Genomic DNA, 72,089 nt, shown 5'->3' with positions numbered 1-72,089 from the left:
TTATGTATTTTTCTGAATTTCATTTCTCCATTCTTGCCTGCTAGCGTTTAGTCAGGATTCCTTATGTTCCATGAGAAAACCGCCTGGAGACAGTCCCTAACAGGCCTGACCATTTGTGTTTCTCTCTGGTGATTCATTAGAGAGAAAAAGATTTTTGAATGGACTCTCCTGAAAGTCTTAAAAGGAAAAGATTATTCTCAGGACCCTTGGAAGGTGCTGCCCAAACCCGCACTCCAGTTTTGCTGGCTAGGGAAAACATCTAATTATTTTGTAATCTTGTGTCTAGAAAAATGAAAGAAAGAGGCTTTTAATAGAGGAAAGAGGGAAAAGACTTTAAGACAAGATGCAAACTTCCCGCCTATGCGCGCCAGGCGGGTGTGAGGGGGGCCAGGCCGGCATGCAGGGGGCCAGGCCGGTGTGCGGGGGGCCAGGCCAGCATGCGGGGGGCCAGGCCAGCATGCGGGGGGCCAGGCCAGCATGCGGGGGGCCAGGCCGGCATGCGGGGGGCCAGGCGGGCGTGCCGGGGGCCAGGCCGGCATGCGGGGGGCCAGGCCGGCGTGCAGGGGGCCAGGCCGGCGTGCCGGGGGCCAGGCCAGCATGCGGGGGGCCAGGCGGCATGCGGGGGCCAGGGCCCGCAGGGCCAGCAGGGCTTTCCCCCTGGAGCGGCAGGGAGGCTGCCCGCACGCGAAGACGCCAGGAGAACCAAAGCGTCTTGCTTGTCCCACAGGTCTGGCTCCTGGCCGTGGGCCGTCGTCTCTGGTGGCTCCTTTTTCCGCAGCGTGGCAGCCGGATGCCTGCGCCGGAGGCTGGCTTTACAGCGGCCTGAGCAAGTGCAGGCCCGGCGCCTGACGGGAGAGGAAGCCCCCGGGGAAGGGGCTCAGGGCTGTGCTGAGAAGGTCAGTGACCTCAGGACTGGCGCTCCTGTGACTTTCTTGGCATTTTCTCACTACTGGTACATTGGGGTTGCAAGATGGCAGCTGCCAATTCAAAACCTGTGTTCACATCAGAAAAAAAAAGGGGAGGGAGCGGAGGGGAAGCCGCACCAAGTGCAGTCATTTGCATGGATCCTCAAAGGCAAAAGTCTCCCCAGGACATCCAGCAGGTCCCACTGGTATCTAACTGGGGATCCCTGGAGGCCGGGGTGTGGGCTGCAAGGAAGGAAGGCTAAATGGGTACTGGCCGGGTGACCCGTGGCTTTGGCCACATTTGCCAAATGGTTGGGGATTCCTTGAAAGTGGGGCTAAGTGCTAGATTTCTTTCACATTATAATTTCACTTTAAGGTTTTTCAAATCCTCATTTTTCTTCTCTGACTATAATTGTGAGGGAATTGGCCTGTGACACCTGATGACTCATTTAAATTAAAAATGAATCAGCATTAGAATAAAGGCATTCACAAAGGTGATGGCTTAATGATTTAAACTGACAATCAGATTAATACAGACCTTGCCCAATACGTGATTAGTCAGGTAAACAGGGAAAACTTTAAAAACCACACACATAAACACAACAATTTGAAGATGGGCCCTTTGGGAGATGATTAGGCCATGAGGAAGGAGCCCTCATGAGCGGGATTGTGCTTTTGTGAGAGGCCCCAGGTTGCTCGCTCACCCTCTTCTGCAATGTGAGGGTGCACCAGGAAGCAGATCCTGGCCAGGCACAGGACCTGTGGCCCCCTGGGTGGCAGCCTGCCCGGCCTAGAGGACTGTGGGAAACACATTTCCCTTGTTTTACAGGCCCCCCAGGCCAAGGCACTGTGTTAGGGCAGGCACTAGCCCATGGGGATAGTAGTCTGAACGGTGACAGTCAATGGCAGCTGGGATGGGGCATGAGAGGGGTTCTCTGAAGTTCTATATCTTAATCTTGGTGGTAGTTATATGGACTTTTCACTTTCAAATACAGCGTTGAGTTTTACACTTACGATTTATGAAATTTCCTATATAGTTTTTCATTAACAGTTTACAACTAGTTTATAAAAAATAAAAATTATCCAAATAAATGAAAGCAGGTTGAATCCCTAATGAAGACCAACACTGAGACTGGTTAAAAAAAAATTTTTTTTAACTCAGTTTACAACTTTTGTAAGAATCACACTGAAATCAAAATAACAAAGACTGGTAATAATAAAGAGATGGGCAAATAGCGGGTAAATGCCTATATGCAGGCATTTTGTATACAGCAGAGACAGTGATCTTAATATCAAAAGCAAATGCATGCAAAAAGCATTAACTCTGAAAAGGAAATTACTTAATGTAAGAGACAATTCACAATAAAGATACCGTTGCCATGGATCTTCGTTCTGAATTCACCAGTTCCAAATATGTAAGAAAAACTTAGAAAAACTATCGCAAGATGAAAAAGAATAATAGTCTTGGTAGGCAACTGACATATATTGTACTATTTTTTACAGCTTAATTAGAACAAAATAATGGATATAATATTAGAATAATACAACTTATATTAAATCAAAGAGGTGATATGAAAAGCTGTCCTCCATAGAACAAACATTTCTTAACATTGCTGCAATACATTTACAAAAAAAGATCAAAGTTATTATTATAAATTCTCTATTCACAATGTAATAAAACCAGAAATTTATTGCAAAATAATAAAAGAAACTAATCTAATCACTTGGAAATAAAAACAAAAAACCTCTGCTAAATAATCTTTGTATCCAAAGCTTAATCAAAGCTCTGAGGACAAGTTATTAAAATTAACTACAATAAGATTTTACGTATCATAGTAATCTCATTGTAGCCATTTAGTCACTTATAAGAGTGGTTGAGACTTTAAAAAGAACAAAATTCATTTACTTAATTATATTTTTCATTAAATAAGGAATAATGAAACTAGATGAAATAAATATTCAACTCCAGGATCGAGAAAAGTTGTAGCAAAATAAACCTATTAAATTAATAAGTATTAAATTAAAAAATAAAAAAGTTTTAAGTGCATCTGAAAACTTTTAAAATTAAAAACCAATAATATGTATGCAAATATATTAAGTCTATTGATGAAAGACAAGAAAAAAAAAATTCTGCAATATAATGAATAGTAAAGGTATGAAACTTGAGTCCCTGAGCCTGAGGGCTGAAGCCGCCTCTTCTGAGCGTGAAGAGCTGTGAGGAGCTGCGCCCGCTCCCGCCCGGGTTCAAACTGTGCCACCCTCTGTGGGTGTTTTTGTTGCTAGTTCACCCCTTTCTCGTTTGTGCTGCCTACATTTTCCATGAGGCTATTTTAATAATTCCATAAGGATAGTTTTTGTGTGGTGGTGGTGGTGGGTTTTTTGTTTTTCTGTTTGTTTTGTTATTTTTTACCATTTCAAGGCCTTTGACCCCTTCTGTTGGTGAGTTTCCAAAGGCAGATAACAGCCCAAGGGGCAATGACGCTCTGATGAAGTCAACGGGACACATCGTTATTAGAATTTCTTTGTCGGTCAGACACGTGCCTCGCACAATAGAGGACTTTGTAAGGTGTATCTGGAGCACTAGCTTAGCCTCGTGGCCTGGCCAAGTTCTTGGCCCAGACGTCCCTGTCCTACCACTGCCCACGTCCTGGGGAGCAAGGATCTCAACACCTCGTGAGTGAAGGACAGGCGAAAGCCAGGAGTGAGGAATTTCTCCAGGTCTCCAGCCTGGGGCAGAACCGCTTAAAAAGGAAGCAGCCTGTGTGTGTGTGTGTGTGTGTGTGTGTGTGTGTCTGTGTGTGTGTGTCTGTGTGTCTGTGTGTCTGTGTGTCTGTGTGTGTGTGTGTGTGGTCTTTTAACACACATTGACCTTGGCGATCAGCAAACAGAGCTCCACTAGCATCCTGGCACCTGGACGACCTGATAAGCAACTCCGCCAGAGAGGAGGCACAGTGCTCCTGGGGCACAGTGTCCCCCAAGGTGAGCACAGGCTGAGACAGAAGGGATTGCACCAAGGCTGAGTGACACAGGCACGTCAAACCTCGGTGTCAATCAAGGGGCTCCCAAGGCAAGAATGAAACCCTGGTCCTGGCTTGGTTAAAATTGCAGCTGTGGATTGCGACTTGCTCCTCCTGGTCACTTACAGGATGTGACCAGTCCACCTGAGTTGGCTGACATACGCAAAGGGCTCCTAAAGATGGCATAAGTGGCAAGGACTCTGCTAAGAGAACACGTCACAAGAGCGAGTTTCCTCAGGACAGAGAGGGCCTACAGAACAATCTTTTCCTGAGCCTTGATGCAGGTGGCGAGCTGAGCCCCCCACATTTTTATATATAACTGAAAAACAATTAGTATTCAGTAAATGAAAAGGCATGTACCAAGGAAATTCTTTAGAAAATGGTTCATCAACTGAAACCTAAGGGAACTGAAGGGAAAATAACGGTTGTAGTAAATTTAGAAACATTTTCTTTTTCTGCCTCCAATTAGAAAAACAATATATTTAACCCCCAGTCTTTAATGTTGGGTGAAATCATTGGTTTCCTTCTTAATTTTATTCCCCAAAGATTTTTCTGGGGAATTTCACCGAGTGTGGAAATGATAAAGATGAATGAGAACCCAGAAGTTTGTCAGAGACAGATCTATAAGCCTGTGCAATTCATCTTGTGGCTTCTTCCACTGAGACTCTCTTGCAGGGATTTAAAAATATCTGCGAGGATTCTGGCACGTGGAGTCATCAACCAGAAATAACTTTGCATCAAATCCCCAAATGGTCCCTCTGAGTGGCAGGCGTGCACAGGCGGGGACGCGTCGCCTCCTCCTTAGACGCGCTCTGCCCTTTATAGAAGGGAGACAGCCGTTCCAGCTGAAACTCCTGAAAGTAATAGATCTCAATGTGGATTCAATTCCTCATCAGTGGCAGTTCCCTGCACTGCAGATAACTGGTAAGTTGTAAAGGACTTCGTGGCTGTTTATAGAAGCTAAACTTAGACCATAAAATTTTTAAACTAAGTGGAACTTTAGGAACTATGGCATTCATGGTTAATATTTTCATTCTGCAAAGAAAAAAAACTAAGACTTAAGTCATTTAGATGTTGTGACCAAGGTCACAAAACTAAATGGAATCTTCAGAATTCTTGACTCACAGAAGGTGCCTATTGTAGGATTACTTTATTAATTAAACATATCGAGATGCTTTGCTTGATTATTGCTAAAGATACAAATTGTTAACTATGTCTGGAGCATAAGAGAAGTACTAGAAAACACAAAACAGATATTGCCTGGATTTTCAGAAGGAGGCAGGAGATGTCACATGCACTGTGGAAATATCTTCTGTCCTTGCTCATGGCTCCAGAGGTAGGAAGAATGAGGCGACACTGGTCATCGATGACTAATGGGGGGAGAACATCAGGTCACGCTCAATTCAATTTCTTATTACCCAGACGAAGGCTGTTAAAGTAGGTATATCTTGGTTTTAGAAAAAGCACTTGAAAACATAATTTTTATTATTTCATAATTTTTTCATTACTTGTTCTTTCACAGTGTGACAAAATGTTAGCCAGACCACTTTCATGGTGAGCTGGTTTCACAGCTGCTCCATCGATCAGCCCCAGGTGGGTTCCTTTCCTGGCCTCTTGAAGGCCTGGACAAGGCTTCTGGTGACCACATCCAGAATTCCTCCCTCGGCTCAATTTCGTTCAATACTCTGGGCCGACTAACTGACAAAATATCTAGGTTACATACAGTTCCCTGTCCCCACAGGTGGCCCTGGATCCAGAATAACCTCTGTGGTCAAGTCTTAAGTCACAGGGAAACCTGGTGTCGTGTCAGCCTGTATCCGGAAACCTGTCAAGCTATCTTGCTTTTTTACCTTTCTGATTTTTTTTTCCCATCCATTACAAAGCTGCCGAAAGCCTCAGGCTTGGGCTGGGATTCTTTGGGCTGGGTTGCACACATCCCAATGGCCTCTTCCCTCCCGAAAACCAATCTTTTCTGTCTTCGTAACATGCCTTCGTGTTGTTACAAAATAGGGCACATGAACCAGCCTGCCCGGGGAACAATCAGCATGCGGCGATTGCTCTGAAAGCAGCATTACACTAATGCAAGACCTCATTAGAGCTCCTTCCCGGGAGCCGGGCTTCCTCCCGGTCCAGATGGAGGCCCGCGTTCATTACGCGCTCGGGCGGCCGCCTCTCTGCACCATCAGTTGGCCTGAGGAGAGAAAATCTTTTGACCTTTGTAATTGCTACAATATTATGGAGGGCTCCTTCTCCATATGAACAAAGCAATAAATATTGCAAGCTCTACATTTTTCCCCTAAAATGCAATTAAAATAGAGGGGGGGAAAAGTTGCTTCTGGAGACATTTCGGTGGTGCGATGCCATCCACCCTCTGGGAAGGGCATTCGTGGGGATCTTGCAGCGGGAGGCAAGGCTCGGGGTCCACTTGGGATCATTTCCAGCAACTGGCTCGGGGCCTCGAGCTGCAGAATTAGCTCACCCTGGGCTGCGGCTCCTGGTTCGAGACTCATTAGGACTGTCTTGTCAGGGTAGGTATGTGATCAGTTGCCAGACTGCAGACTAAGCCCGATAAATTGCTGAACTCGGCTTAAAAAGTTAATTACCAAATCGGGCGCATGTGGCGCAAAGGGGAAAAAGGGAGAAAACTACAAATTAATGTGCAGACAAGCATTTTTTTTTTTTTAATTAACTTCAAAAATATAAACATTCCACGGCGATGACTTGGGCCTGAGCACAGCCTCAGCTCACGGGGCGGCCCCGTTTCTTTCCTGCTCGCCCACCGGCGCCCTTCCCAGGCCTGACACTGGGGGGCAAGGGGTGCACCCCGAGACGGGCCAAGGTCCGTGGGCAGCTCACACACCCCAGGCACATGTGAGCGGCTTTTCCCACACACGCTAAACATGCCCACGCCCAAGCTAAATCTGATGTGTGTTTTTTAGTAGAAACAGATACTGCGCTTGTTTCAGTTTTCCTGAAGGGCCACCGCTTTCATGAAGAACATTCCTTGGCGCTGTTCAGATCTCTTTTTCCTAACTGGTAATATAAAGGGAAATTGCTGTAGTGCCCACAGCGGTCTGAGTCGTGTGTCTGTGCCTGGCGCTTTGAGAGCTGTGACAGGCGCCAACGAGACCGTGGGCCCCGTTGCTCTGCACCGGGGGCAATTTAGGAGGGTGGCTGCCCTTCCCGCCCCCACTCTGCTCTCCCCCGCACCCCAGGTTTGGTGGGATCCAGTCAAGCAGTGCACCCTGCCCTGCCCTTTGCTTTCACCCCCCTATCCTCATGAGTCGCACACAAATATGGTTCCCCGTAACCAGATATGTTTGAACAGCCCTGGCTTTCCCAGGCGGTGTTTAAATATGCCCAAGAAAGCAGCATTGAGTGAGGGTTGCCGCAGATACACCCCGCAAAAGCAGAGACCTAGCTCTCCATCCTCGATCCCTGTGGTACCTGACAGTGCCAGGCGTCAAACTTCGACTGGCACTCAGTCCTCGCTGGAATCAGACGGAAAAGCAAAGCAGAGGAACTGTGATCTGTTCCCTTCCAAGTCCACAGCCTGTTTAGAGACACGGCGCCCAAGGACGAGGGTTGGGTGCGGGAAGTACATGTGAAGAGGGGTGCCTGCAGGGCACGGCAGAGTTTCAGTACGTGCTGAGGAAGTAGTCTGAGGGGTGTCACGCTCTGGGTCTGTTTCACACCTGTCATTGTTCCCGAAGGCTGCCCTGGTCCCATTCCAGCCAAAGAGAATTAGCAGCTCCAGAGTGCTCGCTGGGGGGCAGGTGCCATCCTATGAGCTCCAATTCATTGTGTGTAATCCTTCAAGCAGTTTTGTTAAGTAAATATACTCTACGCAAGTACAGTTACACCAGTTTAAAAGGTGTAGAAATTGAGGCGCAGGAAATGTAGGTCACTTGTCAAATGCATAGTAGTAGGGAGCAAACCGAGGTTCCGAATCTAATTATGTCTTAAACACCAAGCCTGTTGCCCGTCTGCACCACCACGCTATCCAGCTGGGGAACAGGAGAAGCAAGGCCTTGCCTTCTCTGTTAGCGAGGGAATGGGTACCCGTTTAGTCCCTCCCCTCCTAAGTCTTCGAGTGCTATGCTCATGTCTTAGGTGCTTTTTTTTTTTATATCAACACCTCCCAATGACTTTAACTTGCTTTATTAAAAATCAGGAGGAAAAAGAAAGCCTAGACAATGCATAGAGCCACCCAACACCGTCTCCTCCTGTGTCCTTCAATTTATCCTGGAAAAAATTTGCAGTTGGCTAATGGTTACCACATCAACAAAATAACTCCTTTCTCTTTTCTCATTAAATTAAAGAACAAAAATCAACGGATGCATTGCATCCTTGTTGACTGGTGGCTCATTACAGAGGCTAATAAGAGAAAATACCTTCTCATATACTGATCATTGGTGCTCAGAGCATTTGAGGACAGCCACCTGCTGAGCGAGTAGCCGGTTTTGCTTCCGACTTTGTCTGCATTAGCCCGGTCAATTTCCCCGAGCTGGCCTGATTAGGAAAGTTTTATTAAAATGAATGGAAATGAATCTTAAAGTTAGTAGAGAGAAACAGGAGCAGTGCCTGAACCACTCACACAGTCTTTGCCCCTGGCCAGGAGTGCAGACCACTTGGCAGAGGTGTGTGGCGGAGACTGCAGGGCACGCACCAAAGCCTGAGGCTGTCCTTGCACACAGCGGGACCACATTCCCCAGCCTCCCCTGAAACCAACCACCACCTTCCATTTTCCATCTAACTGAGTGAAATAAGTATGCTCCTTTCAGATCCCAGCAATATAACACACCCACGTGCCTCTCTCCCCCACTCTCTCTCCTGAATAAGTCATTCTGCAAAATCAGAATATGGAGAACACTAGAGTGTCACTGGGAGAGCTTCACAACCAGCCCAGTGGGACGATAGGCTTACATAAGACAATTTCAATACTGAGTGTTAAGTACAATAGAGGTACACACAAGATGCATTAGAAATGTGGGGAGATCACAGAAAGATTATTTGGGAAGATGACAGCACAGCTGAATCTTGAAAGACAAGAAGGTTTTGGAAGCAGACAAGCCTAAGAAGACAGCAGACTGCGCACATTTCCCTACTCCCATTCTGCTCCAAATCCCTTACATGTCAGAAAAACATGTACAAGTTTTTTATAATTGTTACTTAGAATAAAATTATTAAAAGGCTGAAAATATGACAAGTGCCTCAATCAGATGGAGAATGAGGAATCCATGGAAGATAAAAAAAGGAGATGATATCAGATCTACAAGGAAACAAAACAGGAAATTACAGCCCAAAATGTGCGCAGAAAAGAAGAGCTGCTGAGGCGGGGGCAGGGAGTGGAGTGGCATGTGCTTTGAGCTGCAAATAAGGGCAGAGAAAAACAGTCACAAGTGACGTCACCTCCAACAGAGCCTGGATCTGAGCCACTCCATATTGGATCCATGGGCCCACCAGAGCGTCGCCAACCTTCTGGCCTTTCTTGTATTCCTCTCTGCTAACATCCTCTATTATCAGGGTTATATAAAGTCTCTTGTAACTCCAAACTCTTGTTTTCAGACTTGAAATTTCCCACACAGGACAAAGGGAACAGGGGAGGAAGGGCTGTCTTCTCAGGTATGTCTTTCTTCCGTAACAGAAGAAAAATTGGTCCTAGAGACCTCGGCGTGCACAACACCGTAGCTGTTATGTTCTTTGCAGCCAGATGTGGGCTCACATTCACCTCTGGACCAAGCACAAAGACAACAGAGCCTGCAATGATTGGGTAAAGGTGTCATCATTCAGACTCTGGGCCTGAACATAGAGCAGCTCCCCAGAAATAAAGGTCCTGAGAGTAAAACTATAAAGGGTACAATCCGCTGGTTAGGTAACTAGATGTTCCAGGCGCAGGAAACTCGGGGTAGGGTCATGTGGCATAAGGAGCGGGAAACGGCCTGGCAATGATTGTCAGGGAGATTGTTACTAGAACTGCATTGAGATTCAGAACTGTATTGAGATAACCAAGTCCCTGCATCCTTCCCACCTCTCTCGCGTGTGCTTCACAGTCATCGTTGCAGGCCTCAGAACCAAACAAAGCAGCGAACGTGAGCAATTGGGCTGGTGGGGCTGGGCCCAGTTGAGGGGGCTTCCCAATCCAAGGGGTGCAGATTGCAAAGTATCAGCAAAGTCCACACATCAGCACATCCTCCCACCACTAAAATAAGCAAAGACAAACTCGTATAGTCAGAGCTTTCATTCACAAGGAGGTAATCAGAGATTCTAGATGAGAGAAAAAAATACTTGGTTAAAATAGCATAGAAGAGAGGCGCCAAACTAAACCCAATGGACCGAAAAACAAATTGAAGTGGGTAAGCATGGGAGAAGCACAAAATCAGCAAATCTGATATCTTCAGAGCACTTCAATTACTGCCTCCTTAAAACAAGAATGGCCTGCTAAATAATAATTAGAGATCTTGAAAAATAAAAGTGAAGTCACAACTGTTAGGGCAAAGACAAATGAAAAAGAGAGGCTCCGTTCTCTCTAAAAATAAAGGCATAGACGCCCACCCATCCTTCCTTCCTTCAGAGCATTTATTTCGGAAAACTTGTAATTCCAAATTCTGTCTCCGTCTCTGTGAAATGCATGTAAATCTTTTTAAAAGCTAAGTAAGGCTCTTGCCAGCTTTGCAACCCAGAAACGTCTTTATCAAAGACCTGAGAGATACAAAGAGAAAGTTCCCTAGTTTCTCAGTTTCTGTGGGAGGGTAAGGAGACTAGTTAGGTGGGCCGACCCCCACCCAGCTGTAAAACTTGCTTAAAAAAATATGAGAAGTTTTTGCCCCTTTGGATAGAGCTGATTATCTAATATAGCCGTTCACTCTAACGACCAAGTGAATTTAGGATGGTTATGTGTGACACACGATGCTGTAACTCCTCTTACGTGAAGACTGGCTATTACCTTGAGAACTTGCATGTAGTGGGTTCTCTCTGCCAGGCTATCTGGAAGCATGAGGTTTCATTCTGTCTAGTTTCATGCTTATTTAAAAATAAAAAACATTATCTTTCTCTTCTACTATTGTGGAGAGGTTTTTGTGGGTAGTAGAGAGGTAGTAGTGTGTGTTTTTTAAATCATAATTCCCCAACTCTATTAAGGGACAAGTTGTAGAGTTGCAAGAATGAGCTGGCAAAATGCCCCCTGGAAGGCAGCATATTAAACAAACTATATGGCAGAAAAGTTAAGTGACATAGAGGATAGATCCAGAAGTTCTACTATATTGCATAGGATTTCTAGAAGAGAACTACTATAATCGAGGTGAGATATAATAAAGAAAACAGGGGAAACTTTGCTACCTTGCAAGGAAGCCTTTAAATTTAAAATAAACAAAACAAAACTGAGTTTCAAGGAAGATAAACAGGAAAAACAAAATGATGATACTTCCACATAACAAAGGGAAATTTTAGAATTTCAATAAAGTGATAAAGCCCAAAATGTGTTCTGTTCACAGAAAACAGGATGTACATTCAAGTTAAAAAGATAAAACAAGTCATTATCACCAGAAGTGGCTTTTTTATGACCAACCTATCAGACAGGGCAAACTTGTAATTACTGAACACCTGGTCTTCCGTGTCAGGAAAAGACCCTCCTCCCCTCTGCAGCCCCAAGGTGCCTCCCCTCATCCTTGGCTCAGAACATCACAGCTCTCACTCCCCCTTTCTGCCCCGGGACTCCTCATGTGAGTGGGGTCTCCGACTCTCTCCAGTATGTGAGGTTCCCATATGTATGTGTGTAATTACATTTGGTTATTTTCTCTTGTTCATCTGTGTCATGTTGATTTGAGTATTAGACCAGCTAGAAGAACCTAGAAGGTTAGAAGAAAGTGTCTTCCTTCCCACAGAGTCCCCCCATATACCTAAGAGCAGGGAATGGGGTGTTCCATCACCACCTGCATCAATCCTTCTTTAGGTGTATAGCAGATGTGATGTGCCTTATCTGATTAAAAACAATTTAATTATGTTCCCAATGGTGGCTTCCTTGACTGCCATGTCTGTGAACCCCATACATCAGTTACAATGTGGATGCACAGACACCTCTAGGCATTCTCCTTAGAATAAGACCCATGGTTTTGTAAAGTGCCAGGGTCCACAATAGAAGAGATTCAGCCCTCTCATCCTAAAAGGCATCCATCTAGGGAGGGGGAAGAATTCCAGATCATTTTTCCTGCACTAACTTCACCCCTGCAAGCCAGCTGGGTCAACAATTTAAGTAGTAGGGCCCTTAGAGCATTTTCTTTTCTTTGATCCTGGCAATGCCATGTGGATTGATTTTAAGCTACGCCTATTCTTCAAAAGGCTTGCTCTCTAGTTTAAGAATGTGAGTTAAGTAGGGATTTTGTAGGCATTTTTTGGCTTTAGAAAATAAAACATAAGAGACCCCCTGCCTCTTACAGTCTCCTGTAAATCTCCATCTCTAATTGTTTCTCCCCTTCAAAGAAATTCCTGTACCCTTCATAACGTATTAGCAAAATCTCCAACAGGCATGTGTCTAATAGCCCTCCACCAGCCAGGCGAGGTCCAGAATGAAGTGATTAGCAGTGTTTGTTGTCAGGTTGTCTCCGAGAGAGAGATGACAATTTATATCAAATCGCTGTGTGTCAAAAATCAGAGGGTGTGCCAAGGTGAAAATGCAATTCCGCAGCTCCCATAGGTGGATGAAATTTCCTGCTCCACGTGTGACGTTAATGTGTGTGCAGCTTAGAGAGAGGGATACGGCCTTGGGAGACAGTCAGACCCTCTTGCACTCCACCCACCAGGGGACTGAGCCACACTGCGTTTGCGGTGACTGTCCAGAGGCCCCCTCACTTGTTTCCTACCACTCTCTCTCCTATCCTGTCTCTGCCAGCTCAGAGCTCCTGGCTCCACTCCTCAGTCCTGATATTGTCTTGGTCTTCTGGGCTTTTCGTCTACTTAGCATGTGATGAGCAACTTTCCCTATCAAACTCCAGCTTGAACTTGGCCCAGCCTGTTCCTCCTGCCCCAACTGAACCTCGACACTCTCAGAAATCAAACCCTGCCTCCTGCACTGTGTGGAGCCTTGGCCACATCCTCTACGTCTCCTGGGATGGGATGCAGGATCTTTCTTAACAGGGGCAGAAGCAAGGTGACACAAGACAACCGGGCACAATAGGAACCAGGGAGCTATTCCCTTTCTACCATTCAGTCATATTTCCAATGTATTCGTCCATACATGACCATGATCCACCCCTAGGGGACACGGGGGAATCGCAGCCCTCTGGCCTAATTAGAAGGCCATTCTCTGCCCTCTGGTATGTCATTTCTAGTCGTAGAAAGAACAAATCACTCCAGCAGACTGAATCTGCCTTCCAATTTTGATTTCTTCCCATATCACTTGGCAGTCCCTTAATTCTTCTTTTCAGTAAGTGTCACCAAAACAGAAAGGACCACTGATAAGAAAGTAATCATCTGCCAAGAAAAGATGAAGGGGAAAAAAGATCTTGTTCACACTGGAACCCTTTTGACCTCCAGGAAAATGGGGGAGGGTATATGAAAAGCACAGGATCTGCCGTCATTTGCTCCGCTAATCTCCCCCTCGCTCATTTTCAGAATTCACAAGTGTCCCTGGTTCCTCCCGCTCTTGCAGTCACAGGTGTCCCTAAGATAGGAAATTTCAAGTCAGAAAAGCGTCATAAATGAGACTGTGGACAAGCAGCGACTCTCGGTCTATCCGAGGCAACATGGGGACGTCAAGGCTGCTTTCTGAGGGCAGCGTCGGCCACTAGCGGGTAAGGGAGGCAACCTGACCGTGGGACTCAGCGGTTGAAACAAGCACTTTGCTGGTGCCTTAGTCTGTTTGAGCTGCTAGAAAGGGGTCCCGTAGGCTGGGAAACCATAAACCACAGAAATTTATTCCTCACAGCTGTGGACACCAGGAGCTCCAAGATCAAGGTGCTGGCAGATTGGGTGTCTTGTGAGTGCCTGTCTTGTGTTTCATAGATGCCCTTGCTTTGGCTCACATGGCTGAAGAGGCAAAGGAGCTCTCTGGACTCTGTTTCATAAAGGCACTGATCCCATAAGGGCAGAGCCCTCATGAACTAATCACCCCCCAAAGGCCCGGCCTCCAAATACTATCACAGTGGGGCTAGAATTTCAGGGAAACAAACATTTCATTCCATTGAAATCAGGGTTAATTCCTTCTTTAAAAAGAAGGGTGCTCCTCTATTACATGAATTTTAAATCATTCCATATCGTCCATACCAAGACATAAACGTGATGGGTGTGCAGTAGATCATTGGTTCTTGCAGTGATTATGTTGTGCTTCTTGGCTGCCAATGATTAGTGTATTTCTTTTTCATGGATTTTATTTTTAGCACCTTTTCCTTCTTTTGCTTATCAATGAGTCTCCAAAAAATAATATCATGATCCATCTCTGAATGTCCATTACGAGTTAACATTCCCAGCTTACCCCACACCTACCTTCCCAGGTAGTTCCACTTGGTCAGTAGAAATGGAAGCTCGAGACTGCGGCACTCAGAGGCTGTGCCCCTCTGGGCACCGGATATAAGAAGGGGGCCAGCTCCTCCTTGCCTGAAACTATGGACAACACTGATGCCTAACAACAGGCTGAAAAATATCACAGGGTATTTTTCTTTCTTCGCATTGCACTTGATTTTATAAAATGTACTGGGCAAGCCGGCATCTGTGGCTCCTGTGTGTTCAACATTTTAAATTCATTGTTATGGAAAATGGGGCTGAAATGACAATGACGTAAGGCAAACAACGTGAAAGGTCAAGCTTCTGCCATGTGCCTTTAGCCACCCTTGGTGCCAACTGGGTCATTTATAGAACATCTCATGTCCGCTTCCTGAATCCGCTCCTGTAAAAGGAAAGTGCTGCGGTCCTTTGCCCTGTGTGTTATGAGGTTACCTAATTTCCATTCCCAGACGCACGCCATGCCTGCTCTTTTTTGTCTTTTAAAATAAATCTGACGCCTAAAGCTAAATACATAGTACTTTGAACATGACAATGAAGCTATTTTTAATTTGCCCTTTTGTTTTAATTATGCTGTTGGTATTATTTTGTAGGTACAATTTGCAACATTCTTGCTGCCACCTACAGGCACCCCTGTGTGCCACCTGTGATTCTGGGGGAGGTTTAGAATTACCTATTTATCTTGAAATAGAGATCTTGATGTTTTTCTAACCATTATTTGTCAGTCTGGAGATGAGTATGTTGAAAATGTTTTTCTAAAACAATACCTGCATCTTTATTTATTTCATGAAAATAAAAATATCTGCAAGATCCTCAGAAAATTGGCAAATAGGACAATCTCTGCAAATATGAAGAATCCACTTGGGACTCTAGAAGAGAAATCCTACACAAATATGTCCTTAATCGTTTCCATAAGTAATAAAATCAGCATGTTTATAGAAAAACCTAAATGCATAATTGATCAAAGCAATCTTCACAGTTTAAAATTTATTAGCTATGGAAATAGCTGATATAAAAAGGAAAGTTAAGAGAAAAAAAATCTAAGCCTATTAAAGAGTAATTCTGTCTCATCATGACAACTATAACTAACTGAGCTGAGCTAACTCTGAAATAACAGCACAGAAAAGAGAGGCAGAAATGGAGAGGGAGCCGCGATTAAGAGACCACTTAACACACAAGAAAGAGGAAAGAATTTTAAAAGTTGCAATAGAATCTGAAGCAGGGAGAGGCCAGCGCTTGTGGGACCAAAAGAATGTTCTGTCTCTGGGAAGCTGGCCTCAAAGGAAAGAGGCAGGTTACCCGTGGAATATGCTAGTGGTCTTTAAATTAGCGCCTTGTCCATCACTGGTTGACTTGCTTAGATCTTTTCAGTTCTTTTCAGTAGACACACCTCCTAGCGTAAAAGTCATTCCTCTCCGAGGGATGTGGAGCCCTGAGCCCTTCCTCAGCCTTGAACCACTGCATCCCCTGAGCCGAAATCCCCAGAATCGGAAACCCCTGCACGCAGTACCGAGCGACATTTGAGAGTGGGATCCATGTAACCTCCTGTGTAGTCTTTGATTTGTTGATTAGAGAAACTAGCGCTCATTAGGTGCCTACTGTGTTCCAGGCCCTGTGCTCGCTACTAGGGATTAGAGATAAATACGACACAGCCTTTACCTCCAGGACAATGCTTTCTCATGGAGGTGACAGAAGCAGGAGAGTGCAATACCATGTGACAAAGACTAGTGGGGAGGCAGGGCCTGGCACGATGGTGCCAGAGAGAAAGGTCACCTCTGCTGGGAAAGTCCTACAAGGCAAAGGACAGGGGAAAAGATAAAGAAAAATATACCAGGAAGAAGGGACAGCAATGCCTTGGCCCTTCATTCCCACCAGTTCCTTCTTTCCTCTCCTTTTGTTTCTTGCCTATAGAGGATTTAAAAAAAAAAATAAAGTTAAAATCTTAGCAGCATTGTCTTAACAATATCAATAGGACCCAGGGCTCAGCACTTTAATTGCCACATAGAAGACTCCAATTAATCCCTCATTACCAACACTCTCTCCAGTGCCACTTAGAATGGAAACACTCCAGAAATGTGCAGCGCACCCAACCTTATGAGTCACACTGTCTTGCCTGAGAGCAAAAAAGAAAGAGACTTGCTCAGCGCCCTAGACGTGTTAAGAGAACATCCCTGGAATGGGCATGACCACTGTGGCATTCCCCACAGTCTTGGCCACAGGCTAGATCCTGTTGAAATTTTCTTTTGTCTAATTTGTATTTTCCCCCCTCTGACAATTTATTTTTAAAATTTTATCAATGTTGAAATTAAGAAGAAGCTACTTTGATAACATTTCAGTTTTGGAAAACGAAACTGCTTTCACATAAAATAAGATAGAAATAACAAAAAACATTTTATTTCAACAATCGTGCTCTCAGAGACTTCAGTATGCCTAACCATAGGAGGTTTTCTAATAGGTAAAATCTTTGGATACATTTCCTCCCGGTAAGAAGTGTTTCAGTTTATAGGGAGAAAAAATATTATAGCACTATACATAAAAGAAGATACGTTTGGCAATGGAGATTTCTGAAATTGATGAAGCCTATCATGAGGATCTCTGATTTCCTTTTTTGTACTATTTCCCAATTTCCTCGAAGTATATTCTCTCCCTTCACTGTGCGTGACAGTCTCCAGACCATCAAATATCAAGGCTGCCCCAGACCCCTAGGGTCCCCCCATGAGGGAGGAGGTGGGTCAATGTGGTGAAAGCTTTCCTCTCCTACACGGCCTAGCAGCGCAGGAGTTTCAGTGGAGCCAACCAGCCCAGCCGGGTGTGGCTCAGCGGTTGAGCATTGACTTAGGATCCAGGCGATCGGGGTTCGATTCCCGGTCAGGGCACATGCCCGGGTTGCGGGCTTGATCAATGGCTCTCTCATGATTGATGTTTCTATCTCTCTCTCTCCCTCTCCTTTCTTCTCTCTGAAATCAATAAGGATATAGTAAAAAAAAAAAATTAAAAATGGGGCCAACCAGAGAACGGTTTACACCACTCACACCTGGTGGAGCTTCACGCACCGCAGCCAACAACTTGTAAAGAGAGAGACGTGTAACAATCGGACAAGCACGGGGGCAATGTCCCCCTGGCTGCTCCATATGTGCCTGACCCCTCGTGTTCCGAAAGGACGGGTAAAATGGTAGGGTGTACAACGCAGGGGTGAGGAAGGGACGCCAGGGAATAAACACAGCAGTGCGCCCTCCAATAGCATGGAAGGGCTTCCTACAAAGAGAGAGACCTGAGTGGTCCCTTAAGAAGGGACATGATTTAGGCCATCAGAGAGAAAGGAGGAGTTGGGGAGAGGAAGGCGTCCAGGTACAGGAACAGCAAACACAAAGCACACACGTGGCAGGTACGGGGACCACTTGCTTTTCAAGAGTCACTTAAGACATTTTAGGTTGACCAGTAGTTTCTGTTAGTTCTAGCTGAGTTTTGGAAAATTCATTGTACATTGACTAACTTTAGATAAAAGGATAAAAGAAGAAAAACAAAATTTTACCTCAATGTCTTCCCATTTTAAAAATCCACCTAAAATACAAAATGGACATAAACCCTTATGATGTTTGACCATTTTCGTGGTTGTTTCCAAGTTCAGTATTAGATTTACTGTGATGAAGTATAAGAGCTGGTGCATCTTTGAATTATTAAAGTCTAATTCTAAAGCAGGATTTTATTAAGAATAAGAATTAGGGAGTGTTTGAGATGAATTCCTGTGAGCTCCTCCACAAACAAGAGAAAACATCAGAAATATTTTGACTTTCCCTGAAATTCCTCATGCCTGCTGATTTCTGACATAGATCAGTCTACTCTGTTTGGATTTGAGAATTCTTAACCAAGCCAATTTCATTATAAATTATATTTATAGTTGAAAGAATATAAAATATAAAATAAATAAGTTTTGTTGTTCCCCCCCATACATCTAGTTGGATGTTTATTTTTAGTCTTTCCTTTATATTGACATAAATACTTAAGGCTATGAGTTTTCCTCTGAGCTCTGATTTAACTCTGTCCCATTGATTGATTGTTGTGCTATTGTTTCCTGGGAATTCTTAAATTTAGGGGGTTTTGTTTTTATCTTTAATCCAAAATATTTGAGAAAGATTTTGTTTAACCCTAAGTATTTTATGTCTTGCTATCATGTCTACCTTATTGCATTAGGATAATGTTAATTGTATGGAGTCTTTCTTATAGTCTAGAAAAAATAGTTTTAAATGTAACACAGCCACATGGTCAATATTTAAAGTGAGTTTCATATGTACCTTCCTGCTTATGTTGATAAGGAAGACCATATTCTTAGGTGTGTCTTTGTTTATGTGTCCTATCCAGGTCTGAGATTAGTAACTAGAAGTCTCTGATTATTTTTAATTTTTTTATCTCCCATGATTTCTAATTTATGAAAGTTACTGCCATGCTATGTGGGACATGGGTTGTATTTTATTGTGAATCATACCACTTAGCATTATAAACTATTCAGCTTTGTGTCGGATACTGCTCTTTGACCCAAATTCGGCCTTGTCTGAAGTTAACACCGAGGCCCCTGCTCTCTCTGTGTTGACACTCCCCTGGCGTAGCTTTACCATGCCTACCTTTTCTCTTCTTTGGGTTGTTCTGAGCCACCTTGCTTTCAGTATGTCTCACACAAACTAGAGTTGCATTTTGCTTTGTAATTCTATGTACAAATCCTTTAAATAAGTGATTTAGGCTCATTTCTACTTCTGTTAATATGAGGGGAATGTTGCCTTTTAATTTCATATTCTTTTGTTGCTTTTCTTTTTATATTTATATATAAATTACATTTGTATTTTATGTCATTACTCGAGTATTTATAAAGGTTAGTATTTTTTATTATAGTGTCTTCCATTAGCTTATATTTTTATGTAATACTTTTTGCCCCTTATTTTTGAACAGCACTATCTCTAAATTAAGTTATTAAGAGAGAAATTATACCTTAATTAAAATATCTCTGGGTCAAATCCATTTGTAGTATTTAAATTTGAAGAAAAGTTTAGATGTGTTTAAATATCGTGGCTCTTTCTGGAACATATTGTAGGTATCCCTTCAATGTTTCCTGGCATTAAATGTTACTATCAAAAAGTCTGTTAGAAATTTTCTTTCTTTTTATTAAAACAATAGTGACCATGCATTTTGGCCCAGGCCACATTTTGAGAGTGAAAGAGGCCACTAGTTATTTTTCTGTTTATGGAGCAGAAGCATAAACTGGGATTATCCCAGGTCAGTTGGGTCTGTGGTCTTCCACCCTTCATGTGACTTGATATTTTGGTTTAAGAGCCTAAAATTCCCTTCCTTTTGTCACCTTATCTATTATATTTTTATTTTACCTACATTGCATTCCTCTTTCTCCTACAAGAGATATTTTTCTTTTTCACCTACATTTATGTTTCAGTGTTGAAGATTTTTAATCAATTTCCTCTTAGTGACTTTCCAATAAGTAGATTGTTTCTCATTATAGTTCAGAGAAGTTTTTATAAATTATACTTTCAAATATCTGTAATCTGAGGTTTCTCTGCTTCTTTGTTTTCTTCAGTTTCCTTTGCGTGTATTCTAATCTATGCCCATTGTTCCCCTCTGATATCTCTACTTCTCATTCATTTTGTTTCTTTTTTTTCCATTTCTATCTCAATTGCTCTTTTCTTTCATTTCTATATTATCAGTTCATGGCTACCCATTAGTCCTAATGCCTGCCCACTGGAAAGTCTGGCAGTGGAAAGTGGCTTTAGCCCCCTTTAGTCCCCTTCCTCACTGGCTCTTGGCTGAGCTATGAAACAGGACTTCAGCAAACGTGACAAATGTAGAGGCTCGAGATGCACTTGCCTATGGGGGGCCAAGCTCGAGGAAGTTTAGTTTAGTTTAGTTTCAGCTTCCTACCAACAAAGGGGCCCATGCCGAGGCAGGCCCAGCATCGCAGCTTATCACGGCCCCTGGCCAATTCTCCAGCTAAATTCAGCCACGTGAGGGAGCCCACTGGGACTACCATGTGTTATTAGACACATCCAACCCACAGAACCATGAGAAACGTCAAATCATTGTTTTAAGCCCCGAATTGTGGGGGTTTTATTTTTCATTGTTAGACAACTGATAGAGAAACTGCCTAGAAGGTGGTGTGGCTGTAACACAACCCAAAACATGTGGCGTTGGCTTTAGAAATGGGCAGCAGATGGAGGCTTGAGAAGTGAGTGGAGCCTGCTGGCAGGGGCTAAAGGAATGGCAGAGAAACCCTGGCAGACGCTTGGAATGAGTTGAGGAAATCATTAGCGGCAGGGAAAATGGCAGCCCATATTTCATAACAGCAAAACATTTGGCAAACCTGTCGAGTGTCAGGACACAGAAGACAGGATGGTACCTGATGAAATAGTGGATCTGACTAAGGACGCTCCTGGCAGAAGATTGATAATAACAATTGGCTTCGTTTAGGTGCATATGGTAAGGCATAGGAAGACGGGATAAGCTAAGGAGAGAACTGTTTAGTTTGCAAGAGGAATTTAGACATAAAAAAGAGGCAGAACTTTTTAGGTTGGAAAACAAAACAATTTCATATTTCCAGACTTTCAACTTGGCAACTCTCAGTATAATAAATGGCCTCTGGGTAAAGATGAAATCAAGGATATGAATGTAAAACCCCTTTTTAGACCTCAGAGAGATTTGAAGTGATTTTTAGTAGACACTCTTATCTAAACAGAAGGGCTTCTGAGAATTTTAAAAATCTTATCCCACAGCATTCTGAGACACTCGACTTAGAACAAGGTCTATCTTAAAAAGAGTTATGGGTGTGAATTGAGGCATGGAACGACCCCCAGTCATATTCACAGGCGATCGTCAGAATCTTTAAGGTAATTGTATCAGTTTGGACTAAATAGGAGAGAGTTTAAAAAGAGCTCTCTGGGCCTCCACCTCAAATTGCCCCAATACCAAAAAGCTTTGTTTTGAAACATTCTGTGAGATTTCTTATCACATTGCAGAGCTAAACACTCGAATAAAGACATTTATTGAAACTCCATGCCTTAGAAATTTCGGAGTTGATTTTCACTTCGGTCAGAATGACGTGAGCTGAGTCAGTTCACTGCTCAGAATCAGTAACATCCTTCAAAACTGTGTAGCAAGGAAGGAAAGATTAGCAGCCAAACTCCATCTTCAATACACCACTGGACAAAAGGATGGGTGGTTCTCAAAGCAGCAAGCTGCTAGTTTTCATCTATCAAGGGGCCTTTTAGGAAACTGAATAAGCGTTTAAGACCTTTGAATTATGAAAAATATTCTTCTCCAACCAAACTTCTACTGGCAGGAAAATTGCACTCTTTGGGGCACACGTGGAACAACTTTAATTCTTGGCAGCAGTGTAGTCTGATTGTGTTGGGGAAGACAGGAGCTACGTAACTTGCCTTGGCTCATTGCTTCCTACATGGGTATTTAGTGTCTGCAAAATTTCTGCCATAATTCTGGAAGAATTAGTGCCAAAGGCCCTGAAGTTTGATTAGCTTTATCGGAGCCAGGGCCTTAAATTACTTCCTCTCCAAAGGTTTTTCTCCAAAAAAAAAAAATCTAAATCTAATATTAAGTTACTGTCTTCTACACAGAATTTTATTAGTTTTCTAGGAAAGAAAAGATAGAGTGCTTCATTGAATTTTAGGAAATTTTTTTCTTCACTTTTATGGAGGGTGAAGCGAAAGCCCATTCTCAGAACACTTATCAGAGAGAGATTTATTCACAGAATCCTTGGAAGATTTTTTTGGCCATGGGAATGAAGCAAATCCTCTGAAACAAGGCCTTGGATTAACTGTTTTAAATGGCACTAAAACTTTGTGAGCAATGTTGGATAAACTGCCATTTTAGAAGTGACGTTTGGATACAAACAACTTTGCAAACTTTCAAATATTGGAGGAAGAACTTCTGAAGATTGGAGTCTCGAGTAACTGAGCATGCCAATTCTCTGTAGTCAAAAATCTGCATAGAGATTTTGTAATTTTTAATGTCAACGGTGCTCAGGAAGCTTAAAATTCCTTTTCTTATTATCAGGCATTGCAACATTTTTCAGTACTAATATTTTCAAAATATTTAACTATTTTTTGTTTAACCCTTTAGACTTTTTGGACATTATTTGGTTATATTACCTGAGGACAGAATCTAATTGCCTTTGGCATTGTAAATGATCTCCATGCCATTTGTTGAGCACACTCCTTTCTCTTTGTTTTCAGATGCTTCTTTTAAAAATTGCATGTTGAGTTATTCTATGGTGGGGATAGTCCATTAATTTTTTTTATATGAAAGAAGAGGAGGAAAGAAGAAAAGGTTGAAAGGAAAAGGTTGAAAGGGAGGGAGGGAGGGAGGGAAGGAGGGAGGGAGGAAAATGGAAGAAAGATGACAAACTTTGAGCATTGTGCTAAGAAATTTTCCATAAACTATATGTAATTTATTTTTAAAATAACACAATGTCTCCAACATTTATGAACATGATCACAAATTAGGAAAATGGAGTTGAGAAAGGTTAGTGGCCAACACTTCAGGCAGAGATATGTAGGGAGACTTGATCAATAATTGATTATGAAGAACTAAGCCAAGGTGGTTGGCCATTGGGTATAATCGTATCTATATGCATAGGCATTTCCTGAGTTTTCAAATGCATATTGAAATTTTATAGAAATAAAGAGATATACGCGCTTTCATATACAGTGGCAGGTTCATTGTTAACATTATATTAAACTGTTCCCACTTAGCCCTTGCTCATCTTGACCCTGCGGCTACCAGTGTGCTATTGGTTGCGCGGCTTACGAAGACACCAAGTCGAGAGGTCACATTGGTGCGACACTTCATTTACCCCAGATGTGTACCATTCTGGAAATTAAATTGAAGGATTCACATCTTTTAATGCTACGATATGCCAATTTTTTAAATAAATATAGTCATACCCATGGCATATATTTAAAGTAAATCAAAGTGATATTTCAGAAATTGTATGACTTTATTTGAAATAAAGTAAAATTCGTTGTTTAAAAATTTTGTTGTTTAAGAAACACTTTGAATGAAATCTTCCACATTTCTCCAATGGCCCCTCATTTAATGTCAACCATAGTCGCTCCCCAAGCTGCTCCATTCCTCAGCGACTGATTCAAATAGCCCTGGTGTGAAGTGTTCCCCAAGTCCCCCAGCCCCTGTGCCCCCCAGCACTTTGCCCGTTATTACCACACTCAGATCAGTGAAAAGTCACCGCGCATCAGCATGTGCGCTTTCCCTGTTACACCCTGGGGGACCTGAGCTAGCGCTGTGGCTTTACCTCTGTACCTCACAATCGGAGCCCAGTGTCTAGTGCAGCATTATTATTATCTTTAATAATAAAAAGAAAACACATGATAAAACTAAACATATCACTACCACTAATATTTTAATATGCTTTTGTCTTTCATATGCACATATACTACATCAAAACATTGGTTTGACTATATATTAACATATTTTTAACAGTATACTTATGAAAATATTTCACATAGTTATTCAACAACAGAAATATATTTCTGTCATTATGAAAATTCTAAATATATACAAAATTATAGACAAAAGCATAATAAATCCCTATGCACCTACCACCCAACTCAATAGTTATCAACATTTGGCAATTTATGCTTTATTTATATTTTCATTGGCATTCCCATTTCCCTCATTGGATTATTTTAAAGCAGATTCCAGGCATCATATTGTTTCATTAGTGAGTATTTCAATATGCATTTCTAAAAGATGAACATTCTTTTTTAAAAAAGCACAATGCCATTATGACCTAAAATTATTTAAAATAATTCTTAATATAATCAAATATCTTGTCAGTGTACAAGTTTCCCTGATCATCTCATAAGTGGTTTGCTAAATCAGTGTCCAAAGTTTTTATAATGAATGTGGTTGACTTGTTTCTTAAGCCTCATAACCATCCCATCTCATTTTATTTTCTCCTATTCATGACTTTGTAGCAGCATTTCAAAGCCTTCATCCTATCCCATGCTTTGTATGGAACACAATTTATTCAAACAGTTCTCTAGTATTGAGCATTTCGCTTATTTCCAAGTTTTCTCCTATTAAACAATGTTCCAATGAATATGCATGCAGATAAATCTTCGAGCACACCTAGAATTATCTTATTAAGATTAATTCTTAGAAGTGGAATGCCTCATGGGTTTTTTTTAAAGCTTTTGATACAGCTTGTCAAATTACTCTTCAAAATGATTGAACTAATACACACTCATACCAGCAGTAGGAGTGTATCTGTGCCCCCTACACCCTCATCAACACTGCATAATATCTTTATTTAAAATATTTGCCAGTTTCATAGAGCGGAATGATATCTTGCTGTTTTAATTTGCATTTAAGATTAATAGTAAGAGAGAGTGCCTGAATCCTTGAATCCCTGTTCAGTGTTTACTATGGCCACAAAACCACTTTCTGATCAGTCCATGAAGGATGTATATGTTTCAAAGAAAGGAAGAAAAATGTAAATTTTTATTACTAGATTTAAGCAGAAATGCTGGTCCTGGTGAGTCTATAAGCTGCAAGAATTTATGTAATGTTTTTTTCTTTTTGAGGTAAGTTTAAGTGCTTTTAAAAAAAAAGATGTAGTGTTTATCTTAGATACTCTCACTGGAATGGTGACATTTCCCAATTGGGACAGGGTTGCAGAGTCATGTACTGTGTCAGGCACACAGTTCTAAAAGTGCATGGTCTCTAAAGATCCTTCATTCTCTTTGTCGCACACACACACACACACACACACACACACACACAGTAACTCCATACACCATGGCCAAATAGTAACCTTGGGATATTCCTGTCCAGCATCCGTGCTCCGCCTTCCCTGGAGTAGAATTCCTGAGAAGTTGAGGGGGTGGGGCACAGTGCACATGGAGAGGAAAGAACTGAATTCCTTTAGAATATGGGATGTGCAGCCAAAGTAAACATTTTTTCAACATGGTTTTTGTCATTAGAGTATCTCTGTTATGAATCACCTATTCATTTTCCTTGCCAATCAATGAGTGATGAGGAAATGAAAGAATGAATGATCACATCTTGGGTAAAATCCTCTGAGTTACAAGTCAACCAAATTGCACTGTCTTTTAGTCTGTATTTCATTTTCTTGTCAAATTTTATTGTAGGAACTATCCAGTCTGGTAGCCATCTATTTGAAAGCAGGCTTTTATGTCTAAGTTCTTTCTCAGGATTCTTCAAAGTGACTTAAATAGTCTTATCCTTATATACCCTTTAAATAAGGCCAGGCCAGATCCATGGGTCCAGGAAACAATGGGTCGAAGATCACGGAACTATTGAGCGTGGATTTGCTCCCTTCAGTGTTGTGTAAAACAGGGGGCCCCTCCATTCTGAGAAGAAGCTAACCACGTGCCCTGCATTTTTATTCAATTCCTTTTCCTTCATCCAGGCCCTTCCTCCACCAGTCAGCTCCTCCTTCTTAGGTCATCCATCTTACTCTGAGAAGAACTGTGGTAGCAAAACCCTTTAGTCCGTCTTTTCACAACTGACTTAAATGCGAAATTCTCTTTTGGTTCTTACAGTGTTTAACTTACCCCAGGAGTAGCTCTCTGTAGAAAATGTAGACTTGGAAAACTGCAATGAGCTACCAAATAATGTCTTTACAAACTCTTATTATGCATTGTCAACATAATTTGTATAGATAGACAGACAGATGGACACATAATGATTCTCTATGGCCTATAGAGAAGCATTTCCTAAAGGGGCTCATGGAACCATAGAATTCTTCGATTGTTATTTAGTATGCACAGATTATTTCTTTGCAGCCAAATACATCTTAGAAATGCCTTTTACATTTGTTCCACTTAAGATTCATAATACACATGAATATTAGCATATTAAACACTTTGAGAAATTTTGCATTGAAGAAAGCTTACTTAACTTCATTTAACTGAAGGTTCTCCAACTTATTTGACCATGGAATTGAAATTTTATTTTTGGCTTGTTTTGCTTTTTAATGGAGAGCCCATTAATATTTTTTAGGAAACACTGTGACAGAACATAGAGGAAGGTGTTTGGAATGGCAAATGCTCTAGACTCAGTATAGCTTCTTGTTTGTCTTTCCTTAACTCTCTGAAGCTCTCTCCTAATCTCCCCAACTCCTATCCAGGTACAAAGGCTTCGTTAATATCAAAAGTCTTATGACTCCTTGACTACTAAGCGCTTTACAATACTCCCAAGTCTGTTCATGGGCTATTCTCTATCTCCAAAACATCTTTCCCAATTTCACCTGCAAATTCCCACTTACTCCTTAAAATGAAGCTCATACGACAGCAAGACCTGCCAAAATTTCAAGTTTTATATTCTTTTCTTCTTGGCTGTCTTAGAATTGTATTTGTTTCTTTATAATGTTCTGTTTGCACTATGTTTTCTATATATCTGTCTGTTTCTCTGTTTAGGTTGTTTTCTCCTCAAGGTCGGACACAGTATCTTATCCATTAATTTGGACCTACCTACCAACCCAGTATCTGGCACATAGGAGGTAGTCCCTGTCTATTTTATAAGTTAATTCATTTGCTTACCCAACAAAGTTCTTTCCATTAAGTTATATGAAAAATCATGTTAAAAATGTCATTTATAAATTTAACTTGATTACTTGTTAAAATGATAATATTTGGGATATATTGAATTAAATAACATGCTGCTAAAATTAATTTCACTCGCTTCTCTTTACTTTTTGTGCATGGCTATCAGAGAATTTAAAATCACACTTGCAGCTCCATTACCTTTTCACTGGCCCTCAGTGGTAGAGGTGAGTCGTATGCATACCAGGCGTCGAAGTTTGGCTCACAGCACCTGTCCCTACCCCTTTCCCATATTGTAAAGGCTAAAACTAAAAAGCATTGTCCCCCAAATCCTCCGAAGTTATTGTTTCACAAATGATTTAGTTTCATTAATTAGAAGCATGAGCAGAAGGCTTGAATTGGGGACTAAGAAGGAGAGAAACAGATACAGACCATTTCACTGGTCCAGCTCATAAGAGAAGGGACTAGGTTTGAAAATAACAGCTGTGCCCATGCTTTCCCCATTCAGCAGGGAAAGTTTTTGATTGTGGCGGAATAATCACCTCCCTTGATGTTTCATTTCTGCTCTGTAACCCAGGGAGTCAATCTAAGAGTGTCCTTTTAGCTTTGTCAATACTCATATAAGCCATTTAAGAATCCACAATAACTCTATTTCTTCTTAAATTAGCTAAAGTTGATCCTGTTCTTTGCATTTGAGCATTTCCCAATACCGGGTTGGTGGAACAGGTAGTATCCAATTAACATTAAATGCATATGTTTAAGCACACACACATACAAGTCACTTAATATCTGATCCCGCGTGGTCTTCATAGGTACAGGTCATAGTAGGAGAGCATTAAATATAAAATAAGGAAATATAACGAAATATACGACTAGAAGTCTCATATGTTATAACTTTACTATGATCTCTTTATTATCTAACATTTGAGTAATGTTATAATAAACTCCAAAAAATTGCAAAAAATCACACTATTTTCTATTATGTGGAAGCCAGCAATTTTTCCTAATAAGTGGGTCATCAGCAGGGCTTTGAGTGTTCTTGCTTATATCAAAAGTGTGCTCTTTTCTCTGTTTTCATCCTAAGGATTATACATATTGCTTTCGATATGACAGAACTAATTCAAACCTTTTACAGATTGCAGCAGAGTCCCCAGTGAGGACACGCCCCTGATTTGTCCACCTGAGGGCCTGGGACCTTGGTTTTCTATTTAGTTCATGGCTTGACATCTTACCGAGAAAATCGAGAGATCTGTGATTGCTTTAAAAAGTTCACATTAAGGTCAGGCCAAGCTAAGTCTGGCCATGATCAAGCATCTGTATGTTGGAACAAAGGTCAAATGCATGGAGGACTGAGATGGTCCTAATGTCCCCATTAGCCAAAGTCCACGGAAGTCACAGCCGCCTTGGGACCCTGTGTGCCGCAGGTCAAAGAAACCCGACCATGCCATAGAAGTCTAAAAAAACAACCAAGGGTTCTCTCATTTAGTTTCCCCAGTTACTTAGCTCTAGAGGCTGCCTTTGCATTTTCTATCCTGTCCCAGTATGCAAATTTTTAGCTTTCTAAATCAGTGACGACCATACTAATAACTAACTTGCGCCAACAGAGAGACAAACTCTCATAACCACTGGCAGTCTGAGCCTGGCCCCTCTTCTGCATAACTCTTCAATTTTTAGCTATCGTTCCAACTTCAGTGCCGGTGACCAGCTCTCCACATGCACACCACCAATGACCACTGAAGCAGAAAGGGTAGGCTGAAGAATTGCAAAGCTTTCAAAGTGTTGATTTTGTTTCTAAGAAACCTGACCTTCTAAAGTGGAAGAGAAATAGTGAGAGTTCCTGGAAGGAGATTCCTTATCTAGTGAGAGATGTCTGGAGTGAGCGCAGGTGGGCACGTGGGCATGTGTTTTAGGGTCAAAGATAAAAGAGAAAGAGAGAGATGAGAACGGGACAGAAGGCAGAGGAACAGAGGCTGTGGGGAATAGAGTTTGGCCACGCTGGTTCATTCCTCACTGTAGGTGATGCTACTATAACATCCTGTTCCATTCAGAGATAGAACTTGGCGAAATGGACTTTTTAGAAAAGCCCTTTCTCTCTCCAGATACCACATTCAGCCCTCGGGCATGATTCATGCTCCAGTGGACCCGACCCAGAGCGAAATCATTACAGCCTCTGCGGTCCATGCCTTTGAATGAGTCATTCCGGCAGGAAACCAAGGAATAAAGAGAATTGTATAAATACAATGATCCACCCAAAGGAGAAACTGGGGACTTTAAACTCATCTTTGGCTCCCAGGTGGACGCCATCCATAGATCCAAGCACTGAGATCAATGACTCTGAGTCTTGCTAATGCAGAGCAGCACTTCCCGTGATCCCATGGGCCTGTCCCCTACCTGGACCCAGGGGTGCTGTGGGAAAACAGTACAGCATTGGGGACAACCTGCAGAGGCGTAACAGGGATGAGGGCCAAATCCTCCGATGCCGGGTACCTTACCGCCACCAGGACGAGCTGGGCAGGATTAGGCACATCTGTTTTCAGGATGCATTTTTGAGAATATAACTTTTTTATTTTGTTTTTTTCTTGGACCCTATGACCATACTGTGTGTCCCTGTTTCATGGACCCTGGAATCTTCTCCAAACTCCTAAGAGTCAGTATACCAGAAAACCTTACAGATCATTTTCAAATGTCTCCTCGGTTGGCGTCATCCCATCTAATCCCTACCAACTGAGCCTTTTCTCTTTCTACGAACCAGAACTCCCGTTCACCATCGCCGTGGCCCAAGACCGATGCTAGCGGGAAAGCAATGTTCTGAAATCTCCTTAGAGTATGGCTGATTTTTAAGAAAATTGGCTCCGTCACTGGAAGTTCTCAGAGACTTGACCATTTTCTATTATAAATGCTGTAAAAGGTATTCCTACCCGTGGTGGGAGGCTGGCCCAGACCCCTGAGGTCCTTTCAATCTCTGAAATTGGAAGTTCTGAGTAACCTGTGGACCACTCAACTCTCCCACTGTCATACATGTTTCTAAAGGAAAGGTTGAGGTGATGAATAGAGAGTTAGGTTCCACGGGCCCATTCCCAGCTCGGAAACTGCCGGAGGCGAGGCAGGTCATGTTTCTATTGCTATTTCCACACCTGACTTAACACAAGCCCCAGGAAGGCAATAATATATCATCTTTTTTCTCAGCCAGCGACAGATAAAGTCTATAAAGTTCAACAAAAAAAGCCAGCGTGACCCTCACTTTTCTCCTCTCAATGTACTACCCAAGTCTCTGGGATTCTGACTCAATTACAATGTAATTTAGGGTCAGGTGAAGAAGAGAGCAGGACTGTTGTTGGTTCTGAAATTGGAATGAGTTGTTTTCTGACACATTAGCCATTGTGGACAGTTAGGCCATTTGGGCGTTAACATATCTTCCTCCTGGCCTTTCCGTGTTAGTGGCATTTGCTCTATTGTGGCAGCAACAGTTGTGGCAGGTGTGGGGGAGTCACAGCTGCCAACCTTCCACTGGGTGCAGCAGGGACTGGGGCTGGGGCTGGGATAATAAAGCAGGTGCTTGGCAGCTGTGGGCACAGCAGATGTTCTTAAGATGGACTGGAAGGAAGGAGGAGAGATATGCCAGGGAAGTCAGTAAGAATGAGTGAGCCTTCACGTGATAGAGCTAATAAGATTTCCTCCTTCAGAAAACATGTAATTTGCTCTCCTTTCCAGCTAAGGTACTTGAGAGGTCATATCCATTATTATATAAAGCCATTTCCTTAACAAATTAGATGGCAAATGACATATCTCACAGTTTGGCTCAAGATCACTCAACCCAGCATTACAAACAATTTCTTTATTTTTCCTCGGAGCATAATTATTTCCTGTGGAGCTTACCACAAGGAACAGCTTTCAAAACTAGCTCAGCCTAAACTCAGGCTACATAGGGTAAGCCCTGGGGTGGGTGTTACTGGTGCTCTCCAATGTGATTTGAAATGAAATAATTTCACTTGGGCCTGGATTTCCATGCTTATCATGAGAATGCATTTTGGCTCACATGGTTTAGGATTTGGGAACTTGGGCCCAGAGACTAGAGGGCTGGGTACATATTGACCCCATGTTCTGTTTTTATCAGTAAAATTCTTCATAGGAAGACACTAGTAAGAATATAGAACATTTAAGGCTGTCTAGTGTGTTCCCAGAAAGCAAGCAGGGGATACAGAGAAGGAAACGTAGTAGGACAATAGGTATGGTGTCAGTAAACTGAATAAATGTGAAGACTAATAAGCATTTTTATAGGACACTGGTGGGAAAATCAATCAGTGTCAAATGCATAAATAACATCAGTTTTATAAACATCCTATGTCTAATTATATGATTAGTAAGAATCACTCTGTTGGGTGAACTTAGGAGGAGACAAGACAACCTGTCCTTTTAGTGACTAGATCCCCATGTAAGTAGCAGGCTAGCGCCCCTGGGGTGCTGGCTTCCTCTTCAGCTAACACCTCCAGGGTGGCCCCTGAGGGCCTGCGTGGCTGTCCTCCTTCCGTCTCCCACCTCCGACATGATCAGCCTGCTTTACTCATATAACCACGTACCACGGAGGGGGCAGGGCGAGGGCGAGGGCAGAGGCGGCCACCTCTGGAAGGTAGGATTGGCAGCACATCTGTCTCTAGGCAAAAGAACAAGTGTTTAATGAAAACTATGCATACCCTGTAGAACTACTACTTCCTAATATGGATTGAGAATTTTAAAACAGAATTTTCATATACTACATATAGTAAATGAAGTTGCTTGACTTCTAACGAAGATTCTCAAACAGAATGGATATATTTGGGTGCACTCAGAGTGTGGAAATGGTTTCTTTTGCTCTTACCCACAGTCCACTAACTCTGTACTCTCTCTGTACCATGTCCCAGACGTGGTCTCTAGCAGCTTAACAAGTAGCACTACAGCGAGCATTGGAAGAAAAGCAATCACTTGTGTACTTAAAGAAAATAAGCTTAAAGACTGCTCAGGTGTCATCTTTCCTCCAAAACAAAAGTTGGCGTTAAGACTTTTTCCTTCTTTTAAATTTAGGGGCATTTAGAATTAAACTCGGAATCACTTTTGGGAAACCTAGACTTGACTTCAAAGATACAGGACTACCTCTAATTCTATTGGATGTGACCTCGTGAACATCTGCAAACTTCTGCAAGGTCCTATACCTACAACATCTCCGACCCAGTGTCCCTTTTCAGAGATGAAGGACTCACTACACACTACAGTCCCGCAAAACACACGAGAGCGGCCTGGTCATGGTTGGATTGTCACCCAAATTAGCATTCCTGAGGGCCCCTCTGACAAATGGAGCTATTACCCACAGAAGCTGTAAACATAAATCAGGAGGATATCATCAATAACGCTGTACTCTCTCTGTCCTCGCGTGTTTACAGATCTCGCTTTGAGCAGCACATAAACACTTAGAGCGTATTGTGGGAAATACGCCACTCATCTTATTAGCTTTCTCTGGCTCCAAGCTCTGACGCCAATCACCCCCCGACAGTGTTTGCCAACGACAAAAGAAGCCTACTGATCGCATTGCTTCTCCCTTTGGCAGCCTTTCTGCCCACGATCACCTTGCTTCACTTGCCTTAAGTCAAACGTCACGGAACAACTTACAAGGGATGTATCTATCTAGCAGAGCAAAATTATTACCATGAGCTTAATTGGAGGAAAATCCTTTGGTATTATGAATTGTTTACGATTTAAAATTTTACTTCTTGGCGTTAATGAACAGTCACAATCAAAGCTTACTTTGTAAGCTCCAAATCCATAAAACTGTACTCATTTGCAATTTATTTTCTGAACAGTTTGCAGAGTCCCGAGTATCTTGGAAGCTGACCCATCAATCATTCTCAGAGTCACTCTATGTATGAACCGTTTTCTCTGCTGGCACTTTCTTTCTATAACAGAGTATCTCTATTGAAATTTCCTGGTAATATTTCACCTGCAGCATAGTCTTCATTTGTCTTTTTACTTTGATTCCAGATAGGATACTTATTTATTTATTTATTTTTGGTTAAATCGAAAAGAGCACTTCACAGATTAAGAATTTTGGGATACAACTGGGATTTACATACTCTGTGAAAATCAGAAAGGCTTTGTGGGATTATTTTGGGATGTGTGCGGGGGGTGGGGGGGAGAGAAGATTAATTACTGCAGTGGAAAGCCCTAGAAAACAGGTAAAGACAGTCACTTTGTAACTGGTCTTCTGGACAGCTTATAGTCTTCCCCTGTCACCGGCATTTGTAAGGTCCGGGTGGGGCTCTCTGGAGGGACAGCCGGCCTTGGTCCAACCAGGAGCGGCGCTGCCTCCCTGGAGCGTGTCCTGTGCTCGGGCTGTCAGTCTGCTCTGTCAAGCCCAGGCCCACTGACGCGCATCGGGAAGGACGCAGGCACCAGGCCATCTTTACCGGTCAGCTGATCCCTGTTTCTGTCCTTGGGTAAATCTTGAAACTTCCATTGCTCTGTCTTTCCTACTTCTGCTCACTTGGCTCTACTACCTAGCTTGGTGTTCAGTGGTGTTCAATCCAAGTTCAGTGGTACCTCGGTTTTCTAATGTGATCCGTTCCGGAGACTGTTCGAGCTCTGAAATGTTCACAAACCGAGGGATCCACCGCCCACAGCTGGGCCTCAGGGTCTTGCCCTCAGCAGAAACTGTGTGGCATGTTCAACTTCCAAGGCGCTTACGCCCGGGTTTAAGGCTTTCGTAAACTGAAATGTTCATCAACAGAGATGTTTGAAAACCAAGGCACCACTGTATCTGCCATTTGAAGTCCCTGACAGCCTTTTCTGCCAGTCCTTGACCGTTCGGATTCACAGTCTCTTCTTAATCTTACCAGCAGGACTGAAGGCCTTGTATATGCTTATCAGCAGGACCGAAGGCCTTGTATATGCTTAGCCAACTGATGGAATCCATTGGACAACTTTACCGCACAGCCACCTGCTCACCAGGTGATGGTGTCTCTGAAAAAATAATAGGTCTGATTATATCAGACAGAGAGATTTGCAGGCATGGACCTGAGAACAGGAATTGAAGACCCTGTATTCCTATGTACCATGTTTAACCAGCAAGTCTAAGTCACCGCAAAGTCACAAATATGGCTGAAATGGAGAGCATCTAAGAAACGACTACACAACCTGCTGAATACAACCTGGAGAGAACATTTCATTAATTAAGGATTCTTTGAACTCTCCTGGATGCTACTGAGGCTCCACATTTCAAACTCCAAATAAGTGCATTGGTGTTATCCCAGAAAAGACGTATTTTCTAACTCTCTAAGCCATTCATTAAGTGCCTATTATATTCTTGGATTTTATTATTGTTATTATTATTATTATTATTATTGATTTCAGAGAGAGAAAGGGAGAGGGAGAGAGAGATAGAAACATCAATGATGAGAGAGTCATTGGTCAGGTGCCTCCTGTACATCCCCCTGTTGGCGATCGAGCCCGCAACCCGGGCATGTGCCCTGACCAGGAATCGAACCACAGTCCCCTGGATCTTAGGTCGATGCTCAACCGCTGAGCCATGCCGGCTGGGCGGGCTTGGCTATTTTTCTTCATTTTCTCATACTCACTGCTTATATTTTTCTTTTGTTGTTTTAAACATGCAAAGCAACTTCCTGCTCATTTCTCACAGAACTGTCTTCCTTGAGTTTCCTCTCTTCCAAGAAGTCCTTTCTCAGCTACTACACGTCAATCAGTTTGAACATCAGTCACTTTTTGACTAGTTTATATCTGGCATGTCTGGACTTCATTCCCGAACCACTGCGTTTGTATCGGCTTTGCCTGCCAAGATCTGGGTCTATATGACCCATTGATTAATTTATTCATTGGTCATTGATTAATGTATTCATTCATTCAGAAAATTAGCATGAGCCAGGCTATATACCTGGAACCTTTTAGAAAGCAACAATAAATAGCCAAGGCTTGCATAATCCCTAGTATTATCATGGATGTTTTTTTCTTTTTCTTTTGCAAACATTAATGAGTTAGGCAACCAGGGCTTTAGACCCTGGGGAAGGAACAGGATCAACACTCTAGCTCCAGCTGTGACAATAGTGTCCACCAAACTGGCCCCTGCAAAAATCACTTCTTCATCTACCTCCTTTATTTTCCTAAGGATATTTAGCAAGTAATTGAAATAATTGCAGTGATACACAGTGAAAGGCTCTTTGTAAACCCAGGATATTATTGTTGCTATAATTAGGCCATGCACGATATATGAAAATCTTGATTAGACTGCTGCTTTTGCAAAAGCTAATTAGCTTGCACAACAATATGTTTCCTAGGTGGGTTTTCAAGCATTGTTTTACATTTTCTTTTCACTCCTGTCCCCAGAGCAAATGAACTGAAGTATCCTCAAAGGAAGACTCAGAACTCTGAAGGGTGAAAGCTACCGAGTAGAGAGACGAGGGGACATTTCCCTGAGCTGAGACAAACAAGTGACTAGACTATCTGAGAGCTGTCAGCTCTCCTATGATTATGTCAGAGGCAGAGAATCACCATGGCTTCATATGTAGCGTGACTTTGGGAATCTTCCCTGTCAACAAACCCTTCTCCTTCTGCTCAAATGCCTTGAAGCCTTCCCCGACCTTCCAAGGACTCTGTGCCCACATAGCATTTATTTGACTTACTTTATTATTAGTTGTTTAATGTATTTGTCTCCTCTACTCAACCAGGATCTTTTTCCAATCCCTATGCTCAGTTTAGAAAAAAAAGGAATAGATAATAATTTCCCTTGTTGTTTAAGTCATCATTCCTTAAACTCTCTGGATTGCAGAATCCTATGAGTTCATTGACTCCCTCCCCATTGAAATACACATACACACAACTTTTTCATAAAGTTTCAAGAAGTTTATGAAGAGCACTGACTTCTCAAAACACATGCACTTGCTCAAGATGAATCCTTTTATGAATTCTGCCCACCTTCCCCAAAGTGACCTTGAGATTCTGGCATGAGCGACCAACCAAAGGCAGCCATGGTCCTGCGTGTGAGTTTTGGCACTGTCCAAAAACATCTGGTTGTTTCTGAAGCCCTTAGAAAAGTGATGGACACTGTCTTCAGGTTGCAGACATTTACTTCTGGAAATCACAAGGGAAGGCCACATGGGCTGCTCCAGCACATAGGGCCACAGCTGTATGGAGAGAAATGCTGGTGGGGGAAAGATCTAGGACTCCTGCCTAGTTGAAATCATTGCAAAGGAAACTCCCCTTCGTGGTCTACGTTTTGCTGTTGCCCCCAGCAATGCATGCGTCACAGACTTCTTTGCCTTCTACAACAGTGGAATGGCTCTCAATTGCCATTAAGGGAGGAGGGTAAGATCAGAGTCACTCGGGAGGCTTTTATTAAAGTTCACATATCCCACTTCGCTCTTCCACGAGACGGGGGCATTCAAGGAATGGCGGATGCTCTATTGGAAGAAGTGACTTTCTGGGGCTAAGGGATCCTGTGCTACTTCTCCAAATGGATGGGCATTGATAACTAAGATAAATTCATAAATTTATGAAGAAATTTACTGAGAATTTCATATATGCAAGGCATTATTCTAAGCTCTTTATTTGCATCATCGTGGTTAATATCACAACAATCCTATGACATAGACATAATTGTCGTCTGTAGGTTGCAAATGAGGTAACAGAAGATCAAAGTTCCCCCAGTACCTGGCAAAGCCAGACCACGGGACTCCCTACCCCCACCCCCTGTCAGGTGGGAACCACTTGATAGGACTCTAGCTGGGAAGGCAGCAAAGCATCCACCTGTCCCCAAGCAGCAGCTCCATCTTCTGAATCCCCTAATTATCTCTCACCCCCCCTACCCCCTCGGCCCCTTCCTCTAACTTTGACCATGGTTAGAAACACAGATCCTCATTAAAGTCTACCCCTCTATCCTATTGGCACAAATTAAAACTAGCAGTGGCCCATGCAGTGAACTCAGCGGGATCTCAGCTAATCATTTTTGTAAATTGAAAAATAGACATTTTCTTCATAAGCACCATCTGTACCTTCCGGACATGCTTATTAACACTTTCTCTCCTGGGCCATGTTTTTCACTGAAAATAACCAGATGCAAAGGTCACCGAGCTTCCCTTCTATCTGGCTTCTGAGACTTTTCTAAAGGGCTCCAGGCAACCAGTGGCTTATCTGGCCATTATAACAAAGTGGTAAATTCTATAAGACATGTGCTGCATTTTCCATGTTATAGATAAGACTACAGAGCTCAGAGACTTGGAAGTCCTATGCCCATTCACTCTGTAACAAGCATTATTATAAGTTTTTCAGATTTGGAAGTGAGTAAAGCAAAGAAAACTGAGTCAATCCTACAACATCCTAGGGATTTAGCCTCTAGAAAATACAGCAGGAACATCCAACAGTGGACCTGAGAGGACACAAAGATCACCTGAAGGTCTGAATCACCACCCAGGAGCGCAGTTGCCATGGCTAAGAGTTCCAACTACTCCACCATCACCTTCTACCATATCTTCAAAACAAGCAAAAACAATTGGTTAGAATTTAAATTAGTGGATTCAGCAAACCCTTTTCTGAGATATATTGTGTGAAGGGCATAAAGCTAAAAAATGATGATGATAATGATGACAGCTATGATTTCTGGAGCACCTACTGCGTACCAGGTATACACAATAGTTGTTTCACAGTCACTAGCTCACTGAATGCTAATAATATTCCTTCAATATCATCATCATTTTACAGATGAGGAAAATAATGCTTAAGAATGACAAGTCCTGCCCAGCCGGCCGGGCGTGGCTCAGCGGTAGAGTGTTGACCCAGGATCCAGGCGATTGGGGTTCGATTCCCTGTCAGGGCACATGCCCGGGTTGTGGGCTCGATCAATGACTCTCTCATCATTGATGTTTCTGTGTCTCTCTCTCCTTCTCCTTTCCTCTCTCTGAAATCAATAAAGATATCTTTTTTAAAAAAAGAGTGACAAGTCCTGTGTCCAATATCACACAGTAAGATGTACCACAATCAGAGTCAAACCCCAGGACTGTGAGACTACAAAGCCTCCTTGGACTTTTCTTGCTTGGGTGGGACCTGGTACTGATCCTCAGGAGCTCCTCACAGAGACAGTCGCATGGCTGTTACCCCACCCCTTGGGCCGAAGCCAGTGCAGGTTTCCCTGGTGCCCAAGGTGTATTCAAAGAGGTGCCCGCTCCAAGCCCAGGCAGGTTCTCCGTCTGAGGGCCCTCTCTGCAGCCAGGGCCTAGCTGCCTGGAACGCTAGGGAATTCACCTCTCCAGGGTCAACCCTTCGTCAAGGAGGGGCAGGAATCAATGGGGGGTGCCTGGGCAGCCCCGCCCGGGTAAGACCACACCGGAGCGCAGTCTGCAGCATTCTTCAGAGAGCCTCCTGAGAGACTCAGCCCTCAGTGCACCCTTACTGGGGCTTCACTCTTCCCTGTCACCTTTGCCCCCCCTCCTTTATCCCTGAGGTTATCTCCTAAATAAGACGGGGTGGGGGAAATGAGGTATCTCCTCACGCCTGCCAGAATGGCCATCAATAAGTCAACTAACAACAAGTGCCGGCGAGGGTGGAGAAAAGGGAGCCCTCGGGCACGGCCGGTGGGAACGCAGGCTGGCGCAGCCGCTGGAAAGCAGGGTGGAAGTCCCTCAAAAAAACTGAAAAGGGAACTGGCTTGTGACCCAGCAATTCCACTCCTGGGTATATGTCCAAAGAAACCCGAAACACTAATTTGAAAGAATTTATGCCCCCCGGTGTTCACTGCATCGTCATTTACAAAAGCAGCCCAGGTGCCCATCAATAGACGAGCGGGTACAATAGCTGTGGTGCCTGCACAACGGAACACTACTCGGCCACAAAAACGAGCAATGTCTGACTATTTGGGACAGCACAGATGGCCCTAGAGGGCATTATGCAAAGTGAATTATGCCAGTCAGATAAAACAAATACCATATGATTTCCCTTACACACAGAATCTAAAGAACAAAATAAACAAAGTGAAAACAGACTCATGGATACAGAGAACAGGCTGATGGTTGCAGAGGGGAGGGGGTTGGGAGATGGGAAACAGTGAAGGGATTAAGAAGTACAGATTGGTAGTTAGAAAATAGTCACGGGGATGTAAAGTGCAGCATAGGAGTATTGTCAATAACTTTTAATAACTATGTGCGGTGCCAGGTGGGTACTGGAAATAATGAGAGGAACGCTTTGTAAAGTGTATGACTGCCTAACCGCTATGTTACACACCTGGAACTACACAAAATATGAATGCAAAAATAAAAAATAAATTTAATAAAGACAAGATAGGAGAGATCCCTGATTAAGGACCCTGCCATTTCTTCTAGAAAAAACTAGAAGAAAAGTCCTTGGAACTAGCACATATTAAATTCCTCTACTTATGCCCTTATTACACATTCACGCTGGTTGAGTAAACAGCCAAATGACAACCTAGCTGCTGATGCCACGGGGCTCGGGGCCGTCAGACCCAGGGCCTGCCGGGGGCGGGTCCCCGTGTGCAGGGAGGAAAGGCCGACTCCCGCGCTGCACTGAGAGGGTGCAGAAGACAGGGCGCAACCAGGCGCTCTGGGACTTCAGAGACAGCGGGAGGGCTGGAGGCGCCAAGCAGTGCAGGTGTCTCCAGATGTACCCTGCGTGGTGTCGTGTGGTTTACAACATGTAAGTCGCCTGTGCTCTTCAGTTGCCAACTCCAGTCACCACGGGCTCAGCGCAGCGCACAGAGCCCAGGGCGCTGGGGGGGTGGGGGGCACACCACCCAAGTAAGAGTGTCAAACACCCTCGGGGCTCAGCCCCTCCTTCTGCACGAGGTGGCTGGAGTTCTGTGGCAGGCAGGAAGCGTCTCCCTCAAGGCAGGGTCACCCCCCCCCCCAGACACACACACACAGCTGTGCACAGAGCTGAAACCAGGCGAATCCTAAATGCTGGTTATTCCAGATTCCCCAGTTGAGTCACATGGGGTGTAAGTTTGGTCTTTGACAAATTCCTATAAATGGGATTTATGTTGAAAGCACAGTAATGAACAAATGGGGAACTCGCATTCAGTTGAAGTCAGGTGGGCCATGAATTGCCTGTGATTCTAGCTCTGCGGGCAGAGGACCGGGTAGTGCCAGCCACCTCGGCCTGAGTCTGATGTGTGACGTGTTCGGGTTAGAGCTGATCCAGAGTTCCTCGAGTAATCTCTAGGAAGATTCAAGAAGATTCACATTATTCCTCTAAACCTTACAGTAATAAGCTCATCGCCCACACGACGTCCATTCTTGAATGAGGAGACGCAGGCCCAGGACGGCCACGCGGCTCGGGAGAGCTGGTCAAGGCTTCAAGCAGGTCTGACTCCAGAGCCCTCGTTTCTAACCACTCTGCTACTCATATTTGGCAGATAACATTGGACATTTGTGCCCATATACCTTTGGGTAGGTCTAAGTAGGGATGTTGCATGTAAAATGCAGTTTACGTGTACCTATATTCCTGTGATTATCTAACTAATACATTTGGCTGATAGTAAGTTAAGTTTTCCAACTGCAGTGCCAGGCGAACTTGCTTTCAAGTGCATTGTCCAATGCATGAGACATGGTTGGCCTGTTTTATGTTGGAGAAGCGAATGAATGAAAGATTTAAAATTCTGCTACCCTTTCCCTTAAAGGCCTTTGTATTTTCACTAACTGAAATGCCATGCTCCTATTCAAAGTGATATTATCCATGAGCAAATGTGTTTGAGCTTCTCTTGTTGTGGTGTTTTTTTGTTGTTTGGTTTTGGTTTTGGTTTTTGCTTTGCTTTTTTTCCAGATCTTCAGATTTTATTGAAAAACTAGATCTGGCACCACTGCTTTGTTTTTGTTTTTTTGCTGGTTGCAATTGGCACAGCGTAGCTCAGGCAACATCTCCATGTAGCTACTGAAGGAGCAAAAGGGAGTGATCTTTCATAAAATTAATGAGGCTTTATTTGTGGGTTCGCTGACTTTCTTTTCTGCTACAGACATCATCTCTTATAAGAATGCTCATTTACTTGGAATTCTCTTTTTTTAAAAAGCAATGTCACATAGATTTTTCTGCAACAATTCCATAAAGCTGGCAGGGCATTATAGTGCCAACACACAGCAGAGCAAACTGAGAGTCAGAGGCTTGGCAATTTTTCTAGCACTATCCAGCCAGTAATGGAGTCTGGACTTCAAAGTGTGTGTGTGTGTGTGTGTGTGTGTGTCTGTTCACATGCGTGCGCATGAGGGCACACGTGTCAGCCAGGTAATGCATTTACTAACCACTCACAGAGTAGTAATGTGTAGTGGTGCTTGAGTGGTGGGCTTTGCACTCAAATTAAGGATAAAAACGTAAACAACCATTTTTCCGAGTCTAGGGAATCACAATAGAAATGTAAATCAAGTATGGTAAGAGCATGGGTCTGGTTGGGAAGAAATCTGTCTGGGGGGCGGGGATCAGAGAAGTCTCCTCAGGGCTATTTCAGTTCTCCCAGAACCTGGACAGCAGAGGAACTGGGGAGAGGGGATTCTATCTATGCAGAGTCCCACATGGGGACAGTAAGGCGGGGTGCAGGCCAGGAGCACCGCCACATTGGCTGGGAGTCCAGGATAGTAGAAGGAGGTGGGGAGGAGCAAGGTGGGAAGGAACGAGGCAGAGGGGTTACTAGCACCCCTTCAGGGCAGGCCAAAGAGAGTGGACTTTATTGCATGAGCATATGTGAGGGATCACAATTTGCAAATGAAATGGAAGCGTGAGGGGTAGGGAAGGAATTGGAGCAAGTTGAGAGGGAGGTCGCAGGTGAGTGAGAAAGCTCCACCTCCTCCGTGAAGCCGCCTTTGATTCCCCAGGTGAGGGTAGGAGCTGTCCCTCTGTGGCCACCATGCCTTCCCAGGGGCCTCTCACGGCACTCAGTCTACTGCGTTTTCCACTGCCCGCATCGGTACCTGTCTCAGCGTCTTCCCTCTTCCCCACACGGGTCAGGCTGAGCAACTGGAGCCAGTAGCTGTCATTCTGTATGTAGTTAATCTTCACATCCAAGCACTGGGCATATTGATTGGCTCACAGTAGGTGCTCAGATGAAAGTCTATTGAGTTTCATTATACGGAATCCACAGAAAAGAAGACAAGACGGATTAAAATATTGGCGACTTTCAGGTAGAATGAAAGTAGTCAAGAAATTTCATGTCTGATGAGCGTTATATTCTCAGGGTGATAGGAAGAAAAATCGCCTATTGTGAGGGAAAAAAGCATAAATTATGTTGATTTCTTAAGGAAATCAGTCAAGGTTTGGCCTTGGAGGGTATAAAAATATCAAGTGAAACGGCAGGGGCTTGATGGAGCGGGGAAGGCCTTTAAAAACCTCGCTACACATCTGGTGAAAATAGAAGCATTGTTGTAGAATAGAGAGTTTAGTTTTGGTTCTATTTCTTGCCTCCACAGGGGGAAAAAGATGGTTTAATGAACTCAGGTTGGAAATCCACCAGGCACATGGGTTCAAGTGGTCAAAAGAACTGAGGATGCCTGAGCAAGAGTGAAATATCAGGTGAACAGGGCAGAAGGACAAGAGCATGTGACGAGATGCTCCATCGAGAAACTTTAAGGGATTGACTATAAAAGAAGAGAGCAAACGCCGAGTTCCATAAATAAATAAAAAGACTTTTAAGACCATTGAAAAGGCAGATACATGGGAGCAAAATCAACCTTGATTTTAATTCCAGCTAGACTACACGTATTAGTTGTGACCTGGCTTGAGTTTACTAACCCCTCAGAAGCTTGATTTCCAGTCTAGGAAATGGGAATCATCACATGGTTTGGAAACTGAGAGCTTGGCTGCATGTCCAGCCCAGAGCTCAGAACCAAAGTACCATACAAGCTAAGTTCAGGGAACCACCAGAATTTGGCATCAGCCACCTCTACACAAGTGCCACTGATAGAACTGACAGGCACCAGCCCCCCAGCTCTCAGTGTTGCTAGAAGGATACCCAAAAACCAGTGAGGAGACTATGTCCCCTCGCACAGGTATCCCCTGATCACACATCAGTGCCTCTCTCATCCTTCCTCCCCTTTAACGATGACGACTCTGTCTGTGAATGACACCAGCGCCCCTTGCCCTCTCGCTCCAGGTTGGATTCAGCTCCTATGAGACATCAGCGGGAAACTGAAGGGCGGAGAAGAGAGAGGTGGAGGCGCCTACCCCCTGGCTGGCTTCCTATCCGGTCTCTAGGTGCCTGTGGTAGAGTCCCTGAGACCAGGGCTCCTGGCAGGCAGGGGCTCTCATAGATACAACCCTCTTTATCCATATACCTGCTGGGCAAGGAGATGATAATGAATATCACTTAATATTTCTTTTTTGATCAGTTGACTAGCTTGCATATTCTTAACATCATCATTCCGAGCATCATTTATTGCAACTCAGGGACAAAAGCCATAGATTTCATAGACGTGTAACTGGCATGTTTTATCAGTTGTTGTGATGTGTGTGGGGTGCATGGGTATTTATTGTTGGGTCATATCCTGTTGAACTGAATCACGAACTTTTGCTGAGACTCTCTCTCCGTCGCAAGATGGAAATGTAGCTAAAACCAAAAGTCCAACCACTGAACTCAAACACCTGTGTCCTTAGATCCTGGTTAGTTGAAGTTGACAGAAATACACATGCTGAGAAAGCAAAATAAAGCCTTCCCGTGGGAGTTCTGCCCAACAAACATTATAGGATTTGCAAACAGTGCCTGGAATAGAGCAGCCTTCGGGACCCGGAGACTATCAAGCATTATGTTTTTCTTGACTCTGAGAGACATTTTAGAAAAGAAAAAAAAATCCCCGAGCGTCTGAGCTGCTGTTGATGTAATTATGAGGATCTCACACAGGATCAGCGAAGCCAGGGCAGCCAGCTCTGCCTGGAGCCGCCTTTGTTCCGAGTGCACCTGGGGAACCTGGGCCCAGCGAGCCCTTTGCAGCTCACCTCGCAGAGGCTGCAATTTGTGGCGCTGGAAGGCACACAAAAAGCCTAAAAATAAAATCTGTCACCGCCAAGGATTCCTGCCTATTCACATCCACTCAGGTTAGCTCCTCATGGCTCTCTCCTTGTTCGGGATGACAATGGCAGGGCAGTCATTAATCAGTTATTAATAAAAAGCATTTTTTAAACCTTCATCATAACATCAAATATTCATCAGCTCTCCTCAGAGAGTCGTCCCTGCGAGCAGGCAGGCAGTGACTCAGATTCTGCTCAACTTTTTCTTGAGAAGACAGAAATTATGGCTATTTTTATTATAACCATCCGATGAGGATATATTTTAAATTATAAAACATATTTATGTGGAACAGGTGGGCCGAAATGATTTCTAAGCATTTAAATCTTCCCCCTACCCAACCACCAAGAAATCACATGAAAGAATGAGAAATGTATTCTAAAATAAATGACTCTACCAGTGTTATGAACAAACTAGAAAGTTCCAGGACTTCTTAAGAGACAGACGGACATCAAGCAGAATGAAAGCGGTGTTGAAACAAACCTGGGGGATGAGACAACCTAGGCACATGGAAGAAGACAGCTGCAGAGCCGGGGGAGTTCTGGGGAACTTCAAACTCACACGTCCCAGACTCCAGGAGAGGTAGGGAGAGCTGGGGCCTTTAGCAGTTCCCTTAAACATGATTTGGTCAACTCTCTAGAACAGCTAAGCCTATTGGCGCTTCTGGTTCCATGCAGCAGAGCGAGTTTCCATCTTCACCAAGGTGAGGAGAGAGGACAGCAGACGCAGGGAATTGCCCCAGTGGCTTCTAATTCTCCAATCCTCAGAGAGAGAGAGACGTCAGCAAGCCCAGGAGTCTGGAAGTCACTGTCCGCCACCTCTGGCAAGTCCTTCCTTCCCATGGAATTACTGAAGACAGACCAGGGCGAACGAGTTCGTCACCAGCTCAACGGCAAAGCCGGAGTCGCACGCACACAGGTGGGAAACCAACCAGGTCTGACGATCACAGGGCGGGCAGGGTCTCCAAACTTCACTCGCAGCTCTAAAGCCCAAAGAAATTAGTAGGCCAAAGAGAAGATGTCTTCCCCATCTTATGGGAGTAGCTATTTTATTTTTGAAAACACTTTTAGAAAATGTTTTTAGTTTCAGTAGTAAAAAATTATGCATTCCCAAGCCTCCTAGTTGACACACCTTGATACGAAAACAGCATCAAATCCCATTAAAATGGAGGTAGTCTCTTCAACAGTTCACGTTCATTATTGTCACATAGAGTAACGAAGGGTTTTTCTGGAGCTTGCACTCTATCATTTGGCTGATTTCGTCCCCATAAGCTCTTTTGTAGAAACTGTACGTGTTAAGAAACGGTCACAAACAAGACATCTGCCCCAAAGATAAAGGAAGTTAACCTTTAATTTAATGGTGGGATCAATTTTGGAAGGACAAAATGAATCAATAGAAATAATATAAATGACATCCCAAGTTCAGACAAGGTTTTTATTTAAAATGATCATTTGGCACCACTGCCTTAGATTGTGCAACTTTGAGCGTTCTTAGTCAAGCCACATGAGAAAACACAGAACCACTAACAGCTGGAAGCTTTTCATGGAAACCTACTGCTCATGAAGTATATGAAATTCAGACTCGAGGCGATAGTCATTGGCTAAGTGTTGAGCATTCCTGACACCCAAACGGATGTATGTTAGGGTGCACTGTGTACAACTGTCACAGTCGGGGTCATGGCGCTCGGGCTGAGAGGCAACTGTGCACAGATACGAAGAAAACTGGTTCCCAGGGGAGAGGCAAACAAGGGATTCTCCGGGGCTGTCCAGTTTGCAGAAAAGGAAAAGCAGATAAGGAGTCTGGTAGTGGAATTAAGAGACCATGGAGAAGAGACCCAGGAATTCCAGCTACATAAAACCGAGGGTAGAGCAGAAAAACATCAACAAGTAACTGGGGAAAAAAAATGATACAAATCTCTCCATTCATAGGCCAAGCAGCACTTATTTTAAAATCATATGTAGACAATTTGACATCCAAAAATGACGATTTAGAGAGAGATACACCAAGCAGGGAATAAGAGGGGAAAAGATGATAGGATAGAGTTAAAATAAGATTAAATGGCTAAAAAAAAAAAAAAAAAAAAAAAAAAAGATGGCAAACCAGACAAAGTAAAACATACAAAGTTATCCACCCAAAAGGCTATTTATATTTTAAAATATTTTTCACATGGCTACAGAGCTCTAAAATATTTAAAACAAATCTTATAAAAAATACAAGAAAAAATTGAAAAATCCATAAAGGTTTCTGGAGAGGTTCATGCCATCTCCCTGTATTAGACAAAACAAATAGACAGATAAAAGTAAATAAAGGTATCAAGGATTAAATAAAACAATAGCCTTGCAAATAAACAGCCCTACCATGCAAAATAAACCATACTCTGCAAATAGAAAGAATACAAATATTCCTACAGAAACACAGGAAACATACTCATACACAATGGCTCTAAAAAATAGCCCAATACTTCACAGCCTTATTCTTAATTAAAATACAGCAAAAATAGACATTAAACATAAATTAGGCTCCCTATAGACTTATTAACTTGAAAATGTTTACACTGTCATTTAGTTAGTTAGTTGTTAGTTATTGTCTTAAACAACACCAATGTATTTCTCATGGTTCTGGAGGCTGGAAGTCTGAGATCAAGGTACTAGTATGGATGGTTGGGTTCTTGATGAAGGTCATCTTCTTGGTTATGGCCTCACTTGGTGGAGAGAGAGAGAGAATCTCCTTCCTGTCTCTTTGTGTAAGGACACTAATCCCAACCATGAGGGTTTCACCCTCAAAACCTAATTACTTCCCAAAGGCCCCACCTCCAAAGACCATCTCATTGGGATTAGGGCTTCAACATAGGAATTGGTGGAGCGAGGGACACATTCAGCCCACAGCAATAACGCAATACTATCATTTTTCAGTGGAAGATCCTCTTAAGTTTCTTCCTTATGTCTTCTTTCTTTCTTTAATTTATTTATCTCCTTTCATTTTCATTCTGCACTTTATTTTTTTTCTTTCCTAATGATCATTCATTCTAAAGGGTTGAAAGTATACCCTTTCATCTTAGGTGTCTTTGTAAAACAGGTAGCATTATTTTACATGGATACCATGACACTATTATGCTTGACTGAGTTTTATTTTCACCCTGTCAACATGTGCTGTTTTTATGGTCCATCATGTCCGTATGCTTCTATCTGTTCCTTTGCCTCCAATTGCTGAATAGTGTATTATAGCGAGCACCCACTATTAGTAGCAGTTACCTAGATTGCCTCCAAACTCCTGCTACCAGAAGCAATATTGTAATGAATACCCTAGTGTGTATTTTTTTACCAACACATGTGAGAATTTCCCTGAAACGTATACCTAGGAGGGACGTTGCTGGGTCACACTGCATTTCTATTTCCAATTTCCCTTTAGAATACTTGCACCAGCCTACCCGCCCACAATGTGTCCTTTAAATCACCAAAAGATTTGAGGAAAGCATCCTGCCTTATTCATCTTTCTTTCTGTTATCATTTTGTCAGGGCATGTCATGTAGTCCTAGCTCACTACATTATTTTTATTTTTCAATTACAGTTTGCATTCAGTATGATTTTGTATTAGTTCCAGGTGTATTTGTACGGCACAGTGGTTAGACAATTATATACCTTACAAAGTGTTTCCCCTGATATTTCCAGTGCCCACCTGGCACCATACATAGTTATTATAATACTATTAACTATATTCCCCATGCTGTGCTTTACATTCCTGTGACTATTTTGTAACTACCACTTTGAACTTCTTAATCTCTTCACCTTTTTAACCCAGTCCCTTAATCCCCTCCCCTCTGGCAACCATCAGTCTGTTCTCTGTATCTATGAGTCTGTTTTAATTTCATTTGTTCATTTATTCTCTGACTGGCTTATTTCACTTAGCGTAATACCCTCAAGGTCTATCCACGCTGTTGCAAATGGTAAGATTGTATTCTTTTGTATAACCACGTAATATTCCTTTGCATATTTGTACCACAGCTTTTTTTATCCACTTTATATTGATGGGCACTTGGGCTGGCTGCTTCCATATCCTGGCTATTGTAAACAACGCTGCAATGAACATAGGGGGTCATATATTCTTTTGAATTGGTGTTTTGGGTTTCTTTGGATAAATACCCAGAAGTGGAATCACTGGGTGATAAGGCAGCCCCATTTTTAACTTTTTGAGGAAACTTCGTATTGTTTTCCTCAGGGGCTGCACCAACCTGCATTCCCACCACAGTGCACGGGGGCTCTCTTTTCTCCACACCCTCGCCAGCACTTGTTGTTTGTGGACCCCTTGATGATAGCCATTCTGACAGGTTTGAGATGATACCTCATTGTGGTTATAATTTGCATTTTTCTAATGATTAGTGGCATTGAGCATCTTTTCATAGATCTATCGGCCATCTATACGTCCTTGTTGGAGAAGTGTCTATTCAAGCTGTTGCCTATCTTTTAAATAACTATTGAGTTAGAAAGGCAGTCTAAACACCAATCTGGTTGGAAAGGGAGAGCTTGAAATGCTATTTGCAAAGAATTTTATATAAGAAGAAGAAAAATCTCTGTCTATATTAAAGAACAACTTTAGAGACACTGATGAGGCTCATGAAAATCTAAATGCCTTCCCCCTTCTAAACCCGTCGCCATGCCCCTCCAAAAACACTCCAGCTTATAGTACTAAACTAAAAATACAGTGACCACATTTGGAAGAAGGAACGTTCTCAGGTGCTATTGATGGTCTCATGTAGTATTGACGGGACTTTGCATTGGCAAATCTTCTTGAAGGGCCATTCTTCAGCATCTATAATGATTTAAAATGTGAATACACTTTAATCTAACAATACTACTTCTAAAGCAATACGGACACATGTACAAATATGATATAGCTCAGAATACTCTTCACAGCACCACTTGTACTAGTAAATTATAGGAAACAAAAGAACTGTAAATCAATAGGCAAATAGTTACCTAAGTGGTATTCCACCTATTCTATGAGATATGAGGCAGATTTTGTTTATTTTTATTTTTATGTATTTAGTAACAAACACTGCTTGCAAATTATATAATAATGCATATAATGTGAGCTCGCTTACTTTAAAAAAGATGTATATTTGTGTATGTGCGTAGATATAGATATGTAGGTATGTAGAGAAACTTAAGGTGATGTGAGAGACATCACATCACATCATTAAAGGCACAGGAAAAACTGGGCAATGTAAAGTGAGACATTAATTCTATACTTCTTGTCATGGGCATTTCAAGGGGAGTTAGGGGTCATATTCATCTTTAATTCTGAATATGTAAGTAGTGCTTTGATGTTAAACAGTAAAAATATATTCACATATTATTTCTGAATAAAAAACATTAAAATCATTATACTATTTAGAATTTTTATATAATACAAAAGTAGAACAAAACTGCTCAGAGTTGTACAAAATTCACATGTAGCAGGCACCGGGTACGTTATACAGATGGTTCTCCTTAAAAACACCTGGGCCGAGCGCAATGGTCTGTCTGTCTGTCTGTGTTGTGTCACTTGTTTCTTTCATGCCTGATGTCAGCCCTGGGGACAACAATAGCCCCCAGGAGCATCGGGCAGAAAAGAAATGCCCATGTCATTGAATCTATTCTGTTCATCTGTTTATTAAGTTCTTTAGATTCCACATATAAGCGAGATCATGTGGTGTTTTTTCTTTCTCTGCCTGGCTTATTTCCGTTAGCATAATTTTCTCCAGGTCCATCCATACTGTCCCAAAGGGTACGAGATTCTTCTTCTTTACAGCTGCGTAGTACTCCATGGTGTGAATGTCCCACAGCTTTTTTATCCACTCATCTACTGATGGGCACTTGGGCTGTTTCCAGATCTTAGCTATTGTAAACTGTGCTGTTATGAACTTAGGGGTGCATATATCCTTTCTGATTATTGTTTCAGGATTCTTAGGGTATATTCTTAGAAGTGGGATCACTGGGTCAAAAGGCAGCTCCATGACATGGAAACATAGGTCAGACTGAAGAATGTCAGAGGGATGGAGGCGGGTGGGTGGAGGGGGAGAGATTAACCAAAGGATTTATATGCATATATGCACAACCCAAGGACACGGACAATGGTGGGGAGAGGGACTGGGGAGGGGCAGGGGATGGGGTAGAACGGGTCATTGGGGAGAAAAAGGGACATCTGTAATATTTTAAACAAAAATAAAATTTAAAAAAAAAAAAGAAAAGAAAAGAAAAAAGAAATGCCCAATCTCTTCATTAGGCTCTACTTACTGAAGTACAGAAGTGAATTAAGGTGTTTCAAAAGACTTTTTCTATGGAAACTGATAGGTACAAATTACAATATTGGTATCCTCCTAGTCTCAAAAAGAACCCTTCAAAAATACTGTTTAATGTTTCCGCTTCTGCAGCAAGCTTCTTTCTTAAGTCTTAAACTTCATAAATGGCTCAACCAATTCAGTGATGAGTTTTAGATTAAAAAAAAACAAAACAAAACAAAAACAGCCCAGCCGGGCATGGCTCAGCGGTTGAGCGTCGACCTAGGATCCAGGCAATTGGGGTTCGATTCCCGGTCAGGGCACATGCCCGGGTTGCGGGCTCAACCAATGACTCTCTCATCATTGATGTTTCTCTCTCTCTCTCCCTCTCCTTTCCTCTCTCTGAAATCAATAAAGATATTTTTTTTTTAAAAAAACAAACAAACAAAACACCTAGTGGGCCCTTTATTTACATAACTGTCCAAATCAAGAATAAAATAGCTTTCTGTCCCCTTCGAGGGCGAATTAGGAATCTGCATGTGACGTTTGACTCCTCTATTCACGTTCTATCGTCACAATCCGGTCCCTCAAGCCACATCCAGAAGGCATCACTGGGCCCCCTGCCCTTCTCCATCGGTGTTTTCAACAAACCAAATTCTACCTACTTTCCCTCCGAAATAGTCCTCGTATCCACCCTGTTTTCTCCTGTGGTCGCATCCCTCTCGTTATTTCAGGTCCTTGTTATTTCTCACCTGAACTTCTTCCACAGCCTCTCAACTTGTCCCCTGGCCCCCAGTGCATGCTCTGAGGAGCAGCCAGAGTGTTCATATATTGTGATAATTTTTCTACTCTTCATAAAACACTTCAATTAAGTCCTTTCGCCTCCAGTTAATAAGGTCCCCACCCCATGGCATGGCACACTAAGTCCTCCTAACTCTCCCTCGCCTACTTCCCTGGCCTTGGACTTCTTTAGCCCTTGCTTTGGACTTCTTGGATCCAGAAACAAGGCACTATGTTTATTTTCCCATTAAAATGTTACTCTTTTATTATCATTTGCCAATATTGTCCTGCAGCCTCCAATAGGTATCTTTTCCATCTGCTTGAATCTAGTGCTTAGACATAATATTATACATTCTGTGTTCCCTTAGAAATCTGCGCCAAAGGACCCAACATAGACACTGCTAACCAACCATTTGCCTGGTTTTGATGCCACGGAAATAAGCTGCATCATTAGCGTGTCTATCATCAAATTTGCCATATTTTAAATAATTATCTTTTTGTGTGCCCTTTTCCCGATAGACATTTAGCCCCACGAGGGAGAGGAACTATATTTCCTATCCCCTCTCATCAAAGGACTGAGCAATGCAGCCCCCAAACATTAAGTGCTCAGGACATGGCATTGAAAGGAATTCTCATTTGCTCTGGCACATTGCAAGGCTCTTTCCTTGTCTTCAAACCCCATTTTTGTTACCAGCTCAGGAAAATGTTCCGCTGTGGGTTTTGGCTGGCCGGTGTGTTCGCTTCGGCGCGTTTGTTCTGGTTCCCTCCCTAGAAAACCCCTTGCTCGCCAGCCAGCCATCCGCTCTCCACCCCGGTCCCCATGTCCACACTCATTCCGCGCCCTTTCGCTTCACAGTCGGGCGTCTATCAGACGACACTGGTTTAACTCTGTGCAGTGGGAGTCCTGTCATGTATTATCTTCTGTGAGAATGCTAGGCCTGGCCTCTTTTTTTCAGGCTCTGTTTAGCTCTTTTCATTTTGTTTGGTTTGGTTTTGTTTTTCATGGTACCTCCGGAGGGCACACCGTCTAAGGGCGCTTGCTATGGAAAAGGCCAAGGTGGATGGTGGAAAGACCAGGCATGTGTGACCTCTTGCAAATAATTTACTCTAAATTCCAGCTACCTCGTCCGCAAAATAGAAACAGCACAGAGCTGTTGTGAGGACTCAGTGTAACAAAACAGAGAAAGCACTTGCAGTGGGCACATTGCAACGTTGCAGGGAGGGCCGGGCCTCCCCCGCGGATGTTTCCTTCCAGGTGCCAGAGGAGTAGTTCTCTCCCTCCCCTCCACCTCTCCTGCTCCCTTGAATTAGCTGAAGGGTTGGTATGAAAGCCCATTTCTTTGCACCCTATCTAGACCTATGTTTACATACCTACATGTCTATATTTCTGTCTATATCTGTGTCTATAGATCTGATTAATGTCCTTTGAAACGGCTCCCCGAGGGCCTTCCAGGAGAGAAGGTGTTATAATGCCACTGAGCACAAGAGGGAGAACCCAGGAGTGACTTTTTCTATAATTCCTCAGTTACTATAAGAGGCAGACATCACACAGATACGGTGAGCCCTGAACTCACACTTAATTCCGTTCCATAAATTCCAGTCTATTCAACAACCTGAGACTGGACACAGAAAAGAACAATCAGTCCCGACTTCCTCCCTCGGCTCAATTCTTTATCTTTGAAAATGATACAATATTCTTTTTGCTGCTAAAGTCAATCGCCTTATATTCTCCCTCCCCCGCCTGTCAACATCCAGCCAATTTTTCCGAGCACGCAAGCCATTCATCTAGCAAAAAATCTATCGGGCTGACCATGCAACAAGCACTTTGCAAGGTTTGGGAAATAAAGAGATAGTCAATTATACAAAATTTAGAGATTTCTCTCTTCAATAATCCGATAGCGTTTATTACCTGCGCTACTCTTTGAACCTTAAAACACACAAGCTGCGGTAGGTAGATTAGGTTTCCCGGGAAACCGACTCCGAGATGGAGATGTGTCTTCAGGTGGCTTATTGGAGAGGGCTCTCAGGAACAACAAACGTAAGCAAGTGAGGAAAGCAGAGCTGGGCAGAGAGAAAAGCTGAAGAGGGATGCATTGCAACAGTCTCTCGCCTTCCCATCGGGAGCTCTGTGGCGAGAATGGCCCTTCCGAGGTGACCCCACTCTGTCAAGAGGTCAGGGCCTTTGCAGTTCCCTACTGACCAGGCATCGGATATGCATTATCCCCGGCGAGAGGAAGTAACCTTGGGTAAGGCAATGACCTCAGGCCAAGGGGAGTTTCTGGGAAATACTCATGTAGGAGCAATCAAGGGGCAATGCTCTTGAGGAATGAGTACCTTGGGCAGTAAGAAGCAGAGTGTGGGAGGCACGCTACAGCATCCTGTGTGCTTCCAAGTCAACGTGCATTGCAGAGCTGGGCTCCAGTTCTTGTCTTCACACCAAGAACTTGCTCTTGTGTGAGTCTTATGTCTCCAAATAGATTGTAGGCTCCTGGAGCTCAGGGAGGACATATAAAAGGTTTTCTTTCCCCCATAGATCAAGCATAATGCTTTGTAAGTATTAAGTGCTCAATGGTACCTGCTGTTTAAGTTTACAAAATCCTACCTCTTACATTTACAAAACTCTGCTGGCCCCTGTATTTGCTTTCTCACGTATAGCCACTATCTTAGCATTCATTATCCATTGCCTGGATTTTTGCTCAACATTTATAAGCAATTCTTTCATTTTACCTCTTCAATAAAATCTCTCAAGTTTAGAGGGAAGATGGTGGACTGTGTCCTTGTGGTTAATCAGTATGAGTGTTGACTTTCTGACACAGTATCTTAGAAAGGAGTCATGTACTACTATCCAGTTTCTTCTTCTGTGTAACCTGCGTGTTTACTGGGCACAGACTCATGCATCTGATGGCAGGAACCGTGTCCGCCACGATGTTCTTTGCTTAGCACCCAAGTCCAAGTGCGTGGGCTTCTAGACAAACGCTTTGCATGATGCTTCAGTGAAGTCTCCAGGTAAAAGCTGAGAGAGACTGGAGGAAGCTTCAGCAGCAGGCCTTGGAGGCCACAGCCCGACAAGGATTTTGGCCCAACTCTTCTGAAGAGGTATCGCCTTTAGGGACCAGCCCTACTGCTTTTTCTAAGATTATTTTCTCAATGAAACGACAGCTCTTCCTCGGCAACAGAGTCCCAGCTCCTGCTTCTCAGTTTGTGTTTTCTCTCCAAAAATCAGAAGGTGTGAGGCCTTTGGCGTAGGAAAGAGGAATCTTGGAAGCGAAGGTGGATGTCCTGCCATTCGCGGAGGCACACAGGTCATGGGGTGCACGCAATCGATGTGTGCCCCAACCCGATCTACTTGTTGAAATTCCAAAACGTGTCCCTTTCTCCCCAACCCAAGTACTTATATTTTTAGAGACATAACACAGAAATTTTCCATCCTTTGTTTTATCAAATAATATGGTTAAGTTCACTTTCTTTATGTTTCTGCCTCTGTCATTCTCTCGTTGGGTCCCCCGCCTCCAACCCCTCCATCCGACATGGTCGGACACCGTTTTCTGAGCGCCTGTTCCAAGCCAGACGTGGGGCCAAGTGCTTCCCATGCAACATGTCCCCGTACCTAACCCTCCTAACCCCTGTTCTTATCCACGATTACCCCTGCTGCCCAGTGACTGAGGCTTAGAGACTTTTTATTTCTTGTCAAAGGTCACATTGCCAGCAGGCGAAAGAACTAGAAGGATGGAATGCTCCATGCAAACACCTGGAGGGAAGATTTCTCATTGTTGGGGCAAAAAAATAAACAAACCAACAAAACGCACAAATAAATAACACCTATTTCCAGGCTTCTTGGTGATCTAGAGACCTGCTCGCCATCTAGCCAGTCTGACATCTGCCAGCCCGCCCGGGCAGAAGCCAGCTAAGAGCATGTCCTTGGGGGGGCAGGTGGGTAAAGGGAAGCCAGGCAGGAGCAAAGCAATAAGACAGCCACGCAGGGCCCCCGCGCACCTTACGCGTGTCCCGTCCCAGCTCTCCGTCCCAGACAACGCCGACTTCCTCAGAGTGGCCGTGTGTGCGACCGCTAGGACCCAGAGTGCAGTGGGACAGGGCGACTCATCCATAAACATAAGCACGAGAGGGAATAAGATCTATGTTAAGAAATACACACTGTGTTAATTTAGCAGACAGTAACGTATTCCGGAGACCGCCTTGCCCCGCGCACCGACACGCCACTGCATTATTAATGCTTTGGAAAAATTTATTTATTCTATTCCATTAGTGTACTTTAACAAACATTGCTTTGGGACAGTATGCCTGCCAATTTATGTTTATGAGACTGTCAACATAATTTACATGCAGACAAAAATATGATACAATATTGCCAGTGCCGAATCGGCTTGTCAGATGGTATTGTCACGGAGAAATGAAACAGTACCCCGGCTGAGGCGCCGCGCCTATCCATCACCGTCGGCTGCTCGGGATCTGAGGTGACACGCTGAAACACATTTAATGCCTCTTTTTCAGGCATCAAATGAATAAAAAGTGAGTGAATGAGGTACTCCTGACTGCCGTGTACCGTGCCAAAGCAAATAGATTTCTTGTTTCCACAAGGCAGAAAGAAATAAAGAATGAAAGTAATACACGGGATTTGCGAAACAGTGGAAGAATTAGATCTGTGACTCGTCTGGAAAACCGAGGATGCTCCAAGAGTCACGGGAGGTCGGAAGCGTTCAGCCGCCGCAGCGACGCGGGGACTGAAGCTACAGCGGGAGGAGAGCAGCCAGCGTGGAGTCCTGGCCCCCGGGCGCGGGGCCGGGCAGCCCAATGGGAGTGGCCATCCAGCCCGAGGAGCTAGGTCAAGGGGTACAGGAGGTTCCAGCAGGCCGGCTGCCTGTGCAGGGGAAGAACCAGAAGGTGGACTTGCCTTTTCTGCACTTTCAACCCCAGCCCAAGGCCGCGGTGTCCAGACGCTCGGTGTCCCGTCCTGCTTCACCCTGAGGACATCTGAGCGTCAGCGGGTCTGTGCAGATGCTCCCAGCAAAGGCCCCCTAGCTCTCCTTGTGCTGGTGGTTTGTGAGGCCAAAGGATTGCACGGGCCAAAGAACACCCACGTGCCCCAGAAAGGACAACTGGGATGAACACAGGTCTTTGCGGTCTAGATGGACTCGCTCTCCAGGGGCTGCCCACCCGCGAGGGGGACCCTCCAGGCAGGGCCAGGGTGATGCGCGCAGACCTGTGGCCTGTCTGCAGCTGCCTGGCAGGAGGGAAGGGAGCACTCTGTCCTCACGGCGAATCCCTAAAGCAAGCAGACACGGGCTCTAGAAAATGTTCCCGCGCCCGGCCGGGCGTGGCTCAGCAGTTGAGCGTCGACCTGGGATCCAGGCGGTCTGGGTTCGATTCCCGGTCAGGGCACAGGCCCGGGTTGCGGGCTCGATCAATGACTCTCTCATCACTGATGTTTCTATCTCTCTCTCTCCCTCTCCTTTCCTCTCTCTGAAATCAATAAAGATATATTTTAAAATAAAAATTAAAAATTAAAAAAAATTAAAAAGTTGAAGACACTATGTAAAAAAAGGCCCTGCGTTGCTATTTTACTACCAGGAGTCGCTCTGTTACTTCCTACCCTCCCTCAGTGATATCTGAGGGAAATCTGTGGAGTAGGACGTGCAGTGTCACATACAGCCGTAAGGAAACCCTGGCTTGTCTACCTGAAGATGGATTCGGTTTTCCGCAGCACGTCTATAGAAATCCAGCGGTTTTCCTTTACGCTCCATGAAAACATCAGCCCGATCAGAAAATGTTACTTCGGGAACTGACCTCCCATGCGAGCCCCTGGAAACCCTGTTTGGGCCGACCTCTCCCCTAAGGCCGCGCACAGCTTGTTATTTCCCACTTTACACCCTTATGGCAACCCTGTCAGAACAGCAGCTGGCTTTCGCAACTCACACGGGAATGTCAGCAAATGCCCCGATTAATGGCCTGGCAGAAGAAATAGCAGAGCGGGTGGGTGGCCAACACACCACGAGGGGTGCAGGGACACACGCAGCTCCTGAGAGCCCCGCACAATTCATTAGGAAAGGGGCGGGGAAGAGGCCAGACATGCAGAAGGAAAGTAGCTTGGGGAAGAGACTGAGCCAGGAGGTGGGAGAAGGCAGACAGTCAGGTGATGGGGAAAGCTGGCTGCAGGGAAACGGGCCGTGCGCCTTGGAGAGTGTCCCGCCCCTGCTGGGTCCGAGAGGGGGAAGCGTGGGCACCGGCCACCGACCGAGGTGAGTTATAGGACACTTTCACTCTGGCAGAAAAAGTGCCTTCCTGCCCCAGCCGGAGGTCAGGTGGGGCCCTGGAGAATGGAGATGGCTGTCCCTTGGCATTCTGATGTCCTCCTTGGAAATTACCGTCGCTATCCTTAGGGAAGAGTGAAATTCCCTTTAAAGAACTTATATGAAAGGAATTCGCATTAAGAGCAACGCACCGCCAAGTGGGGCGGGGTGGCGTGGAGTAAAAGAGGCAGCATTTAAAACAGAACAAAAGGTCCTCTTCCCAAGCCCCTGCCAGTGTAAAAGCTTAAAGTGTATTTTATCTTTAATTTCGTGGAGCGATGTGCCTATGGGTCAAAACCACTACTGAATTTGAAGAATTACTGAATTTGGAATCTTTCAGCTTAAAATGCAGATGAATTCCGACAATGTGCTCCAAATACCTTTGCACCTGAGTCAGAATGTTTACAGGCTCTGAAAATAAACAAACACAAACAGAAAAACACGTTGAAATGTGGAATCAGATATAAGTTGGGTTGGGCTCATTTAAGTGTCAGATACTAATCAAAGAGCCAAATAAACTAACTTAAAATAATCCGAACTTTTTAAAGCCAAGCAAAAAACACCAGACTACAAAATGCCTCTGAGCGAAAAAACTCTTCCACAGCCTTCACTAGGTATCAGTCCGCGTGCGGGGTTCGGGCTCCCTGCAGCGTCCAGAGCTCCGGTCTCCAGCTCCAGCACAGAAATGGGCATCACAGGGGAGACAATTGGATCCTGAACCTACCAACCCCCATATAGGTGACAGAAATAACTGCTTCTGAAGGGTGGTGTTGGCTGGCTCACATGAGAATTTTATTTGGTACACAGACCAATATTGGTTTATCTATATAGATACCCTGTTATGTAAAACCCAGGCTATAAAACTGTTTTAAAATAAATTTATATAACTAAAGCACTAAGTGGATGAAGCAAAATATTACATTTATGACATACACATTAACATCAAAATTGTGACGTGGGCCCTCAAATGATTAGTTTACAAAACGCTAGCTTAGATGGGGGCATGGGTGGCTGTTGGCCAAATTTCCCGATGGTTAAAAACTAAGAGGGATGGAGCCAATGTCTGATGTGATGAGGGAACCTTGACAGGGACTGAAACTAAAAGGAGTAAGTTAAAACAGCAGAAGTGTGAATTTTTGTGTTTCGGGTGCACAACAACATCGGAGAGAGCACAGGAGTCCTGGGACCGCGCCTCGGTGTTATTCATGCGAAAGTCACTTGTTTTATTAATAGGATAAAAGCCGTGAGCTGGTGTTTGGCCTCGCGGTGTTCAAGCCTCATTCACACATCTTTCCTCTTTGGAAGACACAGCCCCATGTGCGCCAAGAGCCTCCCGGCACCTTCTTTGCTCTGAGAGCATTCCTGTCACCCAAGGGCAGACCTTTTCCCACGCAGTCGCTCCACCCTCCACAGGCCGCAGGCCCACCTTAAACCCCGTTTATGAGATTGTGTCCCCGACGTAAGCGAGGTCGCCAGAGGGAGAGCTGCCCTGCTCTGCTCACACGTGTTTCCTTGCGAAGCTCAGGGAGCCAGCCGAGCAGAAGGGGAGGTGACCGCAGGCCAGCAGCCTGTGCCGTGAGCCCGGAAAGGGACCCCAGCCACAGGCACAGAGCTCCCCAGGGGTCCTCCAGGGAGTGTTGCTAAGAAAGAAATCACGGCGGGGAGGAAAGAACCGTGGCGAGCATTCGTTTTAGGGAAGCCATAGAGCCACTCTGTTTGGAAGACAGCACCCCACTGGCCGTCACTACGCCCTCCTCCTGCCAGAACCGCCTCATCTCCTGTTCTGAGCCTCGGAGCCCTGAGCTCCTGTCTCCTGTGACTAAGAGCGAACGGCATCTGTACAGACACAGGCCTCGCCTTTCAGGTTTCAGCTGTCCCGGGCCAGCTGCTTCGGTGGAAAGGCGCTCTCAGAGCAGAAATGACCCCGCAGAGATGCGCGTAAGCTCCGGACGACAAGGAGGGGACCCGGTCAGACACCCTTCTTCCTCAAATGAAGTTGGAACCTTGGTTGTGGACCATGTTTTTCCTGCTTTATTGATCCCAGGTGATGGGTTTGGTTTGAGAGCCTAACCTCTGAGAGATTCCACATTGAGGTTGTTGCAGGGAGTGTATCTCCCTCCCTTGGCCTAGAACAAAAATTGGCACTTTTCTTTCCTACTTTCTTATCTTATCCCCCCCCCTTTTTTTTTTTACCTCCTGCTACTTTTGATGCTATAGAAAGATGGTTCTGTCCAAAGAGCTGTGAAAAATTCCAGATGCATTGCGCTGAGGATGTGTGTAGCACAAATCAGCTCGCCTTGAGCGTCTCTGATATATGGCAGTCTTTGAATGTTCCCATTTACCCATCTGTAATACATCTTCATAGTGTTGGCTTAATCACAAATGACAAGGGTGGAAAATGTAATAAAGACAGGGCCACATTAATCTACTTTGTATGGAAATGTGGAAAGGTAATCCAATTTGGAACTGCTTGCTCTTAAAAAATATATATAAAAGTTTGTAAGATTTCTGCATCTTAGTTGGGGAGATGGCAGTCCGTCCTAAAGAGCCATATTTCAGGGTGATGAGCGTGCACAGCGGCAGTGGGCGCAAGCTGCAAAAGGAAGCCCAGGGCTCTGGGGTCCAGGCTGCCTGGTGATCTGCCAGAAGGGGCCTCTTTGTCAGGTGATCGATCCACATGCAGACCCACCACATCCAGGTGAGTTCATTCTGTGTGAGCCTCAGGGAGATTCCGGGCTGGGAAGGCCCCTGTGCCTTCCTGCGCACCCGGTAAGGTTCGTTCAAATGAAAGGCCATCTGACTCTGCCCCCTAAAGACAGCTGCAGTTCATCTCGTGAAAAGTCCCTAGGAGGGAGGTAGACAGAGCTAGAGTGCATGTTTCTAGCAGGGACATTGGGGTGAGGGAGAGGGTGGTTATGAGGTCAGGTTTGTCTCAAATCATACCTGATGTTATTCCAAGAATTGCACACATCTGTACTTGTGGGGTGGTGTTCACCGCATGTTTGGATATAGCTGTATATTTAGTGCTCATACCTAATGGAAGCACACTGAGGAAAATATGAACTCTGGACTTGAAGGGACCAGAGTTTTAATGTCATCTTCTATTTGCTCTGTGTCATTGAGCAAGTGTTTAATTCTCTGACCCTCAGCTTCCTTATCACTAAAACATAGACTGCACTGCTTACCTCACAGGATTGTTGGAAGCACAGGGCCTACCAACTCCACTCCTGTGTATCTACTCAGGAGGAATGAAAACAAATCTTGCACAAATTATGTACAAAATCTCATATGTGGATGATCATAGAAATGTTCATAGTAGTCAAAAGGTGGAAACAACTCAGATGTCCTTCAGTTGATGGATAAACAAAATGTGGTGCAACGATACGATGGAATATTATGCTGCCCTAAGAAATAATGAAGTATTGATAAATACTATAACATGCATGAGCCTTAAAAAATATGCTAGGTAGTAAAATAAGACATGTTATATGATTCCTTTCACGTGAAATGTTCAGGAACGTTTACTGTAAAGTGACAGAAAATAAATTAGTGGTTGCTTAGGACTAAGGTAGAGGGGATTAGGGAGGTGATAGCTAAAAAGTAGAGAATTCCTTTTAAGGCATGAAGATTTTAAAATTAGCTGTGGTGATAGCTGCATATGTCTGTTAATATACTTAAACCCAATGACTTGTACACTTTAAGTGGGTGAAATGCATGGTATCTGAATCATATCTCAATAAAGTTATTTATGTAAATGGAAATACAGGAGATAACATATGAAAAGGTGACTATTCCTAAACTATACACATCTCTAATTAAGAGTCTATAGAAAGTGATCAAGAATTTGCTGTCATAGAATATTTTAGGAAAAATAAGTTGTATAGTAGTTCTTTGGTTGGTTGGTTGGCTGGTTGGTGGGTTTTTGGTTGGTTATGACTAAGTGCACAATAGAAATTGGAGAAATAAAATGATGAGTTCAGGGCTTTACCAGCTTGTGGTCTGTGTAAATGTGACAGACACACATTGAGGTGACACCCAGTGAGTTATACCCTTGTATGATCTCTTTCCTTTGGGTGCTGGTGGAACCTGTGACTTACTTCTAGCCAACAAATGTATAGATTCCATCATAATGCAATTAAAGTAGACTAGAGAGCTATCCTTCTGCTGACTCTGAAGTCATATTTGTTCAGTTTGGTGAAATTTTAAAACCTAGTTTAGGAAAGAAACACGTCACCAGCACTCAAATCTCCTATTGGAGTCCCACCTACAGCTACTCCACAAGTGTAACATTCATCTTTTTAAAAACTGTATTTTAGTTTTATATACATAGGACCATATATTCTTTACTGCTTTGTGGCTGGCTTCATTTTGTTCAATGTTCTTTCTTGAGATCATCCACATTGTTGCCGTAGCAATGGTTCATTCATTCTCATTGCTGTTTAAGGCTTTATTGTATAAACTTCCCACCAGTTCTTAAACAGACCTGCTCTTTTACAGGTTAGTGCCTGACATAGGTTTAAATGCAAAGACCTCAGACTCTAATGACCCAGTTTATTTGGGGAAATATGAGAAAATGCAGATACCATTAGAAATCTACTCTGGATTCTTCTTGACACAAAACCATAATGATTTTTCACTGACATGAGGAAAGAATCATTTGAAATTTTCACTGTCTAGTGGATATAAACCATTTAACACCTTAGGCTGAAAATTAATTTCAGTTCAAACTGATCATATTGATAATTCCCTGGGTGCTTCTATTGGCTCTGACCAAGCACCTAAGATACTGAGTTTTATTTTAATAGTAGGAATCAAGAGAGTGATTGGTAAAAAACAAAACAAAACAAAAACAAACAAAAAAAACCTGTAATTAAAATTGTGGATCCCAACATCTGGAATGGGGAGAGCTGAGGAGCTATTCTTACAAATGGAAATGTCATCTATTAGTTCATGCAATAAATTTCCACATTTTTCTATACTCTTACTCTCTCTTGTGGTCTTCGTGCCTGACGTTTCACTTTCTGGTAATGAAACGATGGAGCTTTCTATGCCCTTGTTTCCTCATCTTTAAAATGAGAATAGTACCTATGTGCACAGCATTATTGAGGGCATTAAATAAGTGAACTTATACACAATGACTGTTGGGGAAATACCCACTAAAGAAAAGCCATTTGAATCTTTAGACACCTTTCCAGCAGTCATTGGGCATTTAATGTGCCAATACTGAGCTGAAAAATATCAATGGGCACGTAAGCTGCTGGTTTACTATGTGATGATAATTGGTGCACAGGCTTAAGCCCTGTTATTGCTGTATCTGACGAAGACCAGGAGAGGCATTGAGATGTCATCTTTGCCATCGTCTGTGTCCTGAGGGACCTGCCCGGAGGCCCTCTCACTCTGGCAGCTGCATGGTCCACTGAGCAGGGTGAGGGTCACCGCAGTCCTGGCTTTTTCATGAAATTTCAAACTCCAAAGGCTGTAAGCAACCTTATAGGACACACGACCCCATGTCCTCCCGGGCTAGTGCCTACGGCATCCTTGACAGGGGTCTTCCACCTCCTGCTTCAACAGCATCGGCTCCGGGGAGTGTTGTGCCTCCCGAGGCAGCCTGCTCCGTGGTCGGGCTGCCCAGATGGCCACCTGCCTCCTGCTCACACTAAACTGAAACAAAGCCTTCCTGGAACTTCCATCCAGTGGCCCTCCTTCTGCCTTCTGGAGGCTACTCAAGCAGTCCGCACCCTCCCCACAGGACAGCGAGCCCCAAATTCAAATGCATCAACATGTTGAATCTGTACTGTTAGACAGTCTGGATTTGGTGATAGTTTTGTAGAAATGGGGAAGGTGTGTCTAAGAATATGAGCTATGGAGTCTGACCGAGTGGAAAATTTTGTTTTTCTCTCCCCTTTTGTACCTGTGTCACCCTAAGCAAATTTCTTATCTCTGCGTTTCAGTTTCCTTATCTGTGAATTATTTCAAGAGCATTAAATGAGAAAATTATTGTGAAAAAGTCAGCTCAGTTTAACACATAGTAGATACTTGATCAATGAAAATAATTTATGATAATAGTTATTTTGATTATTACAATGGAATGCTCGTGACCTCATTTTAGCACTTTAGAGCCAGTTGATTTTTTAAAATTTTTCAATGCTAGCAAATTATCTTTTATTACCAAAAAAAAAAAAAAAAAAAAAAATTCACCCTCACCTGGAGGATATTCAAGTATGAGAACCCAAGGAAGGCGTTTAGACTCAGGGACAATGTAGGTGGCCTCGCTGGAGATGGTGGCAGCTTACTGGCTCTGGATGGACCTCTGGGAGTCAGATAGTGAGGAGAAAGAAAGGGGAGACAGGTGGGGCAGGATGCGTGGAAGCCCAGAGACACGGAGGGGCGCGCGGCCTTGGAGCAGCTGCAAGGCGCCAGCCGGGGCGCCAGTGGGCAGCGCGCACAGTTGTGTTGCGAAGCAGGTTTACAGAAGCAGGCAGGAGCAGTGTCACAAAAGGTCGTGTTTGAAATATGAAGAAGCATAGCTTTAACCTTGGGAAAGCGAGTGGGAGTATAAAAGCCTAATTTTACAGGTTAAAAAATGATGCTGGGCCCGGCCGGGCGTGGCTCAGCGGTTGAGCGTCGACCTAGGATCCAGGCGATCGGGGTTCGATTCCCGGTCAGGGCACATGCCCGGTTACAGGCTGCAGCCGATCAATGGCTCTCTCATCATTGATGTTCCTCTCTCCCTCTCTCCCCCTCCTTTCCTCTCTCTGAAATCAATAAAAATATATTAAAAAAAAAAAAACAACAAAAAAAAAACGATGCTGGGAGCAGCATGCAGGGCCTGGAGTGGGACAAAACCAGCAGGGCTGTGGCCGAAATTCACTCGAGGTGTCATGAAGATGCGGACAGAGGTAGTGCGGTGGGAATAACGGGGCCGTGGATTCCAGCTCTGTAGCTAGCGCTGCTGAGAGGGTCACTTGCGAGGACCTGGGAACCAACAGGCAGTGGCGAGGGAAGGAAAGGAGGAAGGCACAGGGCGCTTTTCTTATAATTTGGCTCACTTACGGCCCCTCTATTTCTGCAAAGGCTGGGCATTATCCGAGAGGCTATCTACACAATAACATCTGAAAGAGTTAAACACACACACTGCATAATGAATACATTTCATTATTTTTAGTCAACCGCAAGGCCATCACACAGAATGCAGGTGATGCATGAGGCCAGAAATAATTTTAGACCTCTGTGTTTGGCATTTATTTAAGGTTATTATCGAGAGATAATAGACTCTGTGCTACTTATAATAGGGCTGTAGTTCTTTTAGAAATTAAAGTAGCAAGTACTGAAATGCCTCATGCATGACAATGATATTTAGCTTCTTTTAGTTTCTTTCTGAGATACGGGGTCCAAGGTGATTCTAAAGAGTCCTTGGAGACTGCTGTGAGCTTTCTACTGATGTCATATGCACAGAGGCTTCAGGTGGTCTCTTAATGGTGCCTACTGTTAACCTGCTTTAAAGGAGAAAGCATTTACAAAAAAAAGAAGAAAAAAAAAGCCATTGAAATCATTTCAGCCCAAGAGAAAAACAATGACCACCAAAGACCTGTACTTGGCTGGATCTGCAACTACCTCATTAGAGGCACAAGTGTCCCAGACAAAGACCCAGATCTAAGAAAAGTCTTTCTTCTAGAATGCTCAGATCTCTTTGGGAAAAAAAATTTAAAAACCTCCTTCCCCATGAAAAATTGCTCATATGGAGAATAGCCCAGGGAGGGTTGGGCAGTGATCTGGGAGCATGTTTTATTGGGGCAGGAGGGAAGATCACTAGGGCCCTGGAGGCAGCAGAGGAAAGAAAAGCATAACAGAGGAGCCACCTCTCTCCTAAACGCAAGGCCCGGCCTCACAGAAGGGCCATGGTACCAACAACCACAGAGAGCACCGATGCAAGTAGCTCTCCTCTCAAAACAAGCCTGATTGGCAACAGACTTGAACAAAGTTGTGTTTGGCTCTTTCTTTGTGTCAGGCAATTTGCTATGACATTTTAGGACTATGAATGGGAATGACCCGCATTCCTCCGCTGTCCTGAATAATCTCATAATCTGTCCTAACTCTAACCCATTATAGGACAAGATGAACAGGGCTCAGTATTACAAGATCAGTGCATGCTAACCTGCTGAAGGAGCAAGGGGGCGACAATCAGCACAGGCTTCCTGGAGCAGAAAACATTTGAGCGGGGCCTTGAAGGACACGAATGAGTTTCACAGAGACAGAGCAGAGTGTCCCCACGAGTGGACATGGCGCTGAGAAGGGTACACACGGCACATGCTTTACCTTCAGTAAATCAGTCATTCTCTGCCTTCAGTTACCAAGTGGCCTCCCATGTGTCGTGACTGCTTAGGCGACACTATGATCTCTAACACTCCCTAAAATATTTCTCCATCTGCTTAAAAGATGTCACTGGAGAGAATTAAACGGGCACTTACAGATTCACACCAGTCTGAGATCTGCCAGAGAGTGAGAGCATTGAAGAGCCTGAGAAGGGAGGGTATTTTGGGAACCCGGAGCATTTATATTTAGAGCAGACATGGACTAGCAAGCAAATCTTCCAACTGACAACAAACCAGAGATACTCTGCAGCTTTCTGGGTTAAATCTCAGCACTTCTTAATCCCTTTGTAGCCCCACTGTTCCTTCTTTATCTCACTTCTCACTACGACATCAAGGTACCAAGAGTCGGTCTAAAACAGACTGCTTCAGTCTCCCCTGAAATTCACAGAAGGGTAAAACTGAACCGTAATTTGGAGATAGACTGAACATTTTCAGCCCAGAAGAATAATGGGAAAAGAGGCAGGTGGGAGGTCGGGACATAGTGTTTCTTCTTGATTGTGGACACTCTGGAAATCCTAAAACAAAAATCAGACCCTGGCACGTGGGATTGTAGGGGTTCCATCATATGAAATCTCATGAGGGCGTGTCTCATTCAAATCCTCATGCTGTAAAGATGGAGAAGCCTGGGTGCCGCCATGGCCTTGGCGAGGCTGCGGCTGTGCGGGAGTGTGAGCCTCAGTTCCCCGGTGATGGGAGGCCAAGTTCAGAGAGGCGCTCACAGCCTCTGCAAGCAGGGCCACCCCCTGCTGCTCCCAAGGCGGCTGTGTGAGGGCCTCTTGTGCGGCTCCATCCTGATTCTCTGAAACCACAGGCTGAACACGACATTTACTCCTGGGGCACTAATTTAACTTGAATATTAGAGGCATAGTAATCTAAATAACCTTTATTAAAATAGTAGCTAATACTTACTGAGTGTTTTCTAACTGCTTGGCCCTGTCTTGAGATCTTTATATAAATTAATTTATTTGCTCACATCAACAATAAGACACTAACAGCAAGAATGTTGGTTTGAAAAATGAGAAAACGGATGTATAGAAAAGCTTAGTCATTGGCATGAGCTGTATGTTCCAGTAATAAGTGGTGCAGTCAAATTACGGACTCAGTCTCTTGACACAGATATGTTGTGGTACAGAATCGAAAATTTTCAAAAAATAAAATCACCTATGCAACTTCATGGAAATGACAGTTTTTAAGTATGTGTCTTAGAGTGAGGTCCTTACCCTTCTCTGCTTAAGGATATTTCTATAAGAAGGTTTCCAACATGTTAGTTCATGTATACCAAGTCATGTGCCCAGCACACTGATGAGTTTGAGAGAAATGGTAGGTAGAATCCTTGCGTCCAAAGAGTTTGAGGAGGAAAATGCACATGCAGCAAAACAGCAAGTGACACACGTGTGGTTTTACGACAGCTCGCCCCATGCCTTGATGTTCACAGAAAGATGAGGGTCGCGTAGCCTTGCTAGTCAGGGCAGGTTTCCATGAATGTTCAGGGTTCAAGTAGATCCTTTAGGAAATGTAGCTTTAAGTTGGGAGGGGAAAAGCCCAGGAGAGGGTTAAGCTTTGACACAGGGGTAGAACTAGGATGGGGAGTTACCCTGGAAACAGTGGGGGACGTCACCGCAGGCAGAGAGGACCCGTGTTACACTGAGTTAGGGGAAAATGTTGTTGGGCAAAGTGAAAAGCTCTGATAGAGATTCTTGACTGTCACTCAGCTCCTCTGTTTACAGGCATTTATTGAGTGTTTTCCATCTTCAGTCACTGATGGCCCAGTCTAAACTTGATCCAAAGAGGGGAAAGCATGTGTAGAGCTGGAAGGTAACATGATGGCAATGGTCTTCAGGAAGGTTGAGTAGAATGGGGGGGGGGAGTGGGGAAAGGGGGGAGGTTAGAACTTGTCAATAGGTCATTTTGCAATAACCGTGTTGAGAGATAATGAGACTTAGACTAGGAGGGAAGACAAGGTTAGAGGACACATTTGAGAGATGTAAAAAATAAAACCAATATGCCTCACTAATAGATTGGACTGAGCGACAAATTGGCGATGTAATAGAGCAGCCTGGGAATCTGGAAAATGGCCGTATCCATGGCTACGAGGGGTAGGCCTGCAAAAAGCAGCGGGTTGAAAGGGATATTTTGGTCTTTTCCAGTTGAGTGTCAGCTGCAACCTGACAGATCATGTAGGTAAAGCTGTCCTGTAGGAAAAGGGCCATTTAAAAGTAGACTTGAGTGAGCTAGTTTATCTAGAGACTCGGGTTTTCCTATCAAAGTGTTTAGTTGAACCGTAAAAGCTGCTGAGGACCTTCTGTTAAAGATAGCGGGTTGATCACACAAATTGGATTCGACCATGGCCAGAAGGAAACAAGTAAAGATAGAAAACAATGTAAAGCGGTTGTAAGAGGACATCAACACAATGGCAAACAAACAGAAGTGGAGACAACAGCGACAGAATTGTGAAGCTGGAAAGGTCAGTGGTCGCCGCCTTAGCTGGCTGCAGAATCTCACTCCGAGGGAGGCTCAGACACAGGCTCTTACACCACAAAGTCCCCAAGGGCTCTGGAATGAAAAGACCCTGGAAATACATGTTTGTCTTAGACGGTGGGACTATAGGGTTAAAAAAAAAGGATTCACCGAAGCAGTTAGACTCCCAGGCCCTCCCCCCGTCCCATCAAGCTCTTCCCACAGCAGAAGCTCACGGGATTTTTCTCTGGAGAGAACAGAACAGAACATCCCTGGGCTGGAGGATACTGGACCCCAGTGAGGACAGAGCTACGAAGGCCCGGAAACAAGGAGACTGACAAAGCCCGAGATGGCCAACTGAATGTTTAGACCAAAGTTCGAAGTTCGAAGGGAAAATAATATCCAACTAAAATTCAAAACCAGTCGATCTCTTCATTAAGTTTGAGGGTAGGAAAGGAAAGATGTTTTTGTGCATGTAAATAAATTTAAGCCTAAAATATCTTACCTCCCTGACGTCCTTTATCAAGAAGCTCAGGAAGCATGTACTCAGCTGACAGGAGGGAGAGGGAGGGAACCCACACAAATAGCAGTGAAAGGAACCTTCAGTGCGCACCGACAGGGGGCTCCCCATGGCGCACTGGGCAGCGCGCTTAGCAAACGACAACGCCAGGTCCAGCAGGTAGTCCCCAAATAACTCTCTAAAAGAGCTGAATGCGGGTACTTGTGGTATAGCTGTCAGAGTAATGCCCCTGCCCCAAAAGATGGCAAGGGCTTAATTCCTGCAACCTGTGAATGCTGCTTCTATGGCAAAAGGGTCTTTGCAGATATGATTAAGTTTAAGGACCCTAACATGGGAGAGATTATTTTCCGAGGTCATCAGGGTGGACCCATTCTCATGACGGATCCCTAAAAATGGAAGAGAAAACTTGTTCTGAGATGTAGGGGGTGATGTGAAAGGACCAGGGCTCAGGGCAACCATGGGCTGGCAGCCAGCCACCGTCCTTCAACCCCATGGAACTGAATTCTGCCAACACCCGAGTGAGCAGGGAACCAGACCCTCCCCTGGAGCCTCCAGTGAGGACTGCAGCCCTCCTGGAACCTTCATCTCACCCGATGAGATCTATGTCAGGCTTCTGACCTCCAGGACTGTAAGATAATAAATCTGTGTTGTAATAAGCCACTAAGATTGTGGTAGTTTGTTATGACAGTAAAAAATTCATACCGAGAAGTGGGAAATATTGGCAGGGGAGCAGGGACTGCAATTTTTCATAAAAAACTTCAAAGAAACATTCGGCTTTGCACATCTTGTTCATGTGTAACCTTAAGAAAATTTTTGAAAAGTAAATTACAAAATATATCTAAGTTATTAGGACCTATTAAACCCACTACCAGAAATTTATAACTCATTTTTTAAAAACATGTACAATGAGTTCGAAAAAAATGACAACAAGCATGAAGCAAAAACTAGGATTATATTATTGAAAATAATTATAAATTAGTAGACACCATGCCCAATTGCAATTACAGTGTTGTGTTTATTTTATTTAAATTGTGATATTTATATTTATTTTATGTATTCTACTTTACAAATATATGTTATTTTTGTTTGATTTTTGCTATTTTTATATAAGCCTTATGGGAAACCCTATTTCTAAGAAGTCACACTCATAGAAGTACCTAAAAGGAAGATCTCGAGTTCTGGTTTTACAACGGCATCACTGCTTTTTTATCCTGTGGTCATCCATCCACTGCCTCCCGATGAACTGTTTCGCTTTCCTAAAGCGAAACAAAAGCAAGAATGAACAAGAAGAAAAGGAAAGTGAAGTGTGTGAGAAATAGTGTGTGGGATGAGGGAAAGGTTCGTGCAAGAAAGGGAGCCAGAAAAATCGACCGAGAAGGGACAGCTGGAGGCAGGGCTCAGCACAGTGGATTCGGCCTGGAGGAAGGAAAGTGCAGGAAGATGGACTCCTTCAGCAAACCTGTCCTGCTTTGGCAATGAGCTGAGGCCCCTGCGAGGCACTGAAGGCGCACGGGACATGAACAGATGTCAACACGAGCATGAGAGAAACGAGGAAAAGCCGGAACGTTTGAGACCCAAATTTCTATTGCACCGCTCACGGCCCTCGAAGCGAAGCTGATTAATGACTCGGAAAGAACATTAGTGGCCTCCTTGGTTTGGTGACTGCGGAGAAAGAGGTCGTCGGGGACACTGAATCCCTCAGTGCAACTGTTCATCCAACTGTGTGCTCAGCAGGTGTGTCCAGGGCTGGAGTCCACGGACAGGTTACTCATTAGTATCGGGAACCTCGGGGGGCAGAAAAGGAAGGGCTAACGCATCCCCCTGGCCCTCAAAAGAGAAGCTGCGAGTCACAGGAGCTCAGCGAGGGCGGAGGCCATGGGCCCTCCTGCCCCTCGGGAGGGTTTGAACATCTACAGAGGGGCCACTTGCAAAAATGAGGTTCACGCGGCCTAGAGACCACACCGGGGCACGGGCGAGACTTGCTCTGCTGGAGTGTACGTGGCTTTGAAGAATTTGCTTTGCAATTTGGATCATTTCATGTTTTCAAAGTTGCTTATGGTAATATTTCATGTAAAGGCAGATTAGCAGGGAAAGGCACGCGATTCCCCGGGGCCTTTCCTGTTGCCTTGTCAGTGTTGGGCCTTCGGAAGTTGTGTCATTTGTCTCCGCTCTGGAGGCCTGCTCTTTCCTTAACTGATGTGGGAGCACGTACTGGCTTTGTTCCCACAGTCACATAATCATTATTTTCCATCTCTCAGTTGTTGCTCCGTTTCATTAACTTTTTTCCGAAAATTGCCGCCTATTTATCTATTTATAGTTTTGAATGCATGTAGTCTTTGTCCAACACTAGTATGATTTCCTTTATCTTATTGCTTTTGATCTTTAATTTCTCTTTGTTCGGAATCAATCATTCCCTGCCCCCCCCCCCAACCCCCGTACTTCCTTTGATATTTCCTTTTCTAGCTGCTGCCACAGTAACTGGAATTTTCTTGAATTTGTACTTAAAATCTTTTGGTTGTGGGTGGTCCATGTGGAGGCCGGCCTTGGTCCCCGGGTCCCAGCTCCCGATCGCAGGCCACACACAGGCTCTCGGCCGCGCCCGCCCTTTTCGATCCCCTTGCTACTCCAGCCAGTCCCCTAAGAGGCTCCCTATCTCTCCTCCCTCCCAGTAGCTCTTCTTCCCTTTTGCTGAGCTGTTCTGCTCTTGTGGGCCTACCATTTCCTTTTAACCATAGACTCACCTAGCACCACTATTTACTATGGGTCTAAACATTTAGGTTTTCTTTATTTTTTTTTTTTTACTAACAAATAGTATATACAAATGGCCTTTTATTTGCTCCATGTACTCATTGGCTTAATGGAATCTTTATCTCATAAGATCTTCAAGTCCATTTTAGCTGATTGATTCCTTTGGCATCCCTTATCCTCAGACTTAAGCCAAGAGGCCTGTGCAGTCGAGTTCACTATCTATCCTTAGAATGAATGAGTGAGTGAGTGAATGAGTGAATGGGAACCCGTGTGCATCGCTCTCCGGAGCAGCCCCCAGTATCTCCCCATCTCATTCCGTGTTGCTTTCGGGGATGTACATTTAGATCCAGTCAAGCGAGGTAAGGCTCTGAGTCTCTGGTTTCTCTGATTTCAAGATTTCACTAACTGTTTAGGAAACCTTTTATCTAGTTAACTCAGCTGCTCGCTATTAAGATGCGTTATCTTCTCGGCTCAGAAATAAAAGTCCCAGGGTAAGAAGAGAAGAGGCCTGGCGTTCCCTGTTACTGGAGCCCTGCTTGACTGTCCCCGGCTTAAGCTTCCTGGGGCTAAATTATCTGTAGCAGGTCTTGTTTTAACACTGTAAAACGTCAGC

Source organism: Miniopterus natalensis, chromosome 13 (assembly GCF_054644295.1).
Source record: "Miniopterus natalensis isolate mMinNat1 chromosome 13, mMinNat1.hap1, whole genome shotgun sequence".
In the NCBI taxonomy this organism is placed as follows: Eukaryota; Metazoa; Chordata; class Mammalia; order Chiroptera; family Miniopteridae; genus Miniopterus; species Miniopterus natalensis.
Note: the sequence above shows the minus strand (reverse complement) of the source record.